This window comes from Oncorhynchus tshawytscha, linkage group LG31 (assembly GCF_018296145.1).
Source record: "Oncorhynchus tshawytscha isolate Ot180627B linkage group LG31, Otsh_v2.0, whole genome shotgun sequence".
In the NCBI taxonomy this organism is placed as follows: Eukaryota; Metazoa; Chordata; class Actinopteri; order Salmoniformes; family Salmonidae; genus Oncorhynchus; species Oncorhynchus tshawytscha.
The window spans coordinates 17504937-17575985 of NC_056459.1; the positions used below are offsets into that span (position 1 = coordinate 17504937).

The following is a 71049-nucleotide window of genomic DNA, read 5'->3' on the forward strand; positions in this document are numbered from 1 at the left end:
GGGCAAACTTTTTGGCTCGAGGACCACATTGGGATGTTGCAATTCAACGGAGGGATGCATTTTTGGGGGGACCAATTGTTTGTTAAAATCAATTTGCAGGGGCATCCCGAGTGGCGTAGCGTTGACTGGGAGACCCATGAGGCGGCGCACAATTGGCTCAGTGTCATCCGGGCTAGGAGAGGGTTTGGCATAGGAGAGGGTTTGGCAGGCCAAGATTTCCTTGTCCCATCGTGCTCTAGCGACTCCAGTGGTGGGCCGGGCTCATGTACGGTGACACGGTCGCCTGGTGTACGGTGTTTCTTCCGACACATTGCTTCGAAATAATATCCTATTGGTGAGCCAACTGGTAAATGCAGAGGGTCTTTTACTCAGTTATAAGGAAATCTTATCACTTTACAAGGTCCCTGTAACACCTAAAGATTTTGCAATTGTTTTAGATGCCGTTCCCTCAGGTGTTGCTTTATTATTCAGGAACGTGTCAAGACCTGACCCTCAGAGCCTACCTTCCGTTGACCCTGTTGACTCATCAGTAGGAAAGATTTGTTTCTCTTTTGGTCCATTCAACAACGGAGCGATTACAAACCTTGTTTCAGCAGGATGTTGTATCTATCTATACCTTATGTCATGCCTTATTGGAATGGATTTATTGATAATATCTGTTGGAAAAAAGTTTGGATGTTGCCACACACATACCTACTTGTTAACAAAATTAAGGAAGTTTCCTTTAAAATTATTCATAAATATTATCCTGCCAACCACTATATGAAGAAGTTAGGAGCTGACCTGTGAGAATCTGTTCTCATTAAGGAAAACATCAACTCAAATGGCTCCTTTTGTAAGGACCACCCAGAAACAGTGTTGCATCTTTTTTGGCATTGTATTCATGCAAGAAAACTGCGGCAAGACATTAGTAGATTTATAATTGAACACATTTATGATGATCTTACACTATGGCGGAGAGATGTACTGCTTGGATTCTTTATCGACGATAGAAGTAAGCTGAAACATTTTTATGTAATTCATTTCATTATTCTTTTGGCCAAATTTCATATTCACAAATGTAAATTTACAAACAAATAAACACATTTTCTTATCTTACAAAAAGAAATTGCACTGTATTTTAAGACAATTAAATACTCTACTAACAAAAAAGCTGTTAGAATAATGAGTGTATGTATGTCCCTTAAGGTCCTTGTGTAATGTGATATTGTACCCCAGCCCAACTGTCCATTGTATATTATGTATATATACTTGTGTTCCCACATGTACTTCCTGTATTGATTTGTTAATAAAAAACAGAATAAAAAAGATGCGGTGTGGACTTGTCATTCCCAATCGTCATCACTCACCGCTGCTATCAAATGGACTGATGCTAGCCACAAGTTCTGACTGAGCTCAATTGTCATGGAACGCGTATACAGCGATGAATTTCTCTCTCTTTCATACAAACTTATAACGAGGACCGCTCACAATGTGTTTTGTGTGTGGAAGTGCTTAGTAATGAGTCTCTCATAACGAACAAATTAATAAAACGACACGTCCTGACCAAACATCCACAGCTCATGGATGTGATCAATCCGTTTATTCCAGTTCAGAATGAAAATGATTTCTTGTATTTTAACAGCAACAGTTCCAACCTAGACAGATATGTAAGAGTGTTTTTAATGGGGGAAAATTAACATGAATATATATGGATATTTAATTTCATTGTTATTTGTTTTTGTCTATATTGCATTTGTTTTAGGCATAAGTGCAATGAAATGTACTGATATTTATATTTGTTGCATATTTTTCTATGCTTGGGTCCCAGGAAAACACCGAATTTCTCATTTGGGTCCCAGGCTGAAAACGTTGAAGAACCCCTGACCTAAACGACTATTAATATACTTAGTCAGACTGTCGTTCTTCTTTCCCCCAGGGCCCAGAATGTTGTTCAGATCACATCGTATCATTTCACTACATCTACCCTGTAGAGATGTACACGCTGGAATACTTCACCTATCATCTACGGCCCTATGGATACAAGTACAGGTACAATCCTGATGCTGTAGCAGCTGAAATTGAGAGTAACACCACCACACCTGTCTCTGCTTAACACAGAGATATCACAGACGGACTACTGCACTGAAGAAAGAACTTATTAGTGTGTCATGTTTAAATGCCGAAACAACAGCCTGACATTGCCACTCTCTTTGGTAAGCTGAGCAATGAGACTGAGGAAATGGAACCACTCTCAAATTCACTGACATGGTAGTTTTAAACATATTTTGAAGCTATACATTATTTACATAGACAACAAATACATGAACAATAGAGTAATATAGTTTTTTTGTGACAGGGGGAGACAGTTGTACTAAGTTGAGTTCTTTCTGTTGATAGAGTTTCACATTTCCTTTTTAATTTTGTAAAGGTAAAATGTAAAAATGTATATATTCTTCAGTCAAGTGTATATTTTTTACAACTTACAGTAAAACAGAGGATAACATGATATTTTGTTAAAATTCAAATAGAAGTATGTACTTAATGTGTTCTCCAGATTTCTGTAGGTCTAGTGAAATATTCAATTCAGATTGTTAGCTAAAGATTACATTTTGACTTAAGTTCAGTACACAACAGATCATTTTATGTCATGAGACTCCTGACCTGTGAGAATCTGTTCAGTGTTTTTGGTTTGGAAGTTAAGGTGTCTTTTAATGGACAATTATTTGAAGCAACACAATGAGTAAAAACAAGGGTGTGTGAAAATAGAAAAAATATAAAGAGGTTGAATATTTGTACAGTACAGGGGGTAGTTCACAGACTACATAAAGAACACAATAGAGAAATAGAGTATACAGGTCCTCTCTGGAGCATCAGTGTAGCAGTGCTGTCGTTCACCTGATCTTTGGTCAAACTGTAACTGATAGAGAGGCTGTGTCCCGATTCTCCACCCTTATCCCAAAGTATGCACTTACACACTCCACATCCTTGGGAGAGTTGGGATGCAGCCATAGATAGATAGCCCATGTCCTCAGTGCATCCCTCTGACATCAACATTGGGAAATGTGCAGGCTTTGCACACGGCCCAACTCTCTTTCAACAAAGCACAACTGTCTGTTTCTTGCGAGAACTGGTTTTGTAACATTATGATGTAATCTGAACAAGGAAACAGATCTGAGCCTACCATAGACAAACCATTTATAGTGAGTGTATGGAATGTGTGAAGAAATCCATGTACAGATAAGATATACAGCAGCGTACTCTCCAGGGCTGTGCCAAGATACACAGTTTAACACAGACTGTCATCAACCTCAAGCTAATTTCAAGCTATCAAATGATTAAATAGTCATCCAGGGAGTGTCAAAATATAACTTTTCCCAAATGTAACTTTAAACAGGCCATGCAGTGAGAATAGTTGGGATGTGATGACATTATCTATAATGTTTAAATAGTTTAATACTGTAACTATGGTGACTGCTTTACATGCAATGCATTTTCACACTGTTTAAACTCAAATACTTACATTTTAAATAATCGCTGCTCTCTCACAGACTTCATAAACCAAAGGGTTATATAAAGGTTTTTAACATCATCGAGTTATTGTCAAAGCAATTTTGGCCCTGTTCCATGCCGATCTACAGAAATCAAGACATCCCCATCACAAACCCCTTAAGGGGCTCTTCATTTGTCTTGTTAGAATAGGTCCCTTGTCTGTTCCTGCCACACTCTGATTGGTTTCACCTGTCTTTGTGCTTGTCTCCACCCCCTCTAGGTCTTGCCCATCTTCCCCATTATCCCCTGTGCATTGATACCTGTGTTCTCTGTCTGTTTCCAGTTTGTCTTGCCAGCATGTTTTCCCGTCTTCCTGTTTTCTCAAGTTTCTGTTTACTAGTTTCCCGGTTCTGACCATTCTGCCTGCCCTGACCCCGGGCCTGCCTGCCGTTCTGTACCTGCCTGACTCTGACCCGATTACAAACCTCTGCCTGCCCTAGACCTGTCTTTTGCCTGCCCCCTGTTTGGGTCAATAAACATCTGTGATTCTAGCTGTCTGCATCTGGGTCTTATCCTGAGTTCTGGTAGTTATTTTATCAATGTATTTAGATAGGCCTATGTTATTTGCATGGATTCCATGTTGTATTGACTGCTATGAGTGTCAGTGTAAATAAAACTCAACTAGAACCATATACTAGGCAGTCTAGCATCTAGTCTTGAACTTGATTTAGAGTCTGATGACAAACATCTCAATGCCGGCAGCGTCCTCAGGCTGCACTGCATCACGCCGGTCTGCGTGCCCATCGGCTAGTACCACGGCGACTTTATGAACACCAGGCCGCGAGGCCTGGAACAGCTGGTTGGCTCTCAAGATGGCACTACCCATAAAGGTGCCCTCGCCCAGGTATAGCATCTTCCTCACAGCAGTCAGAGAAATTACATAGATTGAGAGAAATTACATGGACGGACAGACAGACAGACAGACAGACAGACAGACAGACAGACAGACAGACAGACAGACAGACAGACAGACAGACAGACAGACAGACAGACAGACAGACAAGCCCTTTTTTGCTTTCTACATTTGACAGTTCCTATTGGTAATCATCACTAGTACGTCAACTGAGTGAACTAACATCAGACAGAAAAAGGATACAGCAGAATGAACACAGGTCTGCTTCAAGAATGTCAAGACATTAGCTCAGAAGGCTAACACAGTTGTAGCATGCAGGAAACGCTGGATTTGAACCCAGTCTGTAACAGGTACTCATCTGCTTTAATAACAATCAAATCAATTTTATTTATATAGAAATTATTTGTACATTATTTGTATTTGTACAGAAACCCAGCATAAAACCCCAAACATCAAGCAATGCAGGTGTAGAAGCATGGTGGCTAGGAAAAACTCCCTAGAAAGGCCAAAACCTAGGAAGAAACCTAGAGAGGAACCAGGCTATGTGGGGTGGCCAGTCCTCTCCTGGCTGTGCCGGGTGGAGATTATAACAGAACATGGCCAAGATGTTCAAATGTTCATAAATGACCAGCATGGTCAAATAATAATCATCACAGGCAGAACAGTTGAAACTGGAGCAGCAGCATGACCAGGTGGACTGGGGACAGCAAGGAGTCATCATGCCAGGTAGTCCTGAGGCATGGTCCTAGGGCTCAGGTCCTCCGAGAGAGAAAGAAAGAGAGAAAGAGAGAATCAGAGAGAGCATACTTAAATTCACACAGGACACCGGATAGGACAGGAGAAGTACTCTAGATATAACAAACCGACCCTAGCCCCCCGACACATAAACTACTGCAGCATAAATACTGGAGGCTGAGACAAGAGGGGTCAGGAGATACTGTGGTCCCATCCGATGATACCCCCGGACAGGGCTAAACAGGAAGGATATAACCCCACCCACTTTGCCAAAGCACAGCCCCCACACCACTAGAGGGATATCTTCAACCACCAACTTACCATCCTGAGACAAGGCCGAGTATAGCCCACAAAGATCTCCGCCATGGCACATCCCAGGGGGTGGGGGCGCCAACCCAGACAGGAAGATCACATCAGTGACTCAACCCACTCATGTGACACTCCCCTACTAATGATGACATGAAAAAGCACCAGTCAGCCCCTGTAATAGGGTTAGAGGCATATTGCAACTTCCGGCGCCGACAGAGATGGCCGCCTCGCTTCGCGTTCTAGGAAACTATGCAGTGTTTTGTTTTTTACGTGTTATTTCTTACATTAGTACCCCAGGTCATCTTAGGTTTCATTACATACAGTCGAGAAGAACTACTGAATATAAGATCAGCGTCAACTCACCATCAGTACGACCAAAAATATGTTTTTCGCGACGCGGATCCTGTGTTCTGCCTTTCAACCGGGACAACGGAATGGATCCTATGCGGCGACCCAAAAAACGAATCCGAAAAAGAGGGAAACGAGGCGGTCTTCTGGTCAGACTCCGGAGACGGGCACATCGTGCACCACTCCCTAGCATTCTTCTCGTCAATGTCCAGTCTCTTGACAACAAGGTTGATGAAATCCGAGCAAGGGTAGCATTCCAGAGGGACATCAGAGACTGTAACGTTCTTTGCTTCACGGAAACATGGCTCACTGGAGAGACGCTATCCGAGGCAGGGCAGCCAGCAGGTTTCTCCACGCATCGCGCCGACAGAAACAAACATCTTTCTGGTAAGAAGAGGGGCGGGGGCGTATGCCTTATGGCTAACGAGACATGGTGTGATGAAAGAAACATACAGGAACTCAAATCCTTCTGTTCACCTGATTTAGAATTCCTCACAATCAAATGTAGACCGCATTATCTACCAAGAGAATTCTCTTCGATTATAATCACAGCCGCATATATCCCCCCAAGCAGACACATCGATGGCTCTGAACGAACTTTATTTGACTCTTTGCAAACTGGAATCCATTTATCCGGAGGCTGCATTCATTGTAGCTGGGGATTTTAACAAGGCTAATCTGAAAACAAGACTCCCTAAATTTTATCAGCATATCGATTGCGCAACCAGGGGTGGAAAAACCTTGGATCATTGTTACTCTAACTTCCGCGACGCATATAAGGCCCTGCCCCGCCCCCTTTCGGAAAAGCTGACCACGACTCCATTTTGTTGATCCCTGCCTACAGACAGAAACTAAAACAAGAGGCTCCCACGCTGAGGTCTGTCCAACGCTGGTCCGACCAAGCTGACTCCACACTCCAAGACTGCTTCCATCACGTGGACTGGGATATGTTTCAGTATTGCGTCAGATAACAATATTGACAAATACGCTGATTCGGTGTGCGAGTTCATTAGAACGTGCGTTGAAGATGTCGTTCCCATAGCAACGATTAAAACATTCCCTAACCAGAAACCGTGGATTGATGGCAGCATTCGCGTGAAACTGAAAGCGCGAACCACTGCTTTTAATCAGGGCAAGGTGACTGGTAACATGACCGAACACAAACAGTGCAGCTATTCCCTCCGCAAGGCTATCAAACAAGCTAAGCGTCAGTACAGAGACAAAGTAGAATCTCAATTCAACGGCTCAGACACAAGAGGCATGTGGCAGGGTCTACAGTCAATCACGGACTACAAGAAGAAATCCAGCCCAGTCACGGACCAGGATGTCTTGCTCCCAGGCAGACTAAATAACTTTTTGCCCGCTTTGAGGACAATACAGTGCCACTGACACGGCCTGCAACGAAAACATGCGGACTCTCCTTCACTGCAGCCGAGGTGAGTAAGACATTTAAACGTGTTAACCCTCGCAAGGCTGCAGGCCCAGACGGCATCCCCAGCCGCGCCCTCAGAGCATGCGCAGACCAGCTGGCCGGTGTGTTTACGGACATATTCAATCAATCCCTATACCAGTCTGCTGTTCCCACATGCTTCAAGAGGGCCACCATTGTTCCTGTTCCCAAGAGAGCTAAGGTAACTGAGCTAAACGACTACCGCCCCGTAGCACTCACTTCCGTCATCATGAAGTGCTTTGAGAGACTAGTCAAGGACCATATCACCTCCACCCTACCTGACACCCTAGACCCACTCCAATTTGCTTACCGCCCAAATAGGTCCACAGACGATGCAATCTCAACCACACTGCACACTGCCCTAACCCATCTGGACAAGAGGAATACCTATGTGAGAATGCTGTTCATCGACTACAGCTCGGCATTCAACACCATAGTACCCTCCAAGCTCGTCATCAAGCTCGAGACCCTGGGTCTCGACCCCGCCCTGTGCAACTGGGTACTGGACTTCCTGACGGGCCGCCCCCAGGTGGTGAGGGTAGGCAACAACATCTCCACCCCGCTGATCCTCAACACTGGGGCCCCACAAGGGTGCGTTCTGAGCCCTCTCCTGTACTCCCTGTTCACCCACGACTGCGTGGCCACGCACGCCTCCAACTCAATCATCAAGTTTGCGGACGACACAACAGTGGTAGGCTTGATTACCAACAACGACGAGACGGCCTACAGGGAGGAGGTGAGGGCCCTCGGAGTGTGGTGTCAGGAAAATAACCTCACACTCAACGTCAACAAAACTAAGGAGATGATTGTGGACTTCAGGAAACAGCAGAGGGAACACCCCCCTAGCCACATCGATGGAACAGTAGTGGAGAGGGTAGCAAGTTTTAAGTTCCTCGGCATACACATCACAGACAAACTGAATTGGTCCACTCACACAGACAGCATCGTGAAGAAGGCGCAGCAGCGCCTCTTCAACCTCAAGAGGCTGAAGAAATTCGGCTTGTCACCAAAAGCACTCACAAACTTCTACAGATGCACAATCGAGAGCATCCTGGCGGGCTGTATCACCGCCTGGTACGGCAACTGCTCCGCCCACAACCGTAAGGCTCTCCAGAGGGTAGTGAGGTCTGCACAACGCATCACCGGGGGCAAACTACCTGCCTTCCAGGACACCTACACCACCCGATGTTACAGGAAGGCCATAAAGATCATCAAGGACATCAACCACCCGAGCCACTGCCTGTTCACCCCGCTATCATCCAGAAGGCGAGGTCAGTACAGGTGCATCAAAGCTGGGACCGAGAGACTGAAAAACAGCTTCTATCTCAAGGCCATCAGACTGTTAAACAGCCACCACTAACATTGAGTGGCTGCTGCCAACACACTGACACTGACTCAACTCCAGCCACTTTAATAATGGGAATTGATGGGAAATGATGTAAATATATCACTAGCCACTTTAAACAATGCTACCTTATATAATGTTACTTACCCTACATTATTCATCTCATATGCATACGTATATACTGTACTCTATATCATCGACTGCATCCTTATGTAATACATGTATCACTAGCCACTTTAACTATGCCACTTTGTTTACATACTCATCTCATATGTATATACTGTACTCGATACCATCTACTGTATCTTGCCTATGCTGCTCTGTACCATCACTCATTCATATATCCTTATGTACATATTCTTTATCCCCTTACACTGTGTATAAGACAGTAGTTTTGGAATTGTTAGTTAGATTACTTGTTGGTTATTACTGCATTGTCGGAACTAGAAGCACAAGCATTTCGCTACACTCGCATTAACATCTGCTAACCATGTGTATGTGACAAATAAAATTTGATTTGATTTGATTTGAGGCAGAGAATCCCAGTGGAAAGGGGAACCGGCCAGGCAGAGACAGCAAGGGCGGTTCGTTGCTCCAGAGCCTTTCCGTTCACCTTCACACTCCTGGGCCAGACTACACTCAATCATATGACCCACTGAAGAGATGAGTCTTCAGTAAAGACTTAAAGGTTGAGACCGAGTTTGCGTCTCTTACATGGGTAGGCAGACCATTCCATAAAAATGGAGCTCTATAGGAGAAAGCCCTGCCTCCAGCTGTTTGCTTAGAAATTCTAGGGACAATTAGGAGGCCTGCGTTTTGTGACCGTAGCGTACGTGTAGGTATGTACGGCAGGACCAAATCAGAGAGATAGGTAGGAGCAAGCCCATGTAATGCTTTGTAGGTTAGCAGTAAAACCTTGAAATCAGCCCTTGCCTTGACAGTAAGCCAGTGTAGGGAAGCTAGCACTGGAGTAATATGATCAACATTTTTGGTTCTAGTCAGGATTCTAGCAGCCGTATTTAGCACTAACTGAAGTTTATTTAGTGCTTTATCCGGGTAGCCGGAAAGTAGAGCATTGCAGTAGTCCAACCTAGAATGCTGCGTTTTACTTAGCTTTGCGACAGTATCAAAAAGGATTTGGGGATTATTCTTATTTTCCTCAATTAAGTTGGAAAAATAGGATGATCGAGCAGCAGTAAGGGCTCTTCGATACTGCACGGTACTGTCTTTCCAAGCTAGTCGGAAGACTTCCAGTTTGGTGTGGCGCCATTTCCGTTCCAATTTTCTGGAAGCTTGCTGGAGCTCGGGTATTTTCTGTATACCAGGGAGCTAGTTTCTTATGAGAAATGTTTTTAGTTTTTAGGGGTGTAACTGCATCTCGGGTATTGCGCAAGGTTAAATTGAGTTCCTCAGTTAGGTGGTTAACTGATTTTTGTCCTCTGACGTCCTTGGGTAGACAGAGGGAATCTGGAAGGACATCAAGGAATCTTTGTGTTGTCTGTGAATTTATAGCACGACTTTTGATGTTCCCTGGTTGGGGTCTGAGCAGATTATTTGTTGCAATTGCAAACGTAATAAAATGGTGGTCCGATAGTCCAGGATTATGAGGAAAAACATTAAGATCCACAACATTTATTCCATGGGACAAAACTAGGTCCAGAGTATGACTGTGACAGTGAGTAGGTCACGAGACATGTTGGACAAAACCCACTGAGTCAATGATGGCTCCGAACGCCTTTTGGAGTGGGTCTGTGGACTTTTCCATGTGAATATTAAAGTCACCAAAGATTAGAATATTATCTGCTATGACTACAAGGTCCGATAGGAATTCAGGGAACTCAATGAGGAATGCTGTATATGGCCCAGGGGGCCTGTAAACAGTAGCTATAAAAAGTGATTGAGTAGGCTGCATAGATTTCATGACTAGAAGCTCATAAGACGAAAACGTCATCATTTTTTGGTGTAAATTTAAATTTGCTATCGTAAGTGTTAGCAACACCTCTGCCTTTGCGGGATGCACAGGGGATATGGTCACTAGTGTAGCCAGGAGGTGAGGCCTCATTTAACACAGTAAATTCATCAGGCTTAAGCCATGTTTCAGTCAGGCAAATCACATCAAGATTATGATCAGTGTTAGTTCATTGACTATAATTGCCTTTGAAGTAAGGGATCTAACATTAAGTAGCCCTATTTTGAGATGTGAGGTATCATGATCTCTTTCAATAATGACAGGAATGGAGGAGGTCTTTATCCTAGGGAGATTGCTAAGGCAAACACCGCCATGTTTAGTTTTGCCCAACCTAGGTCGAGGCATAGACACGGTCTCAATGGGGATAGCTGAGCTGACTACACTGACTGTGCTAGTAGCAGACTCCACTATGCTGGCAGGCTGGTTAACAGCCTGCTGCCTGGCCTGCATCCTATTTCATTGTGGAGCTAGAGGAGTTAGAGCCCTGTCTATGTTGGTAGATAAGATGAGAGCACCCCTCCAGCTAGGATGGAGTCCGTCACTCCTCAGCAGGTCAGGCTTTGTCCTGTTTGTGGGTGAGTCCCAGAAAGAGAGCCAATTATCTACAAATTCTATCTTTTGGGAGGGGCAGAAAACAGATTTCAACCAGCGATTGAGTTGTGAGACTCTGCTGTAGAGCTCATCACTCCCCTAACTGGGAGGGGGCCAGAGACAATTACTCGATGCCGACACATCTTTCTAGCTGATTTACACGCTGAAGCTATGTTGCGCTTGGTGATCTCTGACTGTTTCATCCTAACATCGTTGGTGCCGACGTGGATAACAATATCTCTATACTCTCTACACTCGCCAGTTTTAGCTTTAGCCAGCACCATCTTCAGATTAGCCTTAACGTCGGTAGCCCTGCCCCCTGGTAAACAGTGTATGATCGCTGGAGGATTCGTTTTAAGTCTAATACTGCGGGTAATGGAGTCGCCAATGACTAGAGTTTTCAATTTGTCAGAGCTAACGGTGGGAAGCTTCAACGTCTCAGACCCCGTAACGGGAGAAGTAGAGACAAGAGAAGGCTCGGCCTCTGACTCCGACTCGTTGCTTAATGGGGAAAACCGGTTGAAAGTTTCTGTCGGCTGAATGAACAACACCGGTTGAGCATTCCTACAGCATTTCCCTCCAGAAACCGTGAGAAAGTTGTCCAGCTGTGGGGACCGTGCGAGGGGTTTTATACTAACATTACTATCTGTACTTACTGGTGGCACAGACGCTGTTTCATCCTTTATAACACTGAAATTACCCTTGCCTAACGATTGCGTCTGAAGCTGGGCTTGTAGCACAGCTATCCTCGCCGTAAGGCGATCGTTCTCCTGTATATTATGAGTACAGCGACTGCAATTATAGTCAATGAGCTGTTTTAACTCACCACAAATGTCCCTGATCATTTTGATGACGTTCTCTCTCTGTGGGAGGAGGAAGAAAACGTTATTAAGATATAAAAATATGGTTGAGAGACTTAACAAAGGTGCCATTATGAAACAGTATGCATTTTGTGCTCTACTCACTGTCAGGCCAGGTTCCCCCTTCTCACCAGATTTCCCCTGCAAGTTTGGACACAGGTTAGCAATCAACATATAAATGAACCATGAAATAAATTCTCCCTTGTCTCCTTTCCGCCCACAGTCTCCACCAATCCCCCTGTGTACAGTAATATGACAGTAATGTTAAGCACATCAACAAGGACATTTATAGTGAACAGCAAATGGTTGTGTGTGTCCATGTTGTCATTGAACCGGTCTGTGTGTGTTTGTTTGGCAGTTACAGCCCTGTGTGGGTCAGGGTTCAATTCCCACAGGGATAAAAAGTGTTGGCTAAGTTTGTACCTTTTCTCCTGGAAAGCCATCCCCTGGAGGCCCCCGAGGGCCCATTGGCTCCTGGAACCCAGGCTCCCCCTGAAGGTCACAAGAAGACCAGACTAATGATTAGCATGGTTAATCACGGCTAATGTTATAACAGCTCACAACACTGTATACAGCGGCACACAGAATATTGTGCCACGTCAGTGTGATAGTACCAAAACCAATTTCCCTCTGAACATACAGATAACTGGGGCGGCAGGTAGCCTAGTGGTTAGAGCGTTGGGCCAGTAACCGAAATGTTGCTAGTTTGACATCCCTGAGCTGACAAGGTAAAAATCTGTTGTTCTACCCCTGAACAAGGCAGTTAACCCACTGTTCCTAGGCCGTCATTGTAAATAAGAATGTGTTCTTAACTGACTTGCCTAGTTACATAAAGGTAAAATAAAATGATGATCATTATCGCACACCCCACCATGCCAGTCCAGTATGATAATGTGCCCCTACCTTGGGCTCCTGGGATACCTGGTGGACCTGGCTGGCCCACAGAAACCTGCAAAACACACAAACATTAGTTCAGTTCCACATGACAATTTTCCAAAAGAAAATATTTTGACCTTTTTTTAAAGGGGCACTGGTATTGAAAAGAAACAAGAGATGTTGACAATATGTGTCTGCAAACAGATCTACAGCAAATGAAGGGTCTATGCCAGGGTGTAGGTTCTAGGCGTAGGCGCTAGAGGTAGGAGCTAGGGGGTAGGAGCTAGGAGCTAGGCGTAGGAGCCAGGGTTAGGGGCTAGGGCAGGGGTGGGCAAACTTTTTGGCTCGAGGACCACATTGGGATGTTGCAATTCAACGGAGGGATGCATTTTTGGGGGGACCAATTGTTTGTTAAAATCAATTTGCAGGGGCATCCCGAGTGGCGTAGCGTTGACTGGGAGACCCATGAGGCGGCGCACAATTGGCTCAGTGTCATCCGGGCTAGGAGAGGGTTTGGCATAGGAGAGGGTTTGGCAGGCCAAGATTTCCTTGTCCCATCGTGCTCTAGCGACTCCAGTGGTGGGCCGGGCTCATGTACGGTGACACGGTCGCCTGGTGTACGGTGTTTCTTCCGACACATTGCTTCCGAAATAATATCCTATTGGTGAGCCAACTGGTAAATGCAGAGGGTCTTTTACTCAGTTATAAGGAAATCTTATCACTTTACAAGGTCCCTGTAACACCTAAAGATTTTGCAATTGTTTTAGATGCCGTTCCCTCAGGTGTTGCTTTATTATTCAGGAACGTGTCAAGACCTGACCCTCAGAGCCTACCTTCCGTTGACCCTGTTGACTCATCAGTAGGAAAGATTTGTTTCTCTTTTGGTCCATTCAACAACGGAGCGATTACAAACCTTGTTTCAGCAGGATGTTGTATCTATCTATACCTTATGTCATGCCTTATTGGAATGGATTTATTGATAATATCTGTTGGAAAAAAGTTTGGATGTTGCCACACACATACCTACTTGTTAACAAAATTAAGGAAGTTTCCTTTAAAATTATTCATAAATATTATCCTGCCAACCACTATATGAAGAAGTTAGGAGCTGACCTGTGAGAATCTGTTCTCATTAAGGAAAACATCAACTCAAATGGCTCCTTTTGTAAGGACCACCCAGAAACAGTGTTGCATCTTTTTTGGCATTGTATTCATGCAAGAAAACTGCGGCAAGACATTAGTAGATTTATAATTGAACACATTTATGATGATCTTACACTATGGCGGAGAGATGTACTGCTTGGATTCTTTATCGACGATAGAAGTAAGCTGAAACATTTTTATGTAATTCATTTCATTATTCTTTTGGCCAAATTTCATATTCACAAATGTAAATTTACAAACAAATAAACACATTTTCTTATCTTACAAAAAGAAATTGCACTGTATTTTAAGACAATTAAATACTCTACTAACAAAAAAGCTGTTAGAATAATGAGTGTATGTATGTCCCTTAAGGTCCTTGTGTAATGTGATATTGTACCCCAGCCCAACTGTCCATTGTATATTATGTATATATACTTGTGTTCCCACATGTACTTCCTGTATTGATTTGTTAATAAAAAACAGAATAAAAAAGATGCGGTGTGGACTTGTCATTCCCAATCGTCATCACTCACCGCTGCTATCAAATGGACTGATGCTAGCCCAAGTTCTGACTGAGCTCAATTGTCATGGAACGCGTATACAGCGATGAATTTCTCTCTTTCATACAAACTTATAACGAGGACCGCTCACAATGTGTTTTGTGTGTGGAAGTGCTTAGTAATGAGTCTCTCATAACGAACAAATTAATAAAACGACACGTCCTGACCAAACATCCACAGCTCATGGATGTGATCAATCCGTTTATTCCAGTTCAGAATGAAAATGATTTCTTGTATTTTAACAGCAACAGTTCCAACCTAGACAGATATGTAAGAGTGTTTTTAATGGGGAAAATTAACATGAATATATATGGATATTTAATTTCATTGTTATTTGTTTTTGTCTATATTGCATTTGTTTTAGGCATAAGTGCAATGAAATGTACTGATATTTATATTTAGTTGCATATTTTTCTATGCTTGGGTCCCAGGAAAACACAGAATTTCTCATTTGGGTCCCAGGCTGAAAACGTTGAAGAACCCCTGACCTAAACGACTATTTATATACTTAGTCAGACTGTCGTTCTTCTTTCCCCCAGGGCCCAGAATGTTGTTCAGATCACATCGTATCATTTCACTACATCTACCCTGTAGAGATGTACACGCTGGAATACTTCACCTATCATCTACGGCCCTATGGATACAAGTACAGGTACAACCCTGATGCTGTAGCAGCTGAAATTGAGAGTAACACCACCACACCTGTCTCTGCTTAACACAGAGATATCACAGACGGACTACTGCACTGAAGAAAGAACTTATTAGTGTGTCATGTTTAAATGCCGAAACAACAGCCTGACATTGCCACTCTCTTTGGTAAGCTGAGCAATGAGACTGAGGAAATGGAACCACTCTCAAATTCACTGACATGGTAGTTTTAAACATATTTTGAAGCTATACATTATTTACATAGACAACAAATACATGAACAATAGAGTAATATAGTTTTTTTTGTGACAGGGGGAGACAGTTGTACTAAGTTGAGTTCTTTCTGTTGATAGAGTTTCACATTTCCTTTTTAATTTTGTAAAGGTAAAATGTAAAAATATATATATTCTTCAGTCAAGTGTATATTTTTTACAACTTACAGTAAAACAGAGGATAACATGATATTTTGTTAAAATTCAAATAGAAGTATGTACTTAATGTGTTCTCCAGATTTCTGTAGGTCTAGTGAAATATTCAATTCAGATTGTTAGCTAAAGATTACATTTTGACTTAAGTTCAGTACACAACAGATCATTTTATGTCATGAGACTCCTGACCTGTGAGAATCTGTTCAGTGTTTTTGGTTTGGAAGTTAAGGTGTCTTTTAATGGACAATTATTTGAAGCAACACAATGAGTAAAAACAAGGGTGTGTGAAAATATAAAAAATATAAAGAGGTTGAATATTTGTACAGTACAGGGGTGGTTCACAGACTACATAAAGAACACAATAGAGAAATAGAGTATACAGGTCCTCTCTGGAGCATCAGTGTAGCAGTGCTGTCGTTCACCTGATCTTTGGTCAAACTGTAACTGATAGAGAGGCTGTGTCCCGATTCTCCACCCTTATCCCAAAGTATGCACTTACACACTCCACATCCTTGGGAGAGTTGGGATGCAGCCATAGATAGATAGCCCATGTCCTCAGTGCATCCCTCTGACATCAACATTGGGAAATGTGCAGGCTTTGCACACGGCCCAACTCTCTTTCAACAAAGCACAACTGTCTGTTTCTTGCGAGAACTGGTTTTGTAACATTATGATGTAATCTGAACAAGGAAACAGATCTGAGCCTACCATAGACAAACCATTTATAGTGAGTGTATGGAATGTGTGAAGAAATCCATGTACAGATAAGATATACAGCAGCGTACTCTCCAGGGCTGTGCCAAGATACACAGTTTAACACAGACTGTCATCAACCTCAAGCTAATTTCAAGCTATCAAATGATTAAATAGTCATCCAGGGAGTGTCAAAATATAACTTTTTCCCAAATGTAACTTTAAACAGGCCACACAGTGAGAATAGTTGGGATGTGATGACATTATCTATAGTGTTTAAATAGTTTAATACTGTAACTATGGTGACTGCTTTACATGCAATGCATTTTCACACTGTTTAAACTCAAATACTTACATTTTAAATAATCGCTGCTCTCTCACAGACTTCATAAACCAAAGGGTTATATAAAGGTTTTTAACATCATCGAGTTATTGTCAAAGCAATTTTGGCCCTGTTCCATGCCGATCTACAGAAATCAAGACATCCCCATCACAAACCCCTTAAGGGGCTCTTCATTTGTGTTGTTAGAATAGGTCCCTTGTCTGTTCCTGCCACACTCTGATTGGTTTCACCTGTCTTTGTGCTTGTCTCCACCCCCCTCTAGGTCTTGCCCATCTTCCCCATTATCCCCTGTGCATTGATACCTGTGTTCTCTGTCTGTTTCCAGTTTGTCTTGCCAGCATGTTTTCCCGTCTTCCTGTTTTCTCAAGTTCCTGTTTACTAGTTTCCCGGTTCTGACCATTCTGCCTGCCCTGACCCCGGGCCTGCCTGCCGTTCTGTACCTGCCTGACTCTGACCCGATTACAAACCTCTGCCTGCCCTAGACCTGTCTTTTGCCTGCCCCCTGTTTGGGTCAATAAACATCTGTGATTCTAGCTGTCTGCATCTGGGTCTTATCCTGAGTTCTGGTAGTTATTTTATCAATGTATTTAGATAGGCCTATGTTATTTGCATGGATTCCATGTTGTATTGACTGCTATGAGTGTCAGTGTAAATAAAACTCAACTAGAACCATATACTAGGCAGTCTAGCATCTAGTCTTGAACTTGATTTAGAGTCTGATGACAAACATCTCAATGCCGGCAGCGTCCTCAGGCTGCACTGCATCACGCCGGTCTGCGTGCCCATCGGCTAGTACCACGGCGACTTTATGAACACCAGGCCGCGAGGCCTGGAACAGCTGGTTGGCTCTCAAGATGGCACTACCCATAAAGGTGCCCTCGCCCAGGTATAGCATCTTCCTCACAGCAGTCAGAGAAATTACATAGATTGAGAGAAATTACATGGACGACAGACAGACAGACAGACAGACAGACAGACAGACAGACAGACAGACAGACAGACAGACAGACAGACAGACAGACAGACAGACAGACAGACAGACAGACAGACAGACAGACAGACAGACAGACAAGCCCTTTTTTGCTTTCTACATTTGACAGTTCCTATTGGTAATCATCACTAGTACGTCAACTGAGTGAACTAACATCAGACAGAAAAAGGAGACAGCAGAATGAACACAGGTCTGCTTCAAGAATGTCAAGACATTAGCTCAGAAGGCTAACACAGTTGTAGCATGCAGGAAACGCTGGATTTGAACCCAGTCTGTAACAGGTACTCATCTGCTTTAATAATAATCAAATCAATTTTATTTATATAGAAATTATTTGTACATTATTTGTATTTGTACAGAAACCCAGCATAAAACCCCAAACATCAAGCAATGCAGGTGTAGAAGCATGGTGGCTAGGAAAAACTCCCTAGAAAGGCCAAAACCTAGGAAGAAACCTAGAGAGGAACCAGGCTATGTGGGGTGGCCAGTCCTCTCCTGGCTGTGCCGGGTGGAGATTATAACAGAACATGGCCAAGATGTTCAAATGTTCATAAATGACCAGCATGGTCAAATAATAATCATCACAGGCAGAACAGTTGAAACTGGAGCAGCAGCATGACCAGGTGGACTGGGGACAGCAAGGAGTCATCATGCCAGGTAGTCCTGAGGCATGGTCCTAGGGCTCAGGTCCTCCGAGAGAGAAAGAAAGAGAGAAAGAGAGAATCAGAGAGAGCATACTTAAATTCACACAGGACACCGGATAGGACAGGAGAAGTACTCTAGATATAACAAACCGACCCTAGCCCCCCGACACATAAACTACTGCAGCATAAATACTGGAGGCTGAGACAAGAGGGGTCAGGAGATACTGTGGTCCCATCCGATGATACCCCCGGACAGGGCCAAACAGGAAGGATAGGGGGGGGAAGATCACATCAGTGACTCAACCCACTCATGTGACACTCCCCTACTAATGATGACATGAAAAAGCACCAGTCAGCCCCTGTAATAGGGTTAGAGGCATATTGCAACTTCCGGCGCCGACAGAGATGGCCGCCTCGCTTCGCGTTCCTAGGAAACTATGCAGTGTTTTGTTTTTTTACGTGTTATTTCTTACATTAGTACCCCAGGTCATCTTAGGTTTCATTACATACAGTCGAGAAGAACTACTGAATATAAGATCAGCGTCAACTCACCATCAGTACGACCAAAAATATGTTTTTCGCGACGCGGATCCTGTGTTCTGCCTTTCAAGCATTCTTCTAGCATTCTTCTCGTCAATGTCCAGTCTCTTGACAACAAGGTTGATGAAATCCGAGCAAGGGTAGCATTCCAGAGGGACATCAGAGACTGTAACGTTCTTTGCTTCACGGAAACATGGCTCACTGGAGCGACGCTATCCGAGGCAGGGCAGCCAGCGGGTTTCTCCACGCATCGCGCCGACAGAAACAAACATCTTTCTGGTAAGAAGAGGGGCGGGGGCGTATGCCTTATGGCTAACGAGACATGGTGTGATGAAAGAAACATACAGGAACTCAAATCCTTCTGTTCACCTGATTTAGAATTCCTCACAATCAAATGTAGACCGCATTATCTACCAAGAGAATTCTCTTCGATTATAATCACAGCCGCATATATCCCCCCCAAGCAGACACATCGATGGCTCTGAACGAACTTTATTTGACTCTTTGCAAACTGGAATCCATTTATCCGGAGGCTGCATTCATTGTAGCTGGGGATTTTAACAAGGCTAATCTGAAAACAAGACTCCCTAAATTTTATCAGCATATCGATTGCGCAACCAGGGGTGGAAAAACCTTGGATCATTGTTACTCTAACTTCCGCGACGCATATAAGGCCCTGCCCCGCCCCCCTTTCGGAAAAGCTGACCACGACTCCATTTTGTTGATCCCTGCCTACAGACAGAAACTAAAACAAGAGGCTCCCACGCTGAGGTCTGTCCAACGCTGGTCCGACCAAGCTGACTCCACACTCCAAGACTGCCTCCATCACGTGGACTGGGATATGTTTCGTATTGCGTCAGATAACAATATTGACAAATACGCTGATTCGGTGTGCGAGTTCATTAGAACGTGCGTTGAAGATGTCGTTCCCATAGCAACGATTAAAACATTCCCTAACCAGAAACCGTGGATTGATGGCAGCATTCGCGTGAAACTGAAAGCGCGAACCACTGCTTTTAATCAGGGCAAGGTGACTGGTAACATGACCGAACACAAACAGTGCAGCTATTCCCTCCGCAAGGCTATCAAACAAGCTAAGCGTCAGTACAGAGACAAAGTAGAATCTCAAATCAACGGCTCAGACACAAGAGGCATGTGGCAGGGTCTACAGTCAATCACGGACTACAAGAAGAAATCCAGCCCAGTCACGGACCAGGATGTCTTGCTCCCAGGCAGACTAAATAACTTTTTTGCCCGCTTTGAGGACAATACAGTGCCACTGACACGGCCTGCAACGAAAACATGCGGACTCTCCTTCACTGCAGCCGAGGTGAGGACTACAACCTCAGGAGGCTGAAGAAATTCGGCTTGTCACCAAAAGCACTCACAAACTTCTACAGATGCACAATCGAGAGCATCCTGGCGGGCTGTATCACCGCCTGGTACGGCAACTGCTCCGCCCACAACCGTAAGGCTCTCCAGAGGGTAGTGAGGTCTGCACAACGCATCACCGGGGGCAAACTACCTGCCTTCCAGGACACCTACACCACCCGATGTTACAGGAAGGCCATAAAGATCATCAAGGACATCAACCACCCGAGCCACTGCCTGTTCACCCCGCTATCATCCAGAAGGCGAGGTCAGTACAGGTGCATCAAAGCTGGGACCGAGAGACTGAAAAACAGCTTCTATCTCAAGGCCATCAGACTGTTAAACAGCCACCACTAACATTGAGTGGCTGCTGCCAACACACTGACACTGACTCAACTCCAGCCACTTTAATAATGGGAATTGATGGGAAATGATGTAAATATATCACTAGCCACTTTAAACAATGCTACCTTATATAATGTTACTTACCCTACATTATTCATCTCATATGCATACGTATATACTGTACTCTATATCATCGACTGCATCCTTATGTAATACATGTATCACTAGCCACTTTAACTATGCCACTTTGTTTACATACTCATCTCATATGTATATACTGTACTCGATACCATCTACTGTATCTTGCCTATGCTGCTCTGTACCATCACTCATTCATATATCCTTATGTACATATTCTTTATCCCCTTACACTGTGTATAAGACAGTAGTTTTGGAATTGTTAGTTAGATTACTTGTTGGTTATTACTGCATTGTCGGAACTAGAAGCACAAGCATTTCGCTACACTCGCATTAACATCTGCTAACCATGTGTATGTGACAAATAAAATTTGATTTGATTTGATTTGAGGCAGAGAATCCCAGTGGAAAGAGGGGAACCGGCCAGGCAGAGACAGCAAGGGCGGTTCGTTGCTCCAGAGCCTTTCCGTTCACCTTCACACTCCTGGGCCAGACTACACTCAATCATATGACCCACTGAAGAGATGAGTCTTCAGTAAAGACTTAAAGGTTGAGACCGAGTTTGCGTCTCTTACATGGGTAGGCAGACCATTCCATAAAAATGGAGCTCTATAGGAGAAAGCCCTGCCTCCAGCTGTTTGCTTAGAAATTCTAGGGACAATTAGGAGGCCTGCGTTTTGTGACCGTAGCGTACGTGTAGGTATGTACGGCAGGACCAAATCAGAGAGATAGGTAGGAGCAAGCCCATGTAATGCTTTGTAGGTTAGCAGTAAAACCTTGAAATCAGCCCTTGCCTTGACAGTAAGCCAGTGTAGGGAAGCTAGCACTGGAGTAATATGATCAACATTTTTGGTTCTAGTCAGGATTCTAGCAGCCGTATTTAGCACTAACTGAAGTTTATTTAGTGCTTTATCCGGGTAGCCGGAAAGTAGAGCATTGCAGTAGTCCAACCTAGAATGCTGCGTTTTAGTTAGCTTTGCGACAGTATCAAAAAGGATTTGGGGATTATTCTTATTTTCCTCAATTAAGTTGGAAAAATAGGATGATCGAGCAGCAGTAAGGGCTCTTCGATACTGCACGGTACTGTCTTTCCAAGCTAGTCGGAAGACTTCCAGTTTGGCGTGGCGCCATTTCCGTTCCAATTTTCTGGAAGCTTGCTGGAGCTCGGGTATTTTCTGTATACCAGGGAGCTAGTTTCTTATGAGAAATGTTTTTAGTTTTTAGGGGTGTAACTGCATCTCGGGTATTGCGCAAGGTTAAATTGAGTTCCTCAGTTAGGTGGTTAACTGATTTTTGTCCTCTGACGTCCTTGGGTATACAGAGGGAGTCTGGAAGGACATCAAGGAATCTTTGTGTTGTCTGTGAATTTATAGCACGACTTTTGATGTTCCCTGGTTGGGGTCTGAGCAGATTATTTGTTGCAATTGCAAACAAAATAAAATGGTGGTCCGATAGTCCAGGATTATGAGGAAAAACATTAAGATCCACAACATTTATTCCATGGGACAAAACTAGGTCCAGAGTATGACTGTGACAGTGAGTAGGTCATGAGACATGTTGGACAAAACCCACTGAGTCAATGATGGCTCCGAACGCCTTTTGGAGTGGGTCTGTGGACTTTTCCATGTGAATATTAAAGTCACCAAAGATTAGAATATTATCTGCTATGACTACAAGGTCCGATAGGAATTCAGGGAACTCAATGAGGAATGCTGTATATGGCCCAGGGGGCCTGTAAACAGTACCTATAAAAAGTGATTGAGTAGGCTGCATAGATTTCATGACTAGAAGCTCATAAGACGAAAACGTCATCATTTTTTTGGTGTAAATTTAAATTTGCTATCGTAAGTGTTAGCAACACCTCTGCCTTTGCGGGATGCACGGGGGATATGGTCACTAGTGTAGCCAGGAGGTGAGGCCTCATTTAACACAGTAAATTCATCAGGCTTAAGCCATGTTTCAGTCAGGCAAATCACATCAAGATTATGATCAGTGATTAGTTCATTGACTATAATTGCCTTTGAAGTAAGGGATCTAACATTAAGTAGCCCTATTTTGAGATGTGAGGTATCATGATCTCTTTCAATAATGACAGGAATGGAGGAGGTCTTTATCCTAGTGAGATTGCTAAGGCAAACACCGCCATGTTTAGTTTTGCCCAACCTAGGTCGAGGCATAGACACGGTCTCAATGGGGATAGCTGAGCTGACTACACTGACTGTGCTAGTAGCAGACTCCACTATGCTGGCAGGCTGGTTAACAGCCTGCTGCCTGGCCTGCACCCTATTTCATTGTGGAGCTAGAGGAGTTAGAGCCCTGTCTATGTTGGTAGATAAGATGAGAGCACCCCTCCAGCTAGGATGGAGTCCGTCACTCCTCAGCAGGTCAGGCTTTGTCCTGTTTGTGGGTGAGTCCCAGAAAGAGAGCCAATTATCTACAAATTCTATCTTTTGGGAGGGGCAGAAAACAGATTTCAACCAGCGATTGAGTTGTGAGACTCTGCTGTAGAGCTCATCACTCCCCCTAACTGGGAGGGGGCCAGAGACAATTACTCGATGCCGACACATCTTTCTAGCTGATTTACACGCTGAAGCTATGTTGCGCTTGGTGATCTCTGACTGTTTCATCCTAACATCGTTGGTGCCGACGTGGATAACAATATCTCTATACTCTCTACACTCGCCAGTTTTAGCTTTAGCCAGCACCATCTTCAGATTAGCCTTAACGTCGGTAGCCCTGCCCCCTGGTAAACAGTGTATGATCGCTGGAGGATTCGTTTTAAGTCTAATACTGCGGGTAATGGAGTCGCCAATGACTAGAGTTTTCAATTTGTCAGAGCTAACGGTGGGAAGCTTCAACGTCTCAGACCCCGTAACGGGAGAAGTAGAGACAAGAGAAGGCTCGGCCTCTGACTCCGACTCGTTGCTTAATGGGGAAAACCGGTTGAAAGTTTCTGTCGGCTGAATGAGCAACACCGGTTGAGCATTCCTACAGCATTTCCCTCCAGAAACCGTGAGAAAGTTGTCCGGCTGTGGGGACCGTGCGAGGGGTTTTATACTAACATTACTATCTGTACTTACTGGTGGCACAGACGCTGTTTCATCCTTTATAACACTGAAATTACCCTTGCCTAACGATTGCGTCTGAAGCTGGGCTTGTAGCACAGCTATCCTCGCCGTAAGGCGATCGTTCTCCTGTATATTATGAGTATAGCGACTGCAATTATAGTCAATGAGCTGTTTTAACTCACCACAAATGTCCCTGATCATTTTGATGACGTTCTCTCTCTGTGGGAGGAGGAAGAAAACGTTATTAAGATATAAAAATATGGTTGAGAGACTTAACAAAGGTGCCATTATGAAACAGTATGCATTTTGTGCTCTACTCACTGTCAGGCCAGGTTCCCCCTTCTCACCAGATTTCCCCTGCAAGTTTGGACACAGGTTAGCAATCAACATATAAATGAACCATGAAATAAATTCTCCCTTGTCTCCTTTCCGCCCACAGTCTCCACCAATCCCCCTGTGTACAGTAATATGACAGTAATGTTAAGCACATCAACAAGGACATTTATAGTGAACAGCAAATGGTTGTGTGTGTCCATGTTGTCATTGAACCGGTCTGTGTGTGTTTGTTTGGCAGTTACAGCCCTGTGTGGGTCAGGGTTCAATTCCCACAGGGATAAAAAGTGTTGGCTAAGTTTGTACCTTTTCTCCTGGAAAGCCATCCCCTGGAGGCCCCCGAGGGCCCATTGGCTCCTGGAACCCAGGCTCCCCCTGAAGGTCACAAGAAGACCAGACTAATGATTAGCATGGTTAATCACGGCTAATGTTATAACAGCTCACAACACTGTATACAGCGGCACACAGAATATTGTGCCACGTCAGTGTGATAGTACCAAAACCAATTTCCCTCTGAACATACAGATAACTGGGGCGGCAGGTAGCCTAGTGGTTAGAGCGTTGGGCCAGTAACCGAAATGTTGCTAGTTTGACATCCCTGAGCTGACAAGGTAAAAATCTGTTGTTCTACCCCTGAACAAGGCAGTTAACCCACTGTTCCTAGGCCGTCATTGTAAATAAGAATGTGTTCTTAACTGACTTGCCTAGTTACATAAAGGTAAAATAAAATGATGATCATTATCGCACACCCCACCATGCCAGTCCAGTATGATAATGTGCCCCTACCTTGGGCTCCTGGGATACCTGGTGGACCTGGCTGGCCCACAGAAACCTGCAAAACACACAAACATTAGTTCAGTTCCACATGACAATTTTCCAAAAGAAAATATTTTGACCTTTTTTTAAAGGGGCACTGGTATTGAAAAGAAACAAGAGATGTTGACAATATGTGTCTGCAAACAGATCTACAGCAAATGAAGGGTCTATGCCAGGGTGTAGGTTCTAGGCGTAGGCGCTAGAGGTAGGAGCTAGGGGGTAGGAGCTAGGAGCTAGGCGTAGGAGCCAGGGTTAGGGGCTAGGGCAGGGGTGGGCAAACTTTTTGGCTCGAGGACCACATTGGGATGTTGCAATTCAACGGAGGGATGCATTTTTGGGGGGACCAATTGTTTGTTAAAATCAATTTGCAGGGGCATCCCGAGTGGCGTAGCGTTGACTGGGAGACCCATGAGGCGGCGCACAATTGGCTCAGTGTCATCCGGGCTAGGAGAGGGTTTGGCATAGGAGAGGGTTTGGCAGGCCAAGATTTCCTTGTCCCATCGTGCTCTAGCGACTCCTGTGGTGGGCCGGGCTCATGTACGGTGACACGGTCGCCTGGTGTACGGTGTTTCTTCCGACACATTGCTTCCGAAATAATATCCTATTGGTGAGCCAACTGGTAAATGCAGAGAGTCTTTTACTCAGTTATAAGGAAATCTTATCACTTTACAAGGTCCCTGTAACACCTAAAGATTTTGCAATTGTTTTAGATGCCGTTCCCTCAGGTGTTGATTTATTATTCAGGAACGTGTCAAGACCTGACCCTCAGAGCCTACCTTCCGTTGACCCTGTTGACTCATCAGTAGGAAAGATTTGTTTCTCTTTTGGTCCATTCAACAACGGAGCGATTACAAACCTTGTTTCAGCAGGATGTTGTATCTATCTATACCTTATGTCATGCCTTATTGGAATGGATTTATTGATAATATCTGTTGGAAAAAAGTTTGGATGTTGCCACACACATACCTACTTGTTAACAAAATTAAGGAAGTTTCCTTTAAAATTATTCATAAATATTATCCTGCCAACCACTATATGAAGAAGTTAGGAGCTGACCTGTGAGAATCTGTTCTCATTAAGGAAAACATCAACTCAAATGGCTCCTTTTGTAAGGACCACCCAGAAACAGTGTTGCATCTTTTTTGGCATTGTATTCATGCAAGAAAACTGCGGCAAGACATTAGTAGATTTATAATTGAACACATTTATGATGATCTTACACTATGGCGGAGAGATGTACTGCTTGGATTCTTTATCGACGATAGAAGTAAGCTGAAACATTTTTATGTAATTCATTTCATTATTCTTTTGGCCAAATTTCATATTCACAAATGTAAATTTACAAACAAATAAACACATTTTCTTATCTTACAAAAAGAAATTGAACTGTATTTTAAGACAATTAAATACTCTACTAACAAAAAAGCTGTTAGAATAATGAGTGTATGTATGTCCCTTAAGGTCCTTGTGTAATGTGATATTGTACCCCAGCCCAACTGTCCATTGTATATTATGTATATATACTTGTGTTCCCACATGTACTTCCTGTATTGATTTGTTAATAAAAAACAGAATAAAAAAGATGCGGTGTGGACTTGTCATTCCCAATCGTCATCACTCACCGCTGCTATCAAATGGACTGATGCTAGCCACAAGTTCTGACTGAGCTCAATTGTCATGGAACGCGTATACAGCGATGAATTTCTCTCTCTTTCATACAAACTTATAACGAGGACCGCTCACAATGTGTTTTGTGTGTGGAAGTGCTTAGTAATGAGTCTCTCATAACGAACAAATTAATAAAACGACACGTCCTGACCAAACATCCACAGCTCATGGATGTGATCAATCCGTTTATTCCAGTTCAGAATGAAAATGATTTCTTGTATTTTAACAGCAACAGTTCCAACCTAGACAGATATGTAAGAGTGTTTTTAATGGGGGAAAATTAACATGAATATATATGGATATTTAATTTCATTGTTATTTGTTTTTGTCTATATTGCATTTGTTTTAGGCATAAGTGCAATGAAATGTACTGATATTTATATTTGTTGCATATTTTTCTATGCTTGGGTCCCAGGAAAACACCGAATTTCTCATTTGGGTCCCAGGCTGAAAACGTTGAAGAACCCCTGACCTAAACGACTATTAATATACTTAGTCAGACTGTCGTTCTTCTTTCCCCCAGGGCCCAGAATGTTGTTCAGATCACATCGTATCATTTCACTACATCTACCCTGTAGAGATGTACACGCTGGAATACTTCACCTATCATCTACGGCCCTATGGATACAAGTACAGGTACAACCCTGATGCTGTAGCAGCTGAAATTGAGAGTAACACCACCACACCTGTCTCTGCTTAACACAGAGATATCACAGACGGACTACTGCACTGAAGAAAGAACTTATTAGTGTGTCATGTTTAAATGCCGAAACAACAGCCTGACATTGCCACTCTCTTTGGTAAGCTGAGCAATGAGACTGAGGAAATGGAACCACTCTCAAATTCACTGACATGGTAGTTTTAAACATATTTTGAAGCTATACATTATTTACATAGACAACAAATACATGAACAATAGAGTAATATAGTTTTTTTTTTTGTGACAGGGGAGACAGTTGTACTAAGTTGAGTTCTTTCTGTTGATAGAGTTTCACATTTCCTTTTTAATTTTGTAAAGGTAAAATGTAAAAATGTATATATTCTTCAGTCAAGTGTATATTTTTTACAACTTACAGTAAAACAGAGGATAACATGATATTTTGTTAAAATTCAAATAGAAGTATGTACTTAATGTGTTCTCCAGATTTCTGTAGGTCTAGTGAAATATTCAATTCAGATTGTTAGCTAAAGATTACATTTTGACTTAAGTTCAGTACACAACAGATCATTTTATGTCATGAGACTCCTGACCTGTGAGAATCTGTTCAGTGTTTTTGGTTTGGAAGTTAAGGTGTCTTTTAATGGACAATTATTTGAAGCAACACAATGAGTAAAAACAAGGGTGTGTGAAAATAGAAAAAAATATAAAGAGGTTGAATATTTGTACAGTACAGGGGGTAGTTCACAGACTACATAAAGAACACAATAGAGAAATAGAGTATACAGGTCCTCTCTGGAGCATCAGTGTAGCAGTGCTGTCGTTCACCTGATCTTTGGTCAAACTGTAACTGATAGAGAGGCTGTGTCCCGATTCTCCACCCTTATCCCAAAGTATGCACTTACACACTCCACATCCTTGGGAGAGTTGGGATGCAGCCATAGATAGATAGCCCATGTCCTCAGTGCATCCCTCTGACATCAACATTGGGAAATGTGCAGGCTTTGCACACGGCCCAACTCTCTTTCAACAAAGCACAACTGTCTGTTTCTTGCGAGAACTGGTTTTGTAACATTATGATGTAATCTGAACAAGGAAACAGATCTGAGCCTACCATAGACAAACCATTTATAGTGAGTGTATGGAATGTGTGAAGAAATCCATGTACAGATAAGATATACAGCAGCGTACTCTCCAGGGCTGTGCCAAGATACACAGTTTAACACAGACTGTCATCAACCTCAAGCTAATTTCAAGCTATCAAATGATTAAATAGTCATCCAGGGAGTGTCAAAATATAACTTTTTCCCAAATGTAACTTTAAACAGGCCATGCAGTGAGAATAGTTGGGATGTGATGACATTATCTATAATGTTTAAATAGTTTAATACTGTAACTATGGTGACTGCTTTACATGCAATGCATTTTCACACTGTTTAAACTCAAATACTTACATTTTAAATAATCGCTGCTCTCTCACAGACTTCATAAACCAAAGGGTTATATAAAGGTTTTTAACATCATCGAGTTATTGTCAAAGCAATTTTGGCCCTGTTCCATGCCGATCTACAGAAATCAAGACATCCCCATCACAAACCCCTTAAGGGGCTCTTCATTTGTCTTGTTAGAATAGGTCCCTTGTCTGTTCCTGCCACACTCTGATTGGTTTCACCTGTCTTTGTGCTTGTCTCCACCCCCCTCTAGGTCTTGCCCATCTTCCCCATTATCCCCTGTGCATTGATACCTGTGTTCTCTGTCTGTTTCCAGTTTGTCTTGCCAGCATGTTTTCCCGTCTTCCTGTTTTCTCAAGTTTCTGTTTACTAGTTTCCCGGTTCTGACCATTCTGCCTGCCCTGACCCCGGGCCTGCCTGCCGTTCTGTACCTGCCTGACTCTGACCCGATTACAAACCTCTGCCTGCCCTAGACCTGTCTTTTGCCTGCCCCCTGTTTGGGTCAATAAACATCTGTGATTCTAGCTGTCTGCATCTGGGTCTTATCCTGAGTTCTGGTAGTTATTTTATCAATGTATTTAGATAGGCCTATGTTATTTGCATGGATTCCATGTTGTATTGACTGCTATGAGTGTCAGTGTAAATAAAACTCAACTAGAACCATATACTAGGCAGTCTAGCATCTAGTCTTGAACTTGATTTAGAGTCTGATGACAAACATCTCAATGCCGGCAGCGTCCTCAGGCTGCACTGCATCACGCCGGTCTGCGTGCCCATCGGCTAGTACCACGGCGACTTTATGAACACCAGGCCGCGAGGCCTGGAACAGCTGGTTGGCTCTCAAGATGGCACTACCCATAAAGGTGCCCTCGCCCAGGTATAGCATCTTCCTCACAGCAGTCAGAGAAATTACATAGATTGAGAGAAATTACATGGACGGACAGACAGACAGACAGACAGACAGACAGACAGACAGACAGACAGACAGACAGACAGACAGACAGACAGACAGACAGACAGACAGACAGACAGACAGACAAGCCCTTTTTTGCTTTCTACATTTGACAGTTCCTATTGGTAATCATCACTAGTACGTCAACTGAGTGAACTAACATCAGACAGAAAAAGGATACAGCAGAATGAACACAGGTCTGCTTCAAGAATGTCAAGACATTAGCTCAGAAGGCTAACACAGTTGTAGCATGCAGGAAACGCTGGATTTGAACCCAGTCTGTAACAGGTACTCATCTGCTTTAATAACAATCAAATCAATTTTATTTATATAGAAATTATTTGTACATTATTTGTATTTGTACAGAAACCCAGCATAAAACCCCAAACATCAAGCAATGCAGGTGTAGAAGCATGGTGGCTAGGAAAAACTCCCTAGAAAGGCCAAAACCTAGGAAGAAACCTAGAGAGGAACCAGGCTATGTGGGGTGGCCAGTCCTCTCCTGGCTGTGCCGGGTGGAGATTATAACAGAACATGGCCAAGATGTTCAAATGTTCATAAATGACCAGCATGGTCAAATAATAATCATCACAGGCAGAACAGTTGAAACTGGAGCAGCAGCATGACCAGGTGGACTGGGGACAGCAAGGAGTCATCATGCCAGGTAGTCCTGAGGCATGGTCCTAGGGCTCAGGTCCTCCGAGAGAGAAAGAAAGAGAGAAAGAGAGAATCAGAGAGAGCATACTTAAATTCACACAGGACACCGGATAGGACAGGAGAAGTACTCTAGATATAACAAACCGACCCTAGCCCCCCGACACATAAACTACTGCAGCATAAATACTGGAGGCTGAGACAAGAGGGGTCAGGAGATACTGTGGTCCCATCCGATGATACCCCCGGACAGGGCTAAACAGGAAGGATATAACCCCACCCACTTTGCCAAAGCACAGCCCCCACACCACTAGAGGGATATCTTCAACCACCAACTTACCATCCTGAGACAAGGCCGAGTATAGCCCACAAAGATCTCCGCCATGGCACATCCCAGGGGGGTGGGGGCGCCTAACCCAGACAGGAAGATCACATCAGTGACTCAACCCACTCATGTGACACTCCCTACTAATGATGACATGAAAAAGCACCAGTCAGCCCCTGTAATAGGGTTAGAGGCATATTGCAACTTCCGGCGCCGACAGAGATGGCCGCCTCGCTTCGCGTTCCTAGGAAACTATGCAGTGTTTTGTTTTTTTACGTGTTATTTCTTACATTAGTACCCCAGGTCATCTTAGGTTTCATTACATACAGTCGAGAAGAACTACTGAATATAAGATCAGCGTCAACTCACCATCAGTACGACCAAAAATATGTTTTCGCGACGCGGATCCTGTGTTCTGCCTTTCAACCGGGACAACGGAATGGATCCTATGCGGCGACCCAAAAAAACGAATCCGAAAAAGAGGGAAACGAGGCGGTCTTCTGGTCAGACTCCGGAGACGGGCACATCGTGCACCACTCCCTAGCATTCTTCTCGTCAATGTCCAGTCTCTTGACAACAAGGTTGATGAAATCCGAGCAAGGGTAGCATTCCAGAGGGACATCAGAGACTGTAACGTTCTTTGCTTCACGGAAACATGGCTCACTGGAGAGACGCTATCCGAGGCAGGGCAGCCAGCAGGTTTCTCCACGCATCGCGCCGACAGAAACAAACATCTTTCTGGTAAGAAGAGGGGCGGGGGCGTATGCCTTATGGCTAACGAGACATGGTGTGATGAAAGAAACATACAGGAACTCAAATCCTTCTGTTCACCTGATTTAGAATTCCTCACAATCAAATGTAGACCGCATTATCTACCAAGAGAATTCTCTTCGATTATAATCACAGCCGCATATATCCCCCAAGCAGACACATCGATGGCTCTGAACGAACTTTATTTGACTCTTTGCAAACTGGAATCCATTTATCCGGAGGCTGCATTCATTGTAGCTGGGGATTTTAACAAGGCTAATCTGAAAACAAGACTCCCTAAATTTTATCAGCATATCGATTGCGCAACCAGGGGTGGAAAAACCTTGGATCATTGTTACTCTAACTTCCGCGACGCATATAAGGCCCTGCCCCGCCCCCCTTTCGGAAAAGCTGACCACGACTCCATTTTGTTGATCCCTGCCTACAGACAGAAACTAAAACAAGAGGCTCCCACGCTGAGGTCTGTCCAACGCTGGTCCGACCAAGCTGACTCCACACTCCAAGACTGCTTCCATCACGTGGACTGGGATATGTTTCGTATTGCGTCAGATAACAATATTGACAAATACGCTGATTCGGTGTGCGAGTTCATTAGAACGTGCGTTGAAGATGTCGTTCCCATAGCAACGATTAAAACATTCCCTAACCAGAAACCGTGGATTGATGGCAGCATTCGCGTGAAACTGAAAGCGCGAACCACTGCTTTTAATCAGGGCAAGGTGACTGGTAACATGACCGAACACAAACAGTGCAGCTATTCCCTCCGCAAGGCTATCAAACAAGCTAAGCGTCAGTACAGAGACAAAGTAGAATCTCAATTCAACGGCTCAGACACAAGAGGCATGTGGCAGGGTCTACAGTCAATCACGGACTACAAGAAGAAATCCAGCCCAGTCACGGACCAGGATGTCTTGCTCCCAGGCAGACTAAATAACTTTTTGCCCGCTTTGAGGACAATACAGTGCCACTGACACGGCCTGCAACGAAAACATGCGGACTCTCCTTCACTGCAGCCGAGGTGAGTAAGACATTTAAACGTGTTAACCCTCGCAAGGCTGCAGGCCCAGACGGCATCCCCAGCCGCGCCCTCAGAGCATGCGCAGACCAGCTGGCCGGTGTGTTTACGGACATATTCAATCAATCCCTATACCAGTCTGCTGTTCCCACATGCTTCAAGAGGGCCACCATTGTTCCTGTTCCCAAGAGAGCTAAGGTAACTGAGCTAAACGACTACCGCCCCGTAGCACTCACTTCCGTCATCATGAAGTGCTTTGAGAGACTAGTCAAGGACCATATCACCTCCACCCTACCTGACACCCTAGACCCACTCCAATTTGCTTACCGCCCAAATAGGTCCACAGACGATGCAATCTCAACCACACTGCACACTGCCCTAACCCATCTGGACAAGAGGAATACCTATGTGAGAATGCTGTTCATCGACTACAGCTCGGCATTCAACACCATAGTACCCTCCAAGCTCGTCATCAAGCTCGAGACCCTGGGTCTCGACCCCGCCCTGTGCAACTGGGTACTGGACTTCCTGACGGGCCGCCCCCAGGTGGTGAGGGTAGGCAACAACATCTCCACCCCGCTGATCCTCAACACTGGGGCCCCACAAGGGTGCGTTCTGAGCCCTCTCCTGTACTCCCTGTTCACCCACGACTGCGTGGCCACGCACGCCTCCAACTCAATCATCAAGTTTGCGGACGACACAACAGTGGTAGGCTTGATTACCAACAACGACGAGACGGCCTACAGGGAGGAGGTGAGGGCCCTCGGAGTGTGGTGTCAGGAAAATAACCTCACACTCAACGTCAACAAAACTAAGGAGATGATTGTGGACTTCAGGAAACAGCAGAGGGAACACCCCCCTAGCCACATCGATGGAACAGTAGTGGAGAGGGTAGCAAGTTTTAAGTTCCTCGGCATACACATCACAGACAAACTGAATTGGTCCACTCACACAGACAGCATCGTGAAGAAGGCGCAGCAGCGCCTCTTCAACCTCAAGAGGCTGAAGAAATTCGGCTTGTCACCAAAAGCACTCACAAACTTCTACAGATGCACAATCGAGAGCATCCTGGCGGGCTGTATCACCGCCTGGTACGGCAACTGCTCCGCCCACAACCGTAAGGCTCTCCAGAGGGTAGTGAGGTCTGCACAACGCATCACCGGGGGCAAACTACCTGCCTTCCAGGACACCTACACCACCCGATGTTACAGGAAGGCCATAAAGATCATCAAGGACATCAACCACCCGAGCCACTGCCTGTTCACCCCGCTATCATCCAGAAGGCGAGGTCAGTACAGGTGCATCAAAGCTGGGACCGAGAGACTGAAAAACAGCTTCTATCTCAAGGCCATCAGACTGTTAAACAGCCACCACTAACATTGAGTGGCTGCTGCCAACACACTGACACTGACTCAACTCCAGCCACTTTAATAATGGGAATTGATGGGAAATGATGTAAATATATCACTAGCCACTTTAAACAATGCTACCTTATATAATGTTACTTACCCTACATTATTCATCTCATATGCATACGTATATACTGTACTCTATATCATCGACTGCATCCTTATGTAATACATGTATCACTAGCCACTTTAACTATGCCACTTTGTTTACATACTCATCTCATATGTATATACTGTACTCGATACCATCTACTGTATCTTGCCTATGCTGCTCTGTACCATCACTCATTCATATATCCTTATGTACATATTCTTTATCCCCTTACACTGTGTATAAGACAGTAGTTTTGGAATTGTTAGTTAGATTACTTGTTGGTTATTACTGCATTGTCGGAACTAGAAGCACAAGCATTTCGCTACACTCGCATTAACATCTGCTAACCATGTGTATGTGACAAATAAAATTTGATTTGATTTGATTTGAGGCAGAGAATCCCAGTGGAAAGAGGGGAACCGGCCAGGCAGAGACAGCAAGGGCGGTTCGTTGCTCCAGAGCCTTTCCGTTCACCTTCACACTCCTGGGCCAGACTACACTCAATCATATGACCCACTGAAGAGATGAGTCTTCAGTAAAGACTTAAAGGTTGAGACCGAGTTTGCGTCTCTTACATGGGTAGGCAGACCATTCCATAAAAATGGAGCTCTATAGGAGAAAGCCCTGCCTCCAGCTGTTTGCTTAGAAATTCTAGGGACAATTAGGAGGCCTGCGTTTTGTGACCGTAGCGTACGTGTAGGTATGTACGGCAGGACCAAATCAGAGAGATAGGTAGGAGCAAGCCCATGTAATGCTTTGTAGGTTAGCAGTAAAACCTTGAAATCAGCCCTTGCCTTGACAGTAAGCCAGTGTAGGGAAGCTAGCACTGGAGTAATATGATCAACATTTTTGGTTCTAGTCAGGATTCTAGCAGCCGTATTTAGCACTAACTGAAGTTTATTTAGTGCTTTATCCGGGTAGCCGGAAAGTAGAGCATTGCAGTAGTCCAACCTAGAATGCTGCGTTTTACTTAGCTTTGCGACAGTATCAAAAAGGATTTGGGGATTATTCTTATTTTCCTCAATTAAGTTGGAAAAATAGGATGATCGAGCAGCAGTAAGGGCTCTTCGATACTGCACGGTACTGTCTTTCCAAGCTAGTCGGAAGACTTCCAGTTTGGTGTGGCGCCATTTCCGTTCCAATTTTCTGGAAGCTTGCTGGAGCTCGGGTATTTTCTGTATACCAGGGAGCTAGTTTCTTATGAGAAATGTTTTTAGTTTTTAGGGGTGTAACTGCATCTCGGGTATTGCGCAAGGTTAAATTGAGTTCCTCAGTTAGGTGGTTAACTGATTTTTGTCCTCTGACGTCCTTGGGTAGACAGAGGGAATCTGGAAGGACATCAAGGAATCTTTGTGTTGTCTGTGAATTTATAGCACGACTTTTGATGTTCCCTGGTTGGGGTCTGAGCAGATTATTTGTTGCAATTGCAAACGTAATAAAATGGTGGTCCGATAGTCCAGGATTATGAGGAAAAACATTAAGATCCACAACATTTATTCCATGGGACAAAACTAGGTCCAGAGTATGACTGTGACAGTGAGTAGGTCACGAGACATGTTGGACAAAACCCACTGAGTCAATGATGGCTCCGAACGCCTTTTGGAGTGGGTCTGTGGACTTTTCCATGTGAATATTAAAGTCACCAAAGATTAGAATATTATCTGCTATGACTACAAGGTCCGATAGGAATTCAGGGAACTCAATGAGGAATGCTGTATATGGCCCAGGGGGCCTGTAAACAGTAGCTATAAAAAGTGATTGAGTAGGCTGCATAGATTTCATGACTAGAAGCTCATAAGACGAAAACGTCATCATTTTTTTGGTGTAAATTTAAATTTGCTATCGTAAGTGTTAGCAACACCTCTGCCTTTGCGGGATGCACGGGGGATATGGTCACTAGTGTAGCCAGGAGGTGAGGCCTCATTTAACACAGTAAATTCAACAGGCTTAAGCCATGTTTCAGTCAGGCAAATCACATCAAGATTATGATCAGTGATTAGTTCATTGACTATAATTGCCTTTGAAGTAAGGGATCTAACATTAAGTAGCCCTATTTTGAGATGTGAGGTATCATGATCTCTTTCAATAATGACAGGAATGGAGGAGGTCTTTATCCTAGGGAGATTGCTAAGGCAAACACCGCCATGTTTAGTTTTGCCCAACCTAGGTCGAGGCATAGACACGGTCTCAATGGGGATAGCTGAGCTGACTACACTGACTGTGCTAGTAGCAGACTCCACTATGCTGGCAGGCTGGTTAACAGCCTGCTGCCTGGCCTGCATCCTATTTCATTGTGGAGCTAGAGGAGTTAGAGCCCTGTCTATGTTGGTAGATAAGATGAGAGCACCCCTCCAGCTAGGATGGAGTCCGTCACTCCTCAGCAGGTCAGGCTTTGTCCTGTTTGTGGGTGAGTCCCAGAAAGAGAGCCAATTATCTACAAATTCTATCTTTTGGGAGGGGCAGAAAACAGATTTCAACCAGCGATTGAGTTGTGAGACTCTGCTGTAGAGCTCATCACTCCCCCTAACTGGGAGGGGGCCAGAGACAATTACTCGATGCCGACACATCTTTCTAGCTGATTTACACGCTGAAGCTATGTTGCGCTTGGTGATCTCTGACTGTTTCATCCTAACATCGTTGGTGCCGACGTGGATAACAATATCTCTATACTCTCTACACTCGCCAGTTTTAGCTTTAGCCAGCACCATCTTCAGATTAGCCTTAACGTCGGTAGCCCTGCCCCCTGGTAAACAGTGTATGATCGCTGGAGGATTCGTTTTAAGTCTAATACTGCGGGTAATGGAGTCGCCAATGACTAGAGTTTTCAATTTGTCAGAGCTAACGGTGGGAAGCTTCAACGTCTCAGACCCCGTAACGGGAGAAGTAGAGACAAGAGAAGGCTCGGCCTCTGACTCCGACTCGTTGCTTAATGGGGAAAACCGGTTGAAAGTTTCTGTCGGCTGAATGAACAACACCGGTTGAGCATTCCTACAGCATTTCCCTCCAGAAACCGTGAGAAAGTTGTCCAGCTGTGGGGACCGTGCGAGGGGTTTTATACTAACATTACTATCTGTACTTACTGGTGGCACAGACGCTGTTTCATCCTTTATAACACTGAAATTACCCTTGCCTAACGATTGCGTCTGAAGCTGGGCTTGTAGCACAGCTATCCTCGCCGTAAGGCGATCGTTCTCCTGTATATTATGAGTACAGCGACTGCAATTATAGTCAATGAGCTGTTTTAACTCACCACAAATGTCCCTGATCATTTTGATGACGTTCTCTCTCTGTGGGAGGAGGAAGAAAACGTTATTAAGATATAAAAATATGGTTGAGAGACTTAACAAAGGTGCCATTATGAAACAGTATGCATTTTGTGCTCTACTCACTGTCAGGCCAGGTTCCCCCTTCTCACCAGATTTCCCCTGCAAGTTTGGACACAGGTTAGCAATCAACATATAAATGAACCATGAAATAAATTCTCCCTTGTCTCCTTTCCGCCCACAGTCTCCACCAATCCCCCTGTGTACAGTAATATGACAGTAATGTTAAGCACATCAACAAGGACATTTATAGTGAACAGCAAATGGTTGTGTGTGTCCATGTTGTCATTGAACCGGTCTGTGTGTGTTTGTTTGGCAGTTACAGCCCTGTGTGGGTCAGGGTTCAATTCCCACAGGGATAAAAAGTGTTGGCTAAGTTTGTACCTTTTCTCCTGGAAAGCCATCCCCTGGAGGCCCCCGAGGGCCCATTGGCTCCTGGAACCCAGGCTCCCCCTGAAGGTCACAAGAAGACCAGACTAATGATTAGCATGGTTAATCACGGCTAATGTTATAACAGCTCACAACACTGTATACAGCGGCACACAGAATATTGTGCCACGTCAGTGTGATAGTACCAAAACCAATTTCCCTCTGAACATACAGATAACTGGGGCGGCAGGTAGCCTAGTGGTTAGAGCGTTGGGCCAGTAACCGAAATGTTGCTAGTTTGACATCCCTGAGCTGACAAGGTAAAAATCTGTTGTTCTACCCCTGAACAAGGCAGTTAACCCACTGTTCCTAGGCCGTCATTGTAAATAAGAATGTGTTCTTAACTGACTTGCCTAGTTACATAAAGGTAAAATAAAATGATGATCATTATCGCACACCCCACCATGCCAGTCCAGTATGATAATGTGCCCCTACCTTGGGCTCCTGGGATACCTGGTGGACCTGGCTGGCCCACAGAAACCTGCAAAACACACAAACATTAGTTCAGTTCCACATGACAATTTTCCAAAAGAAAATATTTTGACCTTTTTTTAAAGGGGCACTGGTATTGAAAAGAAACAAGAGATGTTGACAATATGTGTCTGCAAACAGATCTACAGCAAATGAAGGGTCTATGCCAGGGTGTAGGTTCTAGGCGTAGGCGCTAGAGGTAGGAGCTAGGGGGTAGGAGCTAGGAGCTAGGCGTAGGAGCCAGGGTTAGGGGCTAGGGCAGGGGTGGGCAAACTTTTTGGCTCGAGGACCACATTGGGATGTTGCAATTCAACGGAGGGATGCATTTTTGGGGGGACCAATTGTTTGTTAAAATCAATTTGCAGGGGCATCCCGAGTGGCGTAGCGTTGACTGGGAGACCCATGAGGCGGCGCACAATTGGCTCAGTGTCATCCGGGCTAGGAGAGGGTTTGGCATAGGAGAGGGTTTGGCAGGCCAAGATTTCCTTGTCCCATCGTGCTCTAGCGACTCCAGTGGTGGGCCGGGCTCATGTACGGTGACACGGTCGCCTGGTGTACGGTGTTTCTTCCGACACATTGCTTCCGAAATAATATCCTATTGGTGAGCCAACTGGTAAATGCAGAGGGTCTTTTACTCAGTTATAAGGAAATCTTATCACTTTACAAGGTCCCTGTAACACCTAAAGATTTTGCAATTGTTTTAGATGCCGTTCCCTCAGGTGTTGCTTTATTATTCAGGAACGTGTCAAGACCTGACCCTCAGAGCCTACCTTCCGTTGACCCTGTTGACTCATCAGTAGGAAAGATTTGTTTCTCTTTTGGTCCATTCAACAACGGAGCGATTACAAACCTTGTTTCAGCAGGATGTTGTATCTATCTATACCTTATGTCATGCCTTATTGGAATGGATTTATTGATAATATCTGTTGGAAAAAAGTTTGGATGTTGCCACACACATACCTACTTGTTAACAAAATTAAGGAAGTTTCCTTTAAAATTATTCATAAATATTATCCTGCCAACCACTATATGAAGAAGTTAGGAGCTGACCTGTGAGAATCTGTTCTCATTAAGGAAAACATCAACTCAAATGGCTCCTTTTGTAAGGACCACCCAGAAACAGTGTTGCATCTTTTTTGGCATTGTATTCATGCAAGAAAACTGCGGCAAGACATTAGTAGATTTATAATTGAACACATTTATGATGATCTTACACTATGGCGGAGAGATGTACTGCTTGGATTCTTTATCGACGATAGAAGTAAGCTGAAACATTTTTATGTAATTCATTTCATTATTCTTTTGGCCAAATTTCATATTCACAAATGTAAATTTACAAACAAATAAACACATTTTCTTATCTTACAAAAAGAAATTGCACTGTATTTTAAGACAATTAAATACTCTACTAACAAAAAAGCTGTTAGAATAATGAGTGTATGTATGTCCCTTAAGGTCCTTGTGTAATGTGATATTGTACCCCAGCCCAACTGTCCATTGTATATTATGTATATATACTTGTGTTCCCACATGTACTTCCTGTATTGATTTGTTAATAAAAAACAGAATAAAAAAGATGCGGTGTGGACTTGTCATTCCCAATCGTCATCACTCACCGCTGCTATCAAATGGACTGATGCTAGCCACAAGTTCTGACTGAGCTCAATTGTCATGGAACGCGTATACAGCGATGAATTTCTCTCTCTTTCATACAAACTTATAACGAGGACCGCTCACAATGTGTTTTGTGTGTGGAAGTGCTTAGTAATGAGTCTCTCATAACGAACAAATTAATAAAACGACACGTCCTGACCAAACATCCACAGCTCATGGATGTGATCAATCCGTTTATTCCAGTTCAGAATGAAAATGATTTCTTGTATTTTAACAGCAACAGTTCCAACCTAGACAGATATGTAAGAGTGTTTTTAATGGGGGAAAATTAACATGAATATATATGGATATTTAATTTCATTGTTATTTGTTTTTGTCTATATTGCATTTGTTTTAGGCATAAGTGCAATGAAATGTACTGATATTTATATTTGTTGCATATTTTTCTATGCTTGGGTCCCAGGAAAACACCGAATTTCTCATTTGGGTCCCAGGCTGAAAACGTTGAAGAACCCCTGACCTAAACGACTATTAATATACTTAGTCAGACTGTCGTTCTTCTTTTCCCCCAGGGCCCAGAATGTTGTTCAGATCACATCGTATCATTTCACTACATCTACCCTGTAGAGATGTACACGCTGGAATACTTCACCTATCATCTACGGCCCTATGGATACAAGTACAGGTACAACCCTGATGCTGTAGCAGCTGAAATTGAGAGTAACACCACCACACCTGTCTCTGCTTAACACAGAGATATCACAGACGGACTACTGCACTGAAGAAAGAACTTATTAGTGTGTCATGTTTAAATGCCGAAACAACAGCCTGACATTGCCACTCTCTTTGGTAAGCTGAGCAATGAGACTGAGGAAATGGAACCACTCTCAAATTCACTGACATGGTAGTTTTAAACATATTTTGAAGCTATACATTATTTACATAGACAACAAATACATGAACAATAGAGTAATATAGTTTTTTTGTGACAGGGGGAGACAGTTGTACTAAGTTGAGTTCTTTCTGTTGATAGAGTTTCACATTTCCTTTTTAATTTTGTAAAGGTAAAATGTAAAAATGTATATATTCTTCAGTCAAGTGTATATATTTTTTACAACTTACAGTAAAACAGAGGATAACATGATATTTTGTTAAAATTCAAATAGAAGTATGTACTTAATGTGTTCTCCAGATTTCTGTAGGTCTAGTGAAATATTCAATTCAGATTGTTAGCTAAAGATTACATTTTGACTTAAGTTCAGTACACAACAGATCATTTTATGTCATGAGACTCCTGACCTGTGAGAATCTGTTCAGTGTTTTTGGTTTGGAAGTTAAGGTGTCTTTTAATGGACAATTATTTGAAGCAACACAATGAGTAAAAACAAGGGTGTGTGAAAATAAAAAAATATAAAGAGGTTGAATATTTGTACAGTACAGGGGGTAGTTCACAGACTACATAAAGAACACAATAGAGAAATAGAGTATACAGGTCCTCTCTGGAGCATCAGTGTAGCAGTGCTGTCGTTCACCTGATCTTTGGTCAAACTGTAACTGATAGAGAGGCTGTGTCCCGATTCTCCACCCTTATCCCAAAGTATGCACTTACACACTCCACATCCTTGGGAGAGTTGGGATGCAGCCATAGATAGATAGCCCATGTCCTCAGTGCATCCCTCTGACATCAACATTGGGAAATGTGCAGGCTTTGCACACGGCCCAACTCTCTTTCAACAAAGCACAACTGTCTGTTTCTTGCGAGAACTGGTTTTGTAACATTATGATGTAATCTGAACAAGGAAACAGATCTGAGCCTACCATAGACAAACCATTTATAGTGAGTGTATGGAATGTGTGAAGAAATCCATGTACAGATAAGATATACAGCAGCGTACTCTCCAGGGCTGTGCCAAGATACACAGTTTAACACAGACTGTCATCAACCTCAAGCTAATTTCAAGCTATCAAATGATTAAATAGTCATCCAGGGAGTGTCAAAATATAACTTTTTCCCAAATGTAACTTTAAACAGGCCATGCAGTGAGAATAGTTGGGATGTGATGACATTATCTATAATGTTTAAATAGTTTAATACTGTAACTATGGTGACTGCTTTACATGCAATGCATTTTCACACTGTTTAAACTCAAATACTTACATTTTAAATAATCGCTGCTCTCTCACAGACTTCATAAACCAAAGGGTTATATAAAGGTTTTTAACATCATCGAGTTATTGTCAAAGCAATTTTGGCCCTGTTCCATGCCGATCTACAGAAATCAAGACATCCCCATCACAAACCCCTTAAGGGGCTCTTCATTTGTCTTGTTAGAATAGGTCCCTTGTCTGTTCCTGCCACACTCTGATTGGTTTCACCTGTCTTTGTGCTTGTCTCCACCCCCTCTAGGTCTTGCCCATCTTCCCCATTATCCCCTGTGCATTGATACCTGTGTTCTCTGTCTGTTTCCAGTTTGTCTTGCCAGCATGTTTTCCCGTCTTCCTGTTTTCTCAAGTTTCTGTTTACTAGTTTCCCGGTTCTGACCATTCTGCCTGCCCTGACCCCGGGCCTGCCTGCCGTTCTGTACCTGCCTGACTCTGACCCGATTACAAACCTCTGCCTGCCCTAGACCTGTCTTTTGCCTGCCCCCTGTTTGGGTCAATAAACATCTGTGATTCTAGCTGTCTGCATCTGGGTCTTATCCTGAGTTCTGGTAGTTATTTTATCAATGTATTTAGATAGGCCTATGTTATTTGCATGGATTCCATGTTGTATTGACTGCTATGAGTGTCAGTGTAAATAAAACTCAACTAGAACCATATACTAGGCAGTCTAGCATCTAGTCTTGAACTTGATTTAGAGTCTGATGACAAACATCTCAATGCCGGCAGCGTCCTCAGGCTGCACTGCATCACGCCGGTCTGCGTGCCCATCGGCTAGTACCACGGCGACTTTATGAACACCAGGCCGCGAGGCCTGGAACAGCTGGTTGGCTCTCAAGATGGCACTACCCATAAAGGTGCCCTCGCCCAGGTATAGCATCTTCCTCACAGCAGTCAGAGAAATTACATAGATTGAGAGAAATTACATGGACGGACAGACAGACAGACAGACAGACAGACAGACACAGACAGACAGACAGACAGACAGACAGACAGACAGACAGACAGACAGACAGACAGACAGACAGACAGACAGACAGACAGACAGACAGACTTTTTGCTTTCTACATTTGACAGTTCCTATTGGTAATCATCACTAGTACGTCAACTGAGTGAACTAACATCAGACAGAAAAAGGATACAGCAGAATGAACACAGGTCTGCTTCAAGAATGTCAAGACATTAGCTCAGAAGGCTAACACAGTTGTAGCATGCAGGAAACGCTGGATTTGAACCCAGTCTGTAACAGGTACTCATCTGCTTTAATAACAATCAAATCAATTTTATTTATATAGAAATTATTTGTACATTATTTGTATTTGTACAGAAACCCAGCATAAAACCCCAAACATCAAGCAATGCAGGTGTAGAAGCATGGTGGCTAGGAAAAACTCCCTAGAAAGGCCAAAACCTAGGAAGAAACCTAGAGAGGAACCAGGCTATGTGGGGTGGCCAGTCCTCTCCTGGCTGTGCCGGGTGGAGATTATAACAGAACATGGCCAAGATGTTCAAATGTTCATAAATGACCAGCATGGTCAAATAATAATCATCACAGGCAGAACAGTTGAAACTGGAGCAGCAGCATGACCAGGTGGACTGGGGACAGCAAGGAGTCATCATGCCAGGTAGTCCTGAGGCATGGTCCTAGGGCTCAGGTCCTCCGAGAGAGAAAGAAAGAGAGAAAGAGAGAATCAGAGAGAGCATACTTAAATTCACACAGGACACCGGATAGGACAGGAGAAGTACTCTAGATATAACAAACCGACCCTAGCCCCCCGACACATAAACTACTGCAGCATAAATACTGGAGGCTGAGACAAGAGGGGTCAGGAGATACTGTGGTCCCATCCGATGATACCCCCGGACAGGGCTAAACAGGAAGGATATAACCCCACCCACTTTGCCAAAGCACAGCCCCCACACCACTAGAGGGATATCTTCAACCACCAACTTACCATCCTGAGACAAGGCCGAGTATAGCCCACAAAGATCTCCGCCATGGCACATCCCAGGGGGTGGGGGGGGCGCCAACCCAGACAGGAAGATCACATCAGTGACTCAACCCACTCATGTGACACTCCCCTACTAATGATGACATGAAAAAGCACCAGTCAGCCCCTGTAATAGGGTTAGAGGCATATTGCAACTTCCGGCGCCGACAGAGATGGCCGCCTCGCTTCGCGTTCCTAGGAAACTATGCAGTGTTTTGTTTTTTTTACGTGTTATTTCTTACATTAGTACCCCAGGTCATCTTAGGTTTCATTACATACAGTCGAGAAGAACTACTGAATATAAGATCAGCGTCAACTCACCATCAGTACGACCAAAAATATGTTTTTCGCGACGCGGATCCTGTGTTCTGCCTTTCAACCGGGACAACGGAATGGATCCTATGCGGCGACCCAAAAAAACGAATCCGAAAAAGAGGGAAACGAGGCGGTCTTCTGGTCAGACTCCGGAGACGGGCACATCGTGCACCACTCCCTAGCATTCTTCTCGTCAATGTCCAGTCTCTTGACAACAAGGTTGATGAAATCCGAGCAAGGGTAGCATTCCAGAGGGACATCAGAGACTGTAACGTTCTTTGCTTCACGGAAACATGGCTCACTGGAGAGACGCTATCCGAGGCAGGGCAGCCAGCGGGTTTCTCCACGCATCGCGCCGACAGAAACAAACATCTTTCTGGTAAGAAGAGGGGCGGGGGCGTATGCCTTATGGCTAACGAGACATGGTGTGATGAAAGAAACATACAGGAACTCAAATCCTTCTGTTCACCTGATTTAGAATTCCTCACAATCAAATGTAGACCGCATTATCTACCAAGAGAATTCTCTTCGATTATAATCACAGCCGCATATATCCCCCCCCCAAGCAGACACATCGATGGCTCTGAACGAACTTTATTTGACTCTTTGCAAACTGGAATCCATTTATCCGGAGGCTGCATTCATTGTAGCTGGGGATTTTAACAAGGCTAATCTGAAAACAAGACTCCCTAAATTTTATCAGCATATCGATTGCGCAACCAGGGGTGGAAAAACCTTGGATCATTGTTACTCTAACTTCCGCGACGCATATAAGGCCCTGCCCCGCCCCCCTTTCGGAAAAGCTGACCACGACTCCATTTTGTTGATCCCTGCCTACAGACAGAAACTAAAACAAGAGGCTCCCACGCTGAGGTCTGTCCAACGCTGGTCCGACCAAGCTGACTCCACACTCCAAGACTGCTTCCATCACGTGGACTGGGATATGTTTCGTATTGCGTCAGATAACAATATTGACAAATACGCTGATTCGGTGTGCGAGTTCATTAGAACGTGCGTTGAAGATGTCGTTCCCATAGCAACGATTAAAACATTCCCTAACCAGAAACCGTGGATTGATGGCAGCATTCGCGTGAAACTGAAAGCGCGAACCACTGCTTTTAATCAGGGCAAGGTGACTGGTAACATGACCGAACACAAACAGTGCAGCTATTCCCTCCGCAAGGCTATCAAACAAGCTAAGCGTCAGTACAGAGACAAAGTAGAATCTCAATTCAACGGCTCAGACACAAGAGGCATGTGGCAGGGTCTACAGTCAATCACGGACTACAAGAAGAAATCCAGCCCAGTCACGGACCAGGATGTCTTGCTCCCAGGCAGACTAAATAACTTTTTTGCCCGCTTTGAGGACAATACAGTGCCACTGACACGGCCTGCAACGAAAACATGCGGACTCTCCTTCACTGCAGCCGAGGTGAGTAAGACATTTAAACGTGTTAACCCTCGCAAGGCTGCAGGCCCAGACGGCATCCCCAGCCGCGCCCTCAGAGCATGCGCAGACCAGCTGGCCGGTGTGTTTACGGACATATTCAATCAATCCCTATACCAGTCTGCTGTTCCCACATGCTTCAAGAGGGCCACCATTGTTCCTGTTCCCAAGAGAGCTAAGGTAACTGAGCTAAACGACTACCGCCCCGTAGCACTCACTTCCGTCATCATGAAGTGCTTTGAGAGACTAGTCAAGGACCATATCACCTCCACCCTACCTGACACCCTAGACCCACTCCAATTTGCTTACCGCCCAAATAGGTCCACAGACGATGCAATCTCAACCACACTGCACACTGCCCTAACCCATCTGGACAAGAGGAATACCTATGTGAGAATGCTGTTCATCGACTACAGCTCGGCATTCAACACCATAGTACCCTCCAAGCTCGTCATCAAGCTCGAGACCCTGGGTCTCGACCCCGCCCTGTGCAACTGGGTACTGGACTTCCTGACGGGCCGCCCCCAGGTGGTGAGGGTAGGCAACAACATCTCCACCCCGCTGATCCTCAACACTGGGGCCCCACAAGGGTGCGTTCTGAGCCCTCTCCTGTACTCCCTGTTCACCCACGACTGCGTGGCCACGCACGCCTCCAACTCAATCATCAAGTTTGCGGACGACACAACAGTGGTAGGCTTGATTACCAACAACGACGAGACGGCCTACAGGGAGGAGGTGAGGGCCCTCGGAGTGTGGTGTCAGGAAAATAACCTCACACTCAACGTCAACAAAACTAAGGAGATGATTGTGGACTTCAGGAAACAGCAGAGGGAACACCCCCCTAGCCACATCGATGGAACAGTAGTGGAGAGGGTAGCAAGTTTTAAGTTCCTCGGCATACACATCACAGACAAACTGAATTGGTCCACTCACACAGACAGCATCGTGAAGAAGGCGCAGCAGCGCCTCTTCAACCTCAAGAGGCTGAAGAAATTCGGCTTGTCACCAAAAGCACTCACAAACTTCTACAGATGCACAATCGAGAGCATCCTGGCGGGCTGTATCACCGCCTGGTACGGCAACTGCTCCGCCCACAACCGTAAGGCTCTCCAGAGGGTAGTGAGGTCTGCACAACGCATCACCGGGGGCAAACTACCTGCCTTCCAGGACACCTACACCACCCGATGTTACAGGAAGGCCATAAAGATCATCAAGGACATCAACCACCCGAGCCACTGCCTGTTCACCCCGCTATCATCCAGAAGGCGAGGTCAGTACAGGTGCATCAAAGCTGGGACCGAGAGACTGAAAAACAGCTTCTATCTCAAGGCCATCAGACTGTTAAACAGCCACCACTAACATTGAGTGGCTGCTGCCAACACACTGACACTGACTCAACTCCAGCCACTTTAATAATGGGAATTGATGGGAAATGATGTAAATATATCACTAGCCACTTTAAACAATGCTACCTTATATAATGTTACTTACCCTACATTATTCATCTCATATGCATACGTATATACTGTACTCTATATCATCGACTGCATCCTTATGTAATACATGTATCACTAGCCACTTTAACTATGCCACTTTGTTTACATACTCATCTCATATGTATATACTGTACTCGATACCATCTACTGTATCTTGCCTATGCTGCTCTGTACCATCACTCATTCATATATCCTTATGTACATATTCTTTATCCCCTTACACTGTGTATAAGACAGTAGTTTTGGAATTGTTAGTTAGATTACTTGTTGGTTATTACTGCATTGTCGGAACTAGAAGCACAAGCATTTCGCTACACTCGCATTAACATCTGCTAACCATGTGTATGTGACAAATAAAATTTGATTTGATTTGATTTGAGGCAGAGAATCCCAGTGGAAAGAGGGGAACCGGCCAGGCAGAGACAGCAAGGGCGGTTCGTTGCTCCAGAGCCTTTCCGTTCACCTTCACACTCCTGGGCCAGACTACACTCAATCATATGACCCACTGAAGAGATGAGTCTTCAGTAAAGACTTAAAGGTTGAGACCGAGTTTGCGTCTCTTACATGGGTAGGCAGACCATTCCATAAAAATGGAGCTCTATAGGAGAAAGCCCTGCCTCCAGCTGTTTGCTTAGAAATTCTAGGGACAATTAGGAGGCCTGCGTTTTGTGACCGTAGCGTACGTGTAGGTATGTACGGCAGGACCAAATCAGAGAGATAGGTAGGAGCAAGCCCATGTAATGCTTTGTAGGTTAGCAGTAAAACCTTGAAATCAGCCCTTGCCTTGACAGTAAGCCAGTGTAGGGAAGCTAGCACTGGAGTAATATGATCAACATTTTTGGTTCTAGTCAGGATTCTAGCAGCCGTATTTAGCACTAACTGAAGTTTATTTAGTGCTTTATCCGGGTAGCCGGAAAGTAGAGCATTGCAGTAGTCCAACCTAGAATGCTGCGTTTTACTTAGCTTTGCGACAGTATCAAAAAGGATTTGGGGATTATTCTTATTTTCCTCAATTAAGTTGGAAAAATAGGATGATCGAGCAGCAGTAAGGGCTCTTCGATACTGCACGGTACTGTCTTTCCAAGCTAGTCGGAAGACTTCCAGTTTGGTGTGGCGCCATTTCCGTTCCAATTTTCTGGAAGCTTGCTGGAGCTCGGGTATTTTCTGTATACCAGGGAGCTAGTTTCTTATGAGAAATGTTTTTAGTTTTTAGGGGTGTAACTGCATCTCGGGTATTGCGCAAGGTTAAATTGAGTTCCTCAGTTAGGTGGTTAACTGATTTTTGTCCTCTGACGTCCTTGGGTAGACAGAGGGAATCTGGAAGGACATCAAGGAATCTTTGTGTTGTCTGTGAATTTATAGCACGACTTTTGATGTTCCCTGGTTGGGGTCTGAGCAGATTATTTGTTGCAATTGCAAACGTAATAAAATGGTGGTCCGATAGTCCAGGATTATGAGGAAAAACATTAAGATCCACAACATTTATTCCATGGGACAAAACTAGGTCCAGAGTATGACTGTGACAGTGAGTAGGTCACGAGACATGTTGGACAAAACCCACTGAGTCAATGATGGCTCCGAACGCCTTTTGGAGTGGGTCTGTGGACTTTTCCATGTGAATATTAAAGTCACCAAAGATTAGAATATTATCTGCTATGACTACAAGGTCCGATAGGAATTCAGGGAACTCAATGAGGAATGCTGTATATGGCCCAGGGGGCCTGTAAACAGTAGCTATAAAAAGTGATTGAGTAGGCTGCATAGATTTCATGACTAGAAGCTCATAAGACGAAAACGTCATCATTTTTTTGGTGTAAATTTAAATTTGCTATCGTAAGTGTTAGCAACACCTCTGCCTTTGCGGGATGCACAGGGGATATGGTCACTAGTGTAGCCAGGAGGTGAGGCCTCATTTAACACAATAAATTCATCAGGCTTAAGCCATGTTTCAGTCAGGCAAATCACATCAAGATTATGATCAGTGTTAGTTCATTGACTATAATTGCCTTTGAAGTAAGGGATCTAACATTAAGTAGCCCTATTTTGAGATGTGAGGTATCATGATCTCTTTCAATAATGACAGGAATGGAGGAGGTCTTTATCCTAGGGAGATTGCTAAGGCAAACACCGCCATGTTTAGTTTTGCCCAACCTAGGTCGAGGCATAGACACGGTCTCAATGGGGATAGCTGAGCTGACTACACTGACTGTGCTAGTAGCAGACTCCACTATGCTGGCAGGCTGGTTAACAGCCTGCTGCCTGGCCTGCATCCTATTTCATTGTGGAGCTAGAGGAGTTAGAGCCCTGTCTATGTTGGTAGATAAGATGAGAGCACCCCTCCAGCTAGGATGGAGTCCGTCACTCCTCAGCAGGTCAGGCTTTGTCCTGTTTGTGGGTGAGTCCCAGAAAGAGAGCCAATTATCTACAAATTCTATCTTTTGGGAGGGGCAGAAAACAGATTTCAACCAGCGATTGAGTTGTGAGACTCTGCTGTAGAGCTCATCACTCCCCCTAACTGGGAGGGGGCCAGAGACAATTACTCGATGCCGACACATCTTTCTAGCTGATTTACACGCTGAAGCTATGTTGCGCTTGGTGATCTCTGACTGTTTCATCCTAACATCGTTGGTGCCGACGTGGATAACAATATCTCTATACTCTCTACACTCGCCAGTTTTAGCTTTAGCCAGCACCATCTTCAGATTAGCCTTAACGTCGGTAGCCCTGCCCCCTGGTAAACAGTGTATGATCGCTGGAGGATTCGTTTTAAGTCTAATACTGCGGGTAATGGAGTCGCCAATGACTAGAGTTTTCAATTTGTCAGAGCTAACGGTGGGAAGCTTCAACGTCTCAGACCCCGTAACGGGAGAAGTAGAGACAAGAGAAGGCTCGGCCTCTGACTCCGACTCGTTGCTTAATGGGGAAAACCGGTTGAAAGTTTCTGTCGGCTGAATGAACAACACCGGTTGAGCATTCCTACAGCATTTCCCTCCAGAAACCGTGAGAAAGTTGTCCAGCTGTGGGGACCGTGCGAGGGGTTTTATACTAACATTACTATCTGTACTTACTGGTGGCACAGACGCTGTTTCATCCTTTATAACACTGAAATTACCCTTGCCTAACGATTGCGTCTGAAGCTGGGCTTGTAGCACAGCTATCCTCGCCGTAAGGCGATCGTTCTCCTGTATATTATGAGTACAGCGACTGCAATTATAGTCAATGAGCTGTTTTAACTCACCACAAATGTCCCTGATCATTTTGATGACGTTCTCTCTCTGTGGGAGGAGGAAGAAAACGTTATTAAGATATAAAAATATGGTTGAGAGACTTAACAAAGGTGCCATTATGAAACAGTATGCATTTTGTGCTCTACTCACTGTCAGGCCAGGTTCCCCCTTCTCACCAGATTTCCCCTGCAAGTTTGGACACAGGTTAGCAATCAACATATAAATGAACCATGAAATAAATTCTCCCTTGTCTCCTTTCCGCCCACAGTCTCCACCAATCCCCCTGTGTACAGTAATATGACAGTAATGTTAAGCACATCAACAAGGACATTTATAGTGAACAGCAAATGGTTGTGTGTGTCCATGTTGTCATTGAACCGGTCTGTGTGTGTTTGTTTGGCAGTTACAGCCCTGTGTGGGTCAGGGTTCAATTCCCACAGGGATAAAAAGTGTTGGCTAAGTTTGTACCTTTTCTCCTGGAAAGCCATCCCCTGGAGGCCCCCGAGGGCCCATTGGCTCCTGGAACCCAGGCTCCCCCTGAAGGTCACAAGAAGACCAGACTAATGATTAGCATGGTTAATCACGGCTAATGTTATAACAGCTCACAACACTGTATACAGCGGCACACAGAATATTGTGCCACGTCAGTGTGATAGTACCAAAACCAATTTCCCTCTGAACATACAGATAACTGGGGCGGCAGGTAGCCTAGTGGTTAGAGCGTTGGGCCAGTAACCGAAATGTTGCTAGTTTGACATCCCTGAGCTGACAAGGTAAAAATCTGTTGTTCTACCCCTGAACAAGGCAGTTAACCCACTGTTCCTAGGCCGTCATTGTAAATAAGAATGTGTTCTTAACTGACTTGCCTAGTTACATAAAGGTAAAATAAAATGATGATCATTATCGCACACCCCACCATGCCAGTCCAGTATGATAATGTGCCCCTACCTTGGGCTCCTGGGATACCTGGTGGACCTGGCTGGCCCACAGAAACCTGCAAAACACACAAACATTAGTTCAGTTCCACATGACAATTTTCCAAAGGAAAATATTTTGACCTTTTTTTAAAGGGGCACTGGTATTGAAAAGAAACAAGAGATGTTGACAATATGTGTCTGCAAACAGATCTACAGCAAATGAAGGGTCTATGCCAGGGTGTAGGTTCTAGGCGTAGGCGCTAGAGGTAGGAGCTAGGGGGTAGGAGCTAGGAGCTAGGCGTAGGAGCCAGGGTTAGGGGCTAGGGCAGGGGTGGGCAAACTTTTTGGCTCGAGGACCACATTGGGATGTTGCAATTCAACGGAGGGATGCATTTTTGGGGGGACCAATTGTTTGTTAAAATCAATTTGCAGGGGCATCCCGAGTGGCGTAGCGTTGACTGGGAGACCCATGAGGCGGCGCACAATTGGCTCAGTGTCATCCGGGCTAGGAGAGGGTTTGGCATAGGAGAGGGTTTGGCAGGCCAAGATTTCCTTGTCCCATCGTGCTCTAGCGACTCCAGTGGTGGGCCGGGCTCATGTACGGTGACACGGTCGCCTGGTGTACGGTGTTTCTTCCGACACATTGCTTCCGAAATAATATCCTATTGGTGAGCCAACTGGTAAATGCAGAGGGTCTTTTACTCAGTTATAAGGAAATCTTATCACTTTACAAGGTCCCTGTAACACCTAAAGATTTTGCAATTGTTTTAGATGCCGTTCCCTCAGGTGTTGATTTATTATTCAGGAACGTGTCAAGACCTGACCCTCAGAGCCTACCTTCCGTTGACCCTGTTGACTCATCAGTAGGAAAGATTTGTTTCTCTTTTGGTCCATTCAACAACGGAGCGATTACGAACCTTGTTTCAGCAGGATGTTGTATCTATCTATACCTTATGTCATGCCTTATTGGAATGGATTTATTGATAATATCTGTTGGAAAAAAGTTTGGATGTTGCCACACACATACCTACTTGTTAACAAAATTAAGGAAGTTTCCTTTAAAATTATTCATAAATATTATCCTGCCAACCACTATATGAAGAAGTTAGGAGCTGACCTGTGAGAATCTGTTCTCATTAAGGAAAACATCAACTCAAATGGCTCCTTTTGTAAGGACCACCCAGAAACAGTGTTGCATCTTTTTTGGCATTGTATTCATGCAAGAAAACTGTGGCAAGACATTAGTAGATTTATAATTGAACACATTTATGATGATCTTACACTATGGCGGGAGATGATGTTTTCTTTATCGACGATAGAAGTAAGCTGAAACATTTTTATGTAATTAATTTCATTATTCTTTTGGCCAATATTTCATATTCACAAATGTAAATTTACAAACAAATAAACACATTTTCTTATCTTACAAAAAGAAATTGAACTGTATTTTAAGACAATTAAATACTCTACTAACAAAAAAGCTGTTAGAATAATGAGTGTATGTATGTCCCTTAAGGTCCTTGTGTAATGTGATATTGTACCCCAGCCCAACTGTCCATTGTATATTATGTATATATACTTGTGTTCCCACATGTACTTCCTGTATTGATTTGTTAATAAAAAACAGAATAAAAAAGATGCGGTGTGGACTTGTCATTCCCAATCGTCATCACTCACCGCTGCTATCAAATGGACTGATGCTAGCCACAAGTTCTGACTGAGCTCAATTGTCATGGAACGCGTATACAGCGATGAATTTCTCTCTCTTTCATACAAACTTATAACGAGGACCGCTCACAATGTGTTTTGTGTGTGGAAGTGCTTAGTAATGAGTCTCTCATAACGAACAAATTAATAAAACGAGCTCATGGATGTGATCAATCCGTTTATTCCAGTTCAGAAGGAAAATGATTTCTTGTATTTTAACAGCAACAGTTCCAACCTAGACAGATATGTAAGAGTGTTTTTAATGGGGGAAAATTAACATGAATATATATGGATATTTAATTTCATTGTTATTTGTTTTTGTCTATATTGCATTTGTTTTAGGCATAAGTGCAATGAAATGTACTGATATTTATATATAGTTGCATATTTTTCTATGCTTGGGTCCCAGGAAAACACAGAATTTCTCATTTGGGTCTCAGGCTGAAAACGTTGAAGAACCCCTGACCTAAACGACTATTTATATACTTAGTCAGACTGTCGTTCTTCTTTCCCCCAGGGCCCAGAATGTTGTTCAGATCACATCGTATCATTTCACTACATCTACCCTGTAGAGATGTACACGCTGGAATACTTCACCTATCATCTACGGCCCTATGGATACAAGTACAGGTACAACCCTGATGCTGTAGCAGCTGAAATTGAGAGTAACACCACCACACCTGTCTCTGCTTAACACAGAGATATCACAGACGGACTACTGCACTGAAGAAAGAACTTATTAGTGTGTCATGTTTAAATGCCGAAACAACAGCCTGACATTACCACTCTCTTTGGTAAGCTGAGCAATGAGACTGAGGAAATGGAACCACTCTCAAATTCACTGACATGGTAGTTTTAAACATATTTTGAAGCTATACATTGTTTGTTTGCATAGACAACAAATACATGAACAATAGAGTAATATAGTTTTTTTGTGACAGGGGGAGACAGTTGTACTAAGTTGAGTTCTTTCTGTTGACAGAGTTTCACATTTCCTTTTTTAATTTTGTAAAGGTAAAATGTAAAAATATATATATTCTTCAGTCAAGTGTATATTTTTTACAACTTACAGTAAAACAGAGGATAACATGATATTTTGTTAAAATTCAAATAGAAGTATGTACTTAATGTGTTCTCCAGATTTCTGGAGGTCTAGTGAAATATTCAATTCATATTGTTAGCTAAAGATTACATTTGGACTAAGTTCAGTACACAACAGATCATTTTATGTCATGAGACTCCTGACCTGTGAGAATCGTTGACTGGGAGACCCATGAGGCGGCGCACAATTGGCTCAGTGTAATCGGGGCTAGGAGAGGGTTTGGCATAGGAGAGGGTTTGGCAGGCCAAGATTTCCTTGTCCCATCGCGCTCTAGCGACTCCTATGGTGGGCCGGGCTCATGTACGGTGACACGGTCGCCTGGTGTACGGTGTTTCTTCCGACACATTGGTGCGGCTGGCTTCTGGGTGGCTTCCAAGAAGCTGTGCGGCTTGGCTGGGTCGTGTTTCGGAGGTCGCACGGCTCTCGACCTTCGCCTCTCCCAAGTTCTTATGGGAGTTGCAGCGATGGGACAAGACTAAAGACCACGAAATGTTCTGCTTTTCATCGGCAGGTTTTCTTGTCATGGTCCTTAATTTCTGAGCATAATTTTTCTCTACACAGATATTATATATGGAATAATCGGGATATACAGTTGGGCAAAAAAGTATTTAGTCAGCCACCAATTGTGCAAGTTCTCCCACTTAAAAAGATGAGAGGCCTGTAATTTTCATCATAGGTACACTTCACCTATGACAGACAAAATGAGAGAAAAAAATCCAGAAAATCACATTGTAGGATTTTTAATGAATTTATTTGCAAATGATGGTGGAAAATAAGTATTTGGTCAATAACAAGTGTTTATCTCAATACTTTGTTATATACCCTTTGTTGGCAATGACAGAGGTCAAATGTTTTCTGTAAGTCTTCACAAGGTTTTCACACACTGTTGCTGGTATTTTGGCCCATTCCTCCATGCAGATCTCCTCTAGAGCAGTGATGTTTTGGGGCTGCTGCTGGGCAACACAGACTTTCAACTCCCTCCAAAGATTTTCTATGGGGTTGAGATCTGGAGACTGGCTAGGCCACTTCTTACGAAGCCACTCCTTCGTTGCCCGGGCGGTGTGTTTGGGATCATTGTCATGCTGAAAGACCCAGCCACGTTTCATCTTCAATGCCCTTGCTGATGGAAGGAGGTTTTCACTCAAAATCTCACGATACATGACCCCATTCATTCTTTCCTTTACACGGATCAATCGTCCTGGTCCCTTTGCCGAAAAACAGCCCCAAAGCATGATGTTTCCACCCCCATGCTTCACAGTAGGTATGGTGTTCTTTGGATGCAACACAGCATTCTTTGTCCTCCAAACACGACGAGTTGAGTTTTTACCAAAAAGTTATATTTTGGTTTCATCTGACCATATGACATTCTCCCAATCTTCTTCTGGATCATCCAAATGCTCTCTAGCAAACTTCAGACGGGCCTGGACATGTACTGGCTTAAGCAGGGGGACACGTCTGGCACTGCAGGATTTGAGTCCCTGGCGGTGTAGTGTGTTACTGATGGTAGGCTTTGTTACTTTGGTCCCAGCTCTCTGCAGGTCATTCATTAGGCTCCCCCGTGTGGTTCTGGGATTTTTGCTCATCATTTTGACCCCACGGGGTGAGATCTTGCGTGGAGCCCCAGATCGAGGGAGATCTGGCCTGGTGCAGGTCTACAATTTTGTTTCTGGTGTTCTTTGACAGCTCTTTGGTCTTGGCCATAGTGGAGTTTGGAGTGTGACTGTTTGAGGTTGTGGACAGGTGTCTTTTATACTGATAACAAGTTCAAACAGGTGCCATTAATACAGGTAACGAGTGGAGGATAGAGGAGCCTCTTAAAGAAGAAGTTACAGGTGTCACACCCTGACCATAGTTTGCTTTGTATGTTTCTATGTTTTGGTTGGTTAGGGTGTGATCTGGTTGGGCATTCTATGTTAATTGTCTAGTTTGTCTAGCTCTATGTTTGGCCTGATATGGTTCTCAATCAGAGGCAGGTGTTCGTCATTGTCTCTGATTGGGAACCATATTTAGGTAGCCTGTTTGGTGTTTGGTTTTGTGGGTGATTGTTCCTGTCTCTGTGTTTTGCACCAAATAGGGCTGTTTACGGGTTTTCACGTTTCTTGTTTTTGTTAGTTTGTTCATGTGAAGTGATTTATTAAAACATGAATCAAAATAACCACGCTGCGCTTTGGTCCGCCTCTCCGTCAATGGAAGAAATCCCTTACAACAGGTCTGTGAGAGCCAGAAATCTTGCTTGTTTGTAGGTGACCAAATACTTATTTTCCACCATAATTTGCAAATAAATTCATTAAAAATCCTACAATGTGATTTTCAGGATTTTTTTTCTCATTTTGTCTGTCATAGTTGAAGTGTACCTATAATGAAAATTACAGGCCTCTCTCGTTTTTTTTAAGTGGGAGAACTTGCACATTGTCACACCCTGACCATAGTTTGCTTTGTATGTTTCTATGTTTTGGTTGGTCAGGGTGTGATCTGAGTGGGCATTCTATGTTGGATGTCGTGTTTGTCTATTTCTATGTCTGGCCTGATATGGTTCTCAATCAGAGGCAGGTGTTAGTCATTGTCTCTGATTGGGAACCATATTTAGGTAGCCTGGGTTTCACTGTGTGTTTGTGGGTGATTGTTCCTGTCTCTGTGTTTTGCACCAGATAGGGCTGTTTTTGGTTTTCCACATTTATTGTTTTGTTAGTTTATTCGTGTACAGTTTCTTTATTAAAGTACAATGAATAACAACCACGCTGCATTTTGGTCCGCTTCTCCTTCAGATGAAGAAAACCGTTACACACATTTGGTGGCTGACTAAATACTTTTTTGCCCCACTGTATTGTATAAAAATACTTCTTTGTTTTTAGAATATTGCTTCCCGAAATAATATCCTATTGGTGAGCCAACTGGTAAATGCAGAGGGTCTTTTACTCAGTTATAATGAAATCTTATCACTTTACAAGGTCCCTGTAACACCTAAAGATTTTGCAATTGTTTTAGATGCCGTTCCCTCAGGTGTTGATTTATTATTCAGGAACGTGTCAAGACCTGACCCTCAGAGCCTACCTTCCGTTGACCCTGTTGACTCATCAGTAGGAAAGATTTGTTTCTCTTTTGGTCCATTCAACAACGGAGCGATTACGAACCTTGTTTCAGCAGGATGTTGTATCTATCTATACCTTATGTCATGCCTTATTGGAATGGATTTATTGATAATATCTGTTGGAAAAAAGTTTGGATGTTGCCACACACATACCTACTTGTTAACAAAATTAAGGAAGTTTCCTTTAAAATTATTCATAAATATTATCCTGCCAACCACTATATGAAGAAGTTAGGAGCTGACCTGTGAGAATCTGTTCACATTAAGGAAAACATCAACTCAAATTGCTCCTTTTGTAAGGACCACCCAGAAACAGTGTTGCATCTTTTTTGGCATTGTATTCATGCAAGAAAACTGTGGCAAGACATTAGTAGATTTATAATTTAACATATTTATGATGATCTTACTCTATTGCGGAGAGATGTACTGTTTGGATTCTTTATCTGTGATAGAAGTAAGCTGACATTGTCACGCCCTGGCCTTAGTATTCTGTGTTTTCGTTAGTATTTTGGTGAGGCCAGGGTGTGACATGGGGATTTATGTGGTTTGTTTTGTCTGGGGTAGTTTGTTGGTATGGGATTTTGGTTAGAGTAGTACTCTAGGTAAGTCTATGGTTGCCTAGAGTGGTTCTCAATCAGAGGCAGGTGTTTATCATTGTCTCTGATTGGGAACCATATTTAGGCAGCCATATTCTTTAGGTCTCTTGTGGATGATTGTTCCTGTCTTTGTGTTTGTGGCACCAGATAGGACTGTTTTGTTTTTTCACGTTTCTTGTTTTGTAGATTGTTGTACTTTCATCTTTATTAAAGATGTACAAAACTAACCACGCTGCATTTTGGTCCGCCTCTCTTTCCCCAGAAGAAAACCATTACAGAATCACCCACCAACCAAGGACCAAGCGGCGTGGTAAACAGAGGCAGCAGCAACAGCAGCAGCAGGAGAAGCGACAGGTGCAGCAGGAGCAAAAGCAGCAGCAGGAGAAGCCCGAGAGGCAGCCCCAAAAATATCTTGGGGGGGGCACAGGGAGAGTGTGGCAGAGTCAGGAGTCAGACCTGAGCCAACTCACCCTGTTTACTGTTAGGAGCCATGGATGGATTTGGAGCTGTTGGCGAAGCTGAGTGCTGAGTCTGAGAGTGTTGAGGATATATTGGACAGAGAAGAGAGAAGGCTGTTGGTTTGGCATAGTAGGCAAGGCATTCGCCCTGAGGTGCGTGTGCTCAGCCCGGTACCACCAGTGCCGGCACCCGCACCAGGCTGTCTCTCCGTCCCATCAACACATGTGCTCCCGCCTGTCCTGCGCTACCGGAGTTTCCGCCGCTCAGTCCAGAGGCGCCAGCGCCACTCAGTCCAGAGGCGCCAGCGCCACTCAGTCCAGAGGTGCCAGAGCCCCTCATTCCAGAGGCGCCGCCTGAGCGGTCCGTCTGCCCAGCGCTGCCAGAGCCTACCTCCTCTCCAGCGGTGCCGGAGCTTCCCGTCTGCCCAGCGCCGCCTGAGCCACCCGTCTGCCCAGCGCCGCCTAAGCCACCCGTCTGCCCAGTGCCGCCTGAGCCACCCGTCTGCCCAGCGCCGCCTGAACCGCCCGTCTGCCCAGTGCTGCCCGTCTGCCCAGCGCCGCCAGTCAGCCAGGAGCCGCCAGTGCCGCCAGTCAGCCAGGAGCCGCCAGTGCCGCCAGTCAGCCAGGAGCCGCCAGTGCCGCCAGTCAGCCAGGATCCGCCAGATCCGCCAGTCTGCCAGGATCCGTTAGATCCGCCAGTCAGCCAGGATCCGTTAGCCGCCAGTCAGCCAGGATCTCCGCCAGGACTGCCAGTCAGCCAGGATCTGCCAGGACTGCCAGTCAGCCAGGATCTGCCGGAGCCGCCAGTCTGCCAGTCTGCCAGATCTGCCAGAACTGCCAGTCTGCCAGGATCTGCCAGAACTGCCAGTCTGCCAGGATCTGCCAGAACTGCCAGTCTGCCAGGATCTGCCAGTCTGCCAGGATCTGCCAGAACCACCAGTCAGCCAGGATCTGCCAGAACCACCAGTCAGCCAGGATCTGCCAGAACCATCAACCTGCCTGAGCTTCCCCTCAGTCCTGAGCTTCCCCTCAGTCCTGAGCTTCCCCTCAGTCCTGAGCTTCCCCTCAGTCCTGAGCTTCCCCTCAGTCCTGAGCTTCCTCAGTCGTGAGGCACCCCTCAGTCCAGGTGGGCCCTTTGTTGGGGTTAGTAGGCCTGGGTCGCCGGCGAGGGTCACCAATCAAGGGACGCGAAGGAGGTGGACAGAGACTATGTTGGAATGGGGTCCACGTCCAGCGCCAGAGCCGCCACCGTGGACAGACGCCCACCCAGACCCTCCCCTATGGATTTAGGTGGCGGCCGGGAGTCCGCTCCTTTGGGGGGGGGGGGTACTGTCACTCCCTGGCCTTAGTATTCTGTGTTTTCGTTAGTATTTTGGTGAGGCCAGGGTGTGACATGGGGATTTATGTGGTTTGTTTTGTCTGGGGTTGTTTGTAGTTATGGGATTGTGGTTAGAGTAGTACTCTAGGTAACGGGGACGGCTCTGGCGCGGGACGTGGACCCCACTCCAACACAGTCTTAGTCTGCTTACTTCGCGTCCTTAGATTGGCGACCCTCGCCGCCGACCTTGGCCTACTAACCTTAACCAAGGGCCCCACTGGACTGAGGGGCAGCTCCGGACTGAGGGGCAGCTCCGGACTGAGGGGTAGCTCGGGACTGAGGGGTAGCTCAAGACTGAGGGGTAGCTCAAGACTGAGGGGTAGCTCAGTACTGAGAGGAGCTCAGGACTGAGAGGAATCTCAGGACAGAGAGGAAGCTCAGGCAGGTTGATGGCTATGGCAGATCCTGGCTGACTGGTGGCTCCGGCAGATCCTGGCTGACTGGCGGCTCTGGCAGATCCTGGCTGAATGGTGGATCCTGGATGAATGGCGGATCCTGGCTGACTGGCGAATCCTGGCTGAATGGCAGATCCTGGCTGAATGGCGGATCCTGGATGAATGGCGGATCCTGGCTGAATGGCGGATCCTGGCTGACTGGCGAATCCTGGCTGAATGGCGGATCCTGGCTGACTGGCGGCTCTGGCAGATCCTGGCTGAATGGTGGATCCTGGCTGAATGGCGGATCCTGGCTGAATGGCGGATCCTGGCTGATCCTGGCAGACTGGCGGTTCTGGCGGATCCTGGCAGACTGGCGGCTCTGGCGGCTCCTGGCAGACTGGCGGCTCCTGGCAGACGGGCGGCTCTGGCGGATCCTGACAGGCGGGAGACTCTGGCGGATCCTAGACAGGCGGGAGACTCTGGCGGATCCTAGACAGGCGCGAGACTCTGGCGGCGCTAGACAGGCGCGAGACTCTGGCGGCGCTAGACAGGCGCGAGACTCTGGCGGCGCTAGACAGGCGCGAGACTCTGGCGGCGCTAGACAGGCGCGAGACTCTGGCGGCGCTAGACAGGCGCGAGCTGGCGGCGCTAGACAGGCGCGAGACTCTGGCGGCGCTAGACAGGCGCGAGACTCTGGCGGCGCTAGACAGGCGCGAGACTCTGGCGGCGCTAGACAGGCGCGAGACTCTGGCGGCGCTAGACAGGCGCGAGACTCTGGCGGCGCTAGACAGGCGCGAGACTCTGGCGGCGCTAGACAGGCGCGAGACTCTGGCGGCGCTAGAGAGGAGGAAGGCTCCGGCGGCACTGGACAGGCGGGAGACTCCGGCGGCGCTGGACAGGCGAGAGACTCCGGCAGCGCTGGAGAGGAGGAAGATTCTGGCAGCGCTGGAGAGGAGGAAGGTTCTGGCAGCGCTGGAGAGGAGGAAGGTTCTGGCAGCGCTGGAGAGGCGGGAGACTCCGGCAGGATAGACTGGACCGTGCAGGCGCACTGGAGCTCTTGAGCACCGAGCCTGCCCAACCTTACCTGGTTGAATGCTCCCGGTTGCCCTGCACTGGAGCTCTTGAGCACCGAGCCTGCCCAACCTTACCTGGTTGAATGCTCCCGGTTGCCCTGCCAGTGCGGCGAGGTGGAATAGCCCGCACTGGGCTATGCAGGCGAACCGGGGACACCGTGCGCAAGGCTGGTGCCATGTAAGCCGGCCCAAGGAGACGCACTGGAGACCAGATGCATAGAGCCGGCTTCACGGCACTTGGATCGATGCCTACTCTAGCCCGGCCGATACGCGGAGCTGGTATGTACCGCACCGGGCTATGCACCCGCACTGGGGACACCGTGCGCTCCACAGCATAACACGGTGCCTGCCCGGTCTCTCTAGCCCCCCGGTAAGCACAGGAAGTTGGCGCAGGTCTCCTACCTGACTTCGCCATACTCCATGTGTGCCCCCCAACAAGAAATGTTTGGGTCTGACTCTCGGGCTTCCATCCCCGTCGCCGTGCTGCCTCCTCATACCAGCGCCTCTCCGCCTTCATATTCTCCTGGCTGTGCCCAGGGTCCTTTACCGTCCAAGATTTCCTCCCATGTCCAGAAATCTGGATGTGGTCCTGTTGTGGTGGGTGATTCTGTTACGGTTTTCTTCTGTCGAAAGAGAGGAGGACCAAAATGCAGCGTGGTTATTTATAAACATCTTTAATAAAGATGAAAATACAAACAATATACAAAAACAATAAACGTGAAAAACCGAAACAGCCCTATCTGGTGCAACAAACACAGAGACAGGAACAATCACCCACGAAATACCTAAAGAATATGGCTGCCTAAATATGGTTCCCAATCAGAGACAACGATAAACACCTGCCTCTGATTGAGAACCACTCTTGGCAACCATAGACTTACCTAGACTACTTCACTAACCACAATTCCATAACCTACAAAAAAACCCTGGCTGAATGGCGGATCCTGGCTGACTGGCCAAAACACACCACATAAATACCCATGTCACACCCTGGCCTGACCAAAATAGTCAAGAAAACACAAAATACTAAGGCCAGGGCGTGACAATATTGTAAGAGCTTTCATTGTCTGCTTATATGCCCCCTTTCTTTATCCGACTGTTCTAACTTGGAGTACAGGGAGAACACTGTAAGAATGGCCCATGTTCTCAATTCTGTTGCTGTCCATTTAAAAAGTGCTGAACAAATAGTTATATTCACTACATCCGTCGCAGCTCGCTCATTAATGTCTTAATCGAAATTACGGATTGCCTCTTATCCGCTTGTCGTCCTCTTATGCCATAGTTTTTACATCTCAATTGTCAGTAGAAACCACATTTGTTTAAGCAAATCAGCCATATCAGCTATGTTTTTTTAAAAGGCAGTAAATATGGCTGAATGAACTATTTTGCTGCCAGACAAGGCTCCGCTGATAGCCAGGTGTAGCAGTGGTAAGGTGTTGGGACTGCTCAAATCAAATCCAATTTTATTGGTCACATACACGTGTTTAGCAGATGTTATTGCTGGTGTAGCGAAATGCTTGTGCTTCTAGTTCCGAAAGTGCAGCAATATCTAACAAGTAATATCTAACAATTTCACAACATATACCCAATACACACAAATCTAAGTAGAGGAATGGAATTCAGAATATATAAATACGTGGACGAGCAATCTCAGAGCGGCATATCCTAAGATACAGTAGAATAGTATAGAATGCAGTATATACTGTACACGAGGAGTAATGCAAGAAATGTAAACATTATTAAAGTGACATTACTAAAGTGACTAGTTTTCCATTTATTAAAGAGGTCAATGATTTCAAGTCTGTGTATATAGGCAGCAGACTCTCTGTGCTAGTGATGGCTATTTAACAGTCTGACGGCCTTGAGATAGAAGCTGTTAGTCTCTCTGTCCCCGGGGTGAACAGGTAGTGGCTTGGGTGGTTGCTGTCCTTGATGATCTTTTTGGCCTTTATGTGACATCGGGTGCTGTAGGTGTCAAAGGAGGGCAGGTAGTTTGCCCCCGGTGATGCATTCCGTTGCGCAGACCGAACCACCCTCTGGAGTGGTCTGCGGTTGTGGGCGGTACAGTTGCCATACCAGGCGGTAATACATTCCGACAGGATGCTCTCAATTGTGCATCTGTAAAAGTTTGTGAAGGTTTTAGGTGACAAGCCACATTTCTTCAGCCTCCTGAGGTTGAAGAGGCACTGTTGCGCCTTATTCACCACATTGTCTGTGTGGGTGGAGCATTTCAGTTTGTCAGTGATGTGTACGCTGAGGAACTTAAAACTTTCCACCTTCTCCACTGCTGTCCTTTTGATGTGGATAGGGGGGTGCTCCCTCTTCGTTTTCCTGAAGTCCACGATCATCTCCTTCGTTTTGTTGACGTTGAGTGAGAGGTTATTTTACTGGCCCCACACTCCCAGAGCCCTCACCTCCTCCCTGTAGGCTGTCTCGTAGTTGTTGGTAATCAATATTGTTGAGACAAACTAACAGTTTGTGGGCTAACAGTTTGTCACCGTTATCGGTGCAATTAATGTATTTTTTAGTGTTGTATTGCGTAGTGGCTTTGCTGGCATGCATCCCAACAGTGATTTTTCCCCAACCAAGATTTCCATGCTAAAATCACCACTGGTTATGTCTAGTCTATGATACCAGGCTGTAAAATGCAGTGAAGGAAAACAGTGTTTGCTGGCTTCTTGTCAATGCTTCTGGGAACCCTGGCGGAAACAGTGCACATATTTGGAATATTGTGCAGGCGTTTGCATAGAAGGCCTGATTGAAAATGTAGATAGGCACAACTTAGACTTCCTTGATGTCAATGGGAGACTTGCTTAAACATGTCGTGTGAAGATCCCAAGTCCGAAAACCACCCAGACTGAAAAAGTTGAAGAATTCCAAGTGGCCTTCCACACATGTAACTTGACTGAGAACCTCCGATGACACTCATAACGGCCATATAATCGAACCCTAAACTTCAAAAAACACTTAAAACCAAACCCAGGCATAAATCCTAATGCCTCCTCTATTAAAGATGACCCGCCTTAAACCCTAACATTCTCTAACATCTACAGCAGGGATGGGCAACTTTGATGGGGGTGGGGGCCACTAAAAATCTGAACTCATCATAAGGGGCCCCAGTGGTTCGTGGGTCTGTGTACCCACATCCATACCCCTCCACCTTGCGAGTAAAACATTTTAGCGGCCCCCTCGTAATAGCGAAGGGGGAAAAAAATCTGTTTTGAAGTTAATTTACTGCAATTCTGCACATTTTGCCATGGGTTGAAGGCAAATGTTTGCAGTTTTTAACATGATAGCTGATGATCAATGGGCCCCTACCCCGGTCGGTAATTCGACCATGCTTACTACAAGTTTAGATAGCTGGCCACTACACTAACTTACCAACCTAATGACATGGGCTAATTGAGTGACTGGTGACGCACAACCAAATTTATAAATTGCACCTTGTGTATTCTATTATTCTAACTATCAACAGTAAGTTGAGACTGAGTTTTTGGGGGGGGAAATTGGTCTGCGGGCCTATAAAAGGGGACTCCAGTCTATAATTCTCCACAGCAGTTGTGACCAACCAGCAGTTGACCCTAACATTTTCCCTATTACCTGCTCAGGTAGCTAGCCTATAACTAGGACCTGGACAAATTCTTGACCATTTTGGTCGTCATTGTCAAAGGTTTCACTGCAGAAGTCATAGAAAGGACCCAGTTCCACGAGAGTGCAGTGGACCACACTTTAAGGGTATAAGATGCTATTTGGGACACCCAACCCTGTCTGGATTCTCTGAAAGCACTACTACTGTGTTTAAGCTTCCGTTATCAATACAGGTGCCATTCATAACTTATCATATTTCATTATGACGCATAATATTGCTTGGAATTGCCTTTTGAAGGTACAGCAACAGTCAGGGAGTCTAGTTGTAGTGGATATATATTGACTTTGTGTTCAGGAAATGTTTATTCAGCCAGCCTGACGTATAAGGCATGTTCAATATTTTGTCACCCGGGAGAGGGTGACTGGTAAACTCACTCAATTAAGTTGTGTAAGGCCCAGCACAATATTTGTCCATCCTGTACTTCAAAGGTAGACTATTCAGGATATCCTCTCTTGTACTGCTTAAGTTTGAGTTAATCAGTACGACTCTTATACTGGAAGCAGACAATGCTGTGTTTAATGTAGGTGTATGCAGGTAGGCCAGAACTACCAAAGGTTTCTATAGGACTGTGGGGGGTTGTCTGGGTAAACATTCTAGATCCCAAACCTTCAAAAATAGAACTCTACCTTTTCTCCAGGAATTCCTTTCCCACGCACCCTCTGTCCCTCGCAGTCCCGAATAACTATTTCAAATGTCTGGGACCTAATGAACTTTGACCTCTAAATGAACTTTGACACCTTGCTTACCTTAGGTTCGACCCCTCCATCTTCCCCAAGTATACCAGGTATCCCAGAGGATCCGTCATGTCCTGGTTCACCCTGGAGACGACCACAGATCAGACACACATCTCCACATTCAACACCTGCTCATCTCAGCTGTATATTGTATGCTGCATTGGAGACCTTTGCCATCCACTCACCTTTGGCCCTGGCTCCACGACTCCTCCCTCTCCCTGTGGTCCGTGCTACCCTGGGAAGCCCTGGTCACCCTGTGGAGAAGACAACTGAATCAGTCCCTGATTAGAGGACCTGGACCCACTTTCTAAAATTATCCTCCGCAATTGTTGCAACCACTATTACTAGCCTGTTCAACCTCTCTTTCGTGTCATCTGAAAACCCCAAAGATTGGAAAGCTGCCGCGGTCAGGAAAACCCATCAATCCTGGGAACCCTGGGGCTCCTGTGTTTCCCTGGAGGTCAGAAGTTAGAGGATCAGGGGATAAGAGGTAATCCCTTAGTGCAGGGGTTCTCAAACATTTTTTGCGTTGGGACCCCATTTATGATAGCAACCTCATCAAGGACCCTGTCATAATATCAGAACACAACTCCTACTACAGTGTGATAAAAATGGCATACAAGAGGTTTTACTGACTTCTGCAGTGCATGGCCGGACTTATCAAGTCTCGGTCCCCGGGACTGAACAATTAAAAGGCCCCCCTCTTGGCATCAGAGAGACCATTTTCACATTTTAAAGCACATTTCCTGCTATTCTACAAATTTAGACTTGGGGCAGAGAGACAATTCTGTCGCCGGACCCCCTGCATTACCCCACTTTGAGAACTCCTGCCTTACTGTACTCCATGTTTTCATGACCATCATCACCATAGCCACACAGCACTTCAATACCTCACATCTTGAGGTGGTTTAGGTTAAGGTCAGGGTTAGGGTCAACATACCTTGTCACCTTTGAACCCATGTCATCCTGAAACAATAAGACACTGAGACATTATCTAGGTACATACTTCACTGTATGAGTATGAGAATACTCCAGTACATGTCATATCTCACATACATCATAGCGTACACATACAGTACATATCCAAGCTAGACTAATCAGTGGGTGGAACATCTAGTGATGGTGTCTCACCTTAGGCCCTGGTAGATCCTCTCCTTGGAACCCTTGTGTTCCCTGGAGCCCTGGAGGACCAATCAGACTCTAGTAGACATACTAAAGAAGATAAAAATAATTTCTATCCGTCAGCAAAGAGCATATTTACAATATGTCTCCGCCTAGTGTACATCCTGACACACTGCAGGGTAATTCTACAATTAGTCATAAAACCTGAGGAATGCTGTGAACTTACCAGCAGTCCTGGTTCACTCACACCCATGGGACTGGTGGGTCCAGGTCTTCCCTGGTTTCCTTTATCACCCTAGGACACAGGATAAATTAGGATTAGAGTCTGAGATATCACTAGAGAGATCACCCCTAGAGAGTCACCCCTAACAACAGACTTAAACTGGCCTTAGGTGTAGGAAACCCAATGCCAGTATCCCCTGGAGGTTCCGTCACTCCACTAGGTCACCCTGGGAAAAAGGGGCATCATTTACCTTTCCCCAACTTTCTCTGTACATTTTAGCTGTATCTTTATCTAGAACATTTCTGGAGGTATAGGAAGTTTAGCATCATCCTTACTTTGGGTCCTACAGGTCCTTCAGGGCCCTGGTCCCTGGTCCCCAGGAACTCCACTAAGTGGTGCAGCGGTCTAAGGCACTGCATCTCAGTGCTAGAGGCGTCACTACAGACCATGGTTCGATTCCAGGCTGTATCACAATCGGCCGTGATTGGGAGTCCCATAGGGAGGCGCACAATTGGCCTAAAGTTGTTAGGGTTTGGCCAGGTTAGGCAGTCATTGCAAATAATCGTTTTTTCTTAATTGACTTGCCTAGTTAAATAAAAATGTATTCATTAAAAAAGACCCTGAAAAAGAGACAAGACAAACACCTCGGTCAATGCCTGAATATAAATCTTCTGCAGTGGGCTATAATCACAGGGCCTTGAGGTTTTCACAAATACTGTATAATCCCAAATAAGAAAACCAATCAGTCAGGGCCTCCCAAGTGGCGCAGAGGTCTAAGGTACTGCATCGCAATGCTATAGGCGTCATTACAGACTAGGGTTAGATCCCTGCAGGCTGACCTCGGTCGTCATTGAAACCTCTAAGTTTATTTAGTTTTAAAAAATTATCTCTCCTGGAAATGCGTGTGAGTAAGAACAAAGTATGGTATGGCAAACAGGTCATGTATATTTTGGGGGTCAGGGTGTGGTCAATCAAATGATGTTTCCACTCCCCATGTGAACATGGTCTGGACCAGGTCTGAAACTCAAACCACCAACCGTATTCAGACGATGGACTGATGTTGTCATGGCAACACTGGAGGGGTGTGAAAAGCATTTAAGGAGGAATTAAGAGGGGGTGGATAACATGTGCGAAACACTAATCCTGCTGGACAATAGTCTGGTGGGAGATAAAGACAGTGCACTGCAGGCTTGGATTGACAGCTTTAGATAGGCTCCACTAGGACAAGGATAAGAACTTAGCCAGGACTCACATTCCACAAGTGCAGACTGGGAGAAGAGCTTCATACTCAGTGTGCATGTCCATGAGATACTGATGGTTCCAGTGAAGGGTCGGATGTGGGGGTGTAGACACAGGAATCGTTCAATTTGACCCCTCACTCATTCACACACAGGTATGAATGGGCAGAGTGTTGTGTGGGGAGTGGGATTAATGGCCATAAAAGTTGTATTGTATTATATCGAGTCACCTGCTCTCCTCTGGGTCCCTGAGGGCCTGGAGATCCGTCTGGCCCCCGTGGGAACAGGTCACAGTCGGGAGGGGAAACGGGACAAAACAGCCCATTGAGGATATGTGCAATTCTCACTCACAGTTACAAGCTTACAGGCTGTTAAGTCTAGCGTATAGCTATTTCTTCACATAACAATGTATTTCATCCACAGTCGGAAAGCCAAAAGAATGCACTGAGCAGCAGTTAGCTTTGGGGAGAGCCATTCACAATGAACAGAGCAGAGGCATGGGGAGAGTAGGGAGAGTAATTCATAAAAAACCTACTTGATCTCCCTTCATCCTGGGGGCGCCGCACCTGTCTCTCTTCCCCTGGAAAACAGGAAAAAGCTGAGAAAAACTGCATTTTGACTGCGCTGAGCCTTTTTAAACAGTGGCATGCCAGAGGACCATGGGCACTGGTTCAGACTGATATTATCTAGCTAGCATGTAATGTAGAACAATCACTACTGTTTGTTGTCAGGGTCAGGATTGTTTACAGATAGGTTATTTCACTTATAATTCACCGTATCACAATTCCAGTGGGTCAGAAGTTTACATACACTAAGTTGACTGTGCCTATAAACAGCTTGGAAAATTCTAGAAAATGATGTCATGGCTTTAGAAGCTTCTGAGAGGCTAATTGACATCATGTGAGTCAATTGGAGGTGTACCTGTGGATGTATTTCAAGGCCTACCTTCAAACTCAGTGCCTCTTTGCTTGACATCATGGGAAAATCAAAAGAAATCAGCCAAGACCCCAGAAGACAAATTGTAGACCTCAACAAGTCTGGTTCATCCATGGGAGCAATTTCCAAATGCCTGAAGGTACCACGTTCATCTGTACAAACTATAGTACACAAGTATAAACACCACGGGACAACGCAGCCATCACACCACTCTTGCTTTATCTTGGCCAGGTTGCAATTGTAAATGAGAACTTGTTCTCAACTTGCCTACCTGGTTAAATAAAGGTGAAATAAAATAAATAAATAAAAGGAAGGAGACGCGTTCTGTCTCCTAGAGATGAACGTACTTTGGAGCGAAAAGTCCAAATCAATCCCAGAACAACAGCAAAGGACCTTGTGAAGATGCTGAAGGAAACAGGTACAAAAATATCTATATCCACAGTAAAACAAGTCCTATATCACTGCTCCAAAACCGCCATAAAAAAAGCCAAAAGTAGAACTGTTTGGCCACAATGATCATCGTTATGTTTGGAGGAAAAAGGGGAGGCTTGCAAGCCGAAGAACACCATCCCAACCGTGAAGCACGGGAGTGACAGCATAATGTTGTGGGGGTGCTTTGCTGCAGGAGGGACTGGTGCACTTCACAAAATACATGGCATCATGAGGCAGGAAAATTATGTGGATATATTGAAGCAACATCTCAAGACATCGGTCAGGAAGTTAAAGCTTGGTCACAAATGGGTCTTCCAAATGGACAATGACCCCAAGCATACCTCCAAAGTTGTGGCAAAATGGATTAAGGACCACAAAGTAAGGTATTGTAGTAGCCATCACAAAGCCCAGACCTCAGTCCTATAGAACATTTGTGGGCAGAACTGAAATTGCGTCTGCGAGCAAGGAGGCCTACAAACCTGACTCAGTTACACCAGCTCTGTCAGGAGGAATGGGACAAAATTCACCCAACTTATTGTGGGAAGCTTGTGGAAGGCTACCTGAAACATTTGAACCAAGTTAAACAATTTAAATGCAATGCTACCAAATACTAATTGAGTGTATGTAAACTTCTGACCCACTGGGAATGTGATGAAAGAAATAGAAGCTGAAATAAATCATTCTCGTTACTATTATTCTGGCATTTCACATTCTTAAAATAAAGTGGTGATCCTAATTGACCTAAGAGAGGGAATTTTTACTAGGATTACATGTCAGGAATTGTGAAAAACTGAGTTTAAATGTTTTTGGCTAAGGTGTATATAAACTTCTGACTTCAACTGTACATATGATATGAGTAATGTAAGATATGTAAACATTATTGAAGTGGAATTATTTAAAGTGGCATTGTTCAAAGTGACTAGTGATTCATGCATTAAAGTGACCAGTGATTGGGTCTCAATGGAGGCAGAAGCTGTTTTTCAGTAACTCGGTCCCCGCATTGATGCACTGACCTCGCCTTCTGGATGGTAACGGTGTGAACAGGCAGTGGCTCGGGTGGTTGTTGTCCTTGGTGATCTTTTTGGCCTTCCTGTAACATCGGATGCTGTCCTGCACCTGACTCTCTACACCAGCTACACATAGGACCCATTACAACAACCTGTAATTTAAAATAATTTTTATTTGGATTTCATTATTATGGACATACACAAAATAGTCCAAATTGGTGAAGAGAAATTAAAATAACTTGTTTTAAAAAAGTATAAAAAATTAAAAACGGAATGCTGTCCAGTGAAGTTCCTTGAGGGCCGTTGTGGTGTCTGTTTGAGGGGGAATGTACACAGCTGTGAAGATAACTGATGAGAATTCTCTTGGGAGGTATTATGGCCGGCATTTGATTGTAAGGAATTCTAGTTCGGGTGAGCAGAAGGACTTTAGTTCCTGTATCTTGTTATGATTACACAATGAGTTGTTAATCATGAAGCATACGCCACCACCCTTCCTCTTCCCTGAGAGGTGTTTATCTCTGTCGTCGCGATGCATGGAGTAGCCCAGTGGCTGAATTGATTCCGACAACATATCCTGAGAGAGCCATGTTTCCATGAAACAGATAATGTTA

The 71049-nt window shown here is 44.8% G+C and overlaps 3 long non-coding RNA genes across 3 annotated transcripts; all 3 read right to left on the reverse strand.

Moving 5' to 3' along the window:
• Nucleotides 1-11875: 11875 nt before the first annotated feature.
• LOC121841458 lies at nucleotides 11876-12943 on the reverse strand. Its single transcript, XR_006080479.1, has 4 exons — nucleotides 12895-12943; nucleotides 12415-12483; nucleotides 12097-12132; nucleotides 11876-11994 (listed from the first exon to the last, which is right to left on the reverse strand). It is a non-coding gene; the product is annotated as an uncharacterized LOC121841458 (long non-coding RNA).
• A 24153-nt stretch (nucleotides 12944-37096) lies between these two features.
• LOC121841459 lies at nucleotides 37097-38164 on the reverse strand. The gene is made up of 4 exons (XR_006080480.1): nucleotides 38116-38164; nucleotides 37636-37704; nucleotides 37318-37353; nucleotides 37097-37215 (listed from the first exon to the last, which is right to left on the reverse strand). It is a non-coding gene; the product is annotated as an uncharacterized LOC121841459 (long non-coding RNA).
• A 12166-nt stretch (nucleotides 38165-50330) lies between these two features.
• LOC121841460 lies at nucleotides 50331-51398 on the reverse strand. Its single transcript, XR_006080481.1, has 4 exons — nucleotides 51350-51398; nucleotides 50870-50938; nucleotides 50552-50587; nucleotides 50331-50449 (listed from the first exon to the last, which is right to left on the reverse strand). It is a non-coding gene; the product is annotated as an uncharacterized LOC121841460 (long non-coding RNA).
• Nucleotides 51399-71049: the final 19651 nt, after the last annotated feature.